Source organism: Bombina bombina, chromosome 3 (genome assembly GCF_027579735.1).
Source record: "Bombina bombina isolate aBomBom1 chromosome 3, aBomBom1.pri, whole genome shotgun sequence".
NCBI lineage: Eukaryota > Metazoa > Chordata > Amphibia > Anura > Bombinatoridae > Bombina > Bombina bombina.
The window spans coordinates 510995870-511067958 of record NC_069501.1 but is presented as its reverse complement, the minus strand read 5'-3'; the positions used below and the strand labels follow the sequence as shown (position 1 = coordinate 511067958).

At 40.9% G+C, this 72089-nt stretch overlaps 1 protein-coding gene, 1 non-coding gene and 8 pseudogenes across 2 annotated transcripts; 6 read left to right on the top strand and 4 right to left on the bottom strand.

Annotated features, from left to right (window-relative positions):
- The first annotated feature begins 20692 nt into the window (after positions 1 to 20692).
- On the top strand, positions 20693 to 20811 carry LOC128654868 (5S ribosomal RNA). The gene has a single exon (XR_008401534.1). It is a non-coding gene; the product is annotated as a 5S ribosomal RNA (ribosomal RNA).
- A 13295-nt stretch (positions 20812 to 34106) lies between these two features.
- On the top strand, positions 34107 to 34225 carry LOC128655049 (uncharacterized; annotated as a pseudogene).
- A 13925-nt stretch (positions 34226 to 48150) lies between these two features.
- Positions 48151 to 49133, bottom strand: LOC128652413 (ribosome production factor 2 homolog; annotated as a pseudogene).
- A 272-nt stretch (positions 49134 to 49405) lies between these two features.
- Positions 49406 to 49524, top strand: LOC128654831 (uncharacterized; annotated as a pseudogene).
- A 663-nt stretch (positions 49525 to 50187) lies between these two features.
- LOC128652411 (ribosome production factor 2 homolog) lies at positions 50188 to 51170 on the bottom strand (annotated as a pseudogene).
- Positions 51171 to 51442: 272 nt separating this feature from the next.
- LOC128654836 (uncharacterized) lies at positions 51443 to 51561 on the top strand (annotated as a pseudogene).
- Positions 51562 to 52556: 995 nt separating this feature from the next.
- On the bottom strand, positions 52557 to 53329 carry LOC128651754 (ribosome production factor 2 homolog). The gene has a single exon (XM_053704738.1). It carries the CDS (start codon positions 53303 to 53305, stop codon positions 52583 to 52585), a length of 723 nt encoding a protein of 240 aa, XP_053560713.1. The 5' UTR covers positions 53306 to 53329; the 3' UTR covers positions 52557 to 52582.
- Positions 53330 to 53773: 444 nt separating this feature from the next.
- On the top strand, positions 53774 to 53892 carry LOC128654853 (uncharacterized; annotated as a pseudogene).
- A 948-nt stretch (positions 53893 to 54840) lies between these two features.
- On the bottom strand, positions 54841 to 58579 carry LOC128651753 (ribosome production factor 2 homolog; annotated as a pseudogene).
- A 272-nt stretch (positions 58580 to 58851) lies between these two features.
- LOC128654844 (uncharacterized) lies at positions 58852 to 58970 on the top strand (annotated as a pseudogene).
- The last annotated feature ends 13119 nt before the right edge of the window (positions 58971 to 72089 follow it).

Sequence of the window (72089 nt, the reverse complement as noted above, 5' to 3'; positions counted from 1 at the left end):
CAACCTGCGAATTGTTGGATTACCAGAAACAGTTCTAAACACGGACTTGGTCGAATTTGCTGAACGCACTTTGCCAGCTCTGCTCCATTTGAAGCCGGACGATATACCGTGTATTGTTGAGAGAGCCCACAGGGTTGGCAACATGAACCAAGATCAGAAAAATACAAGAGGGCCCCGCCAAGTAATGATCCGATACCTAAACTTCAAAGATAAGATCCTGATACTAAGAGCATATCGCCAGAACTCCCCCTTGATCTTTGAGGGGACGAAAATTTTAATCTTCCAGGATTACTCTGCAGAAATTTCCAGGAGAAGAAGAGAGTTCTCACCCTACTGCAAGTCTTTTGCAGAATCAGGGCGCCCATTCTCATTGTTGTTTCCAGCGAGACTCAGACTTCAGACCCAACAGGGGGTCAAGTTTTTTGAGGACCCCAGACATCTGCAGAAATTTCTTAGACAAGAGCAAGATTTGATAGTCAAAGATACTTGAATGGCGATGATTTAAACTCTGCAATTGTACAGGACTAGAGACACTTTATATCATGCAGAGGAGAATTGAAAGACACTGGACCCACAAGGGGTTAACTACTAAATTCCAACTCTCATCATACTAGGGTTTTTTGCCTCAAAAGCTAATAGATGTTGTTGAAGTATAGGTGGGGAGCAGATATTGAACAATGTCTCAGCTTAGTTGATATACTACCCCGTTGAATATAGATTAGGGAAGAAAGAATCCCCCCCTCCCCCCTTTTATTCCCTTTTTGTTCCTCCTTTTATATGTAACCCTACTCTGCAGTAATCAACAGTTGGCCCCATTTTTAGCCTAGGGACCTTGTGTGTCTCATACTTGTTTGATATCTAATTGTTACTGCTTAGCTGATCTAATTCTAGGATTTAAGAACTTCAGGGGGGGAAAGGGACTTAGACTGTAGTCGTTTAGTTAATTAAGTTAATTACTTTTTCTTAATAAGAAACCAAACTAAGGGTGAGGTGTACTGTTTATAAAAGGTTATCAGACCAAGACAACTGGTTGAGTGTTGTTGAGGAACAGAGTTTTTTTTTTTTTTTTTCTTTTGTTGACAATTGCAATGCATGTTTTATATTGTTTGCCATGTTTTTCACTGAAATTCTTTTTGTTGTCTTGCCAGCGGGATGCTCACCTCTCTCTCCAGGGGCCAAGGAGGGGACAGATTAGTCTTAATCGACAGTACATGACCATGCAACTGATGGAGTGTTCAAGGTATTTCAATGACACTGCTACACAAAATCCTATGACACCATACACACCAGCACACCAAGCACACCTGAAAGTACATCAAGCTGAGTAGTCCACTTACCATTATGAGCTGGAATGTAGGAGGCATCACCTCCCCACAAAAGCGTAGATCTATATTACGCTACTTACACACTAGACGAGCTGACATTGCCATCTTAGAGGAGACACACTTATCACAGCTAGAACATCAGAAACTGAAACAAAATTGGGTAGGAGAAGTAATCTTTACTCCATATGAACAGCGAAGAGCTAGAGGGGTGGCGATCCTGTTTAGAAAAAACTTACAATACACTATCGTCAAAACACAAACTGATCAGGAAGGGAGATTTGTCATGGTCCAATTGGAAACTGGAGGGCTATCCTTCACGCTAGTGGGTGTATATGGGCCACAAACCCGAAAACAAACGTTCTGGAAGGCACTACACTCAGAGATAATACAATTCACTAACTCACCCCTCCTTATTGGAGGGGACTTTAACATTGCCCCACAAGTCCCTGCAGATAGATTTTCCAACCCTGACAAAAACACACCAAAGCCCCAGAGAGTTTATAATTCTAAAAAAGAAACAATGATAATAAAAACGCTAGCAAAGTCCTTAAGCCTGCAGGATGTGTGGAGGGCTAAGTACCCAGAAAGTAGAGAATACACATGTATGTCTTTAGCAAAGGACACCCTGTCGAGACTGGACTATTTTCTGGTCTCTTCATCGTTGTGCCCTAGAGTAGAAGAAGCTGTAATAGATCCCATAACGATTTCAGATCATGCACCCATAGAGGTAAAAATTCATACAGGAGCTTCTAATCACAAATCTAACAAATGGGTCTTTCCAACATACCTGTACAGAGACCCAAATTTCTATAGACATATTTTGGGTGAATGGCACACATACTCAGACCTCAATAAAGAACACACAGACGATCCCCTTTTATTCTGGGAAACGGCCAAGGCGGTCCTGAGAGGGGCCATATCTGCCTATGCCACATCTCTTAAAAAACAGCATAAATTAAAAACAGACCATCTCTTATCACGCCTTTTAAACGCAAGAAACAAATACCTTAGGAATCCTAACAACACCAATAGGCAGAAATATAAGGAAGCCAAAACACTTAGGGACAACTATATAGTCCAACAAACTAATAAAGCCCATGCTAGAGTTCAAGCCAAATACTACAGGTTTGGGAATAGAACTGGAAAGCTGCTAGCTAGAGTGACCAAATTGACTAGGACAAGGACCTCTATTTTAGCGATAAAGCAGGGTGAAACCCTATTAAACAAAGAAACTGATATTCAAGACGCCTTCACTAGCTTCTATAAAAACCTTTACTCAGCACACCATGTACTTGATGCAGATAGGGAGAGATTTTGGACTCCGATCCAGCTACCACAAATAGAACAGACCAAACTTAAGGAGCTTAACTCCCCCATTTCTAAGGAGGAAATAACAGCCACAATTCAGCACCTAAAACTAGAGAAATCCCCGGGCCCTGATGGACTACCGGCGGAGTTCTACAAAATAATGGGACCAGACATAGTTGAGGCTTTGGAGAAACTATTTAATGGCTTATTAGATGATTCGGTGGTACCCTCGGTTAGATTTGCAGAAGCTAACATTAGCATAATACCAAAGGAGGGAAGGGACCCACTCCTGACACAGTCTTACCGTCCTATATCCTTACTTAACCAAGACTATAAAATCTTAACAAAAATTTTGGCGAATAGACTGGCAGTGATCCTGCCGTCGCTTATTCATACCGACCAGACTGGTTTTGTCAAGGGAAGATCCTCTGTCCTTAACATCAGAAAGGTTCAGACAGTTATTCAATATTACTGGCAGTTGTCCCAAGATAGTAAGAAGAGAGATAGTCATAGGGAGGCAGCCTTATTGCTAATTGACGCTGAAAAAGCCTTTGATAAGGTCCTCTGGGAACACCTCTTCCATACTTTGGAGAGGATGGGAATAGAGGGCTCATTTGTTACCGCATTGTCCAATTTATATAGGTCCCCACAGGCCTCTATCCTTGTGAATGGGACAGCCACGTCGCCTTTCTTACTACATAGAGGCACGAGACAGGGTTGCCCCCTGTCTCCGCTTCTCTTTGACATTGCCATCGAGCCCTTAGCGTGGAAAATCAGACAAAAACTAGAGGGAATGCAGATAGGCGACACGGTCTCACATGTCTCGCTCTTTGCGGATGACATGGTCCTATTTGTCCAAGATCCCAGCAAGAATATACCCAAACTTATGGAGGTAATAGAGGAGTTTAGTAAGATCTCTGGGTACGCGATTAATACTGACAAAACGGAGTTAATTTGGCTTCTATCAAAGAGCGACAGACAAATCCCTAATTTTGACTTTAAGGTAGTGGAAGGGAATTTTAGATACCTGGGAGTTACTCTCAATGTTGACCCGCGGAAGTGGTACTCGATAAACTATGGTCCCCTGCTGAGACAGCTGAAGGACTTGCTCAGGACATGGTCCCTGCTTCCCCTATCCCTGTCAGGCAGAGTGAGTCTTATAAAAATGGTCTACTTCCCAAAATTACTTTATTTCTTCCAGACACTCCCATTCATACTTAAAAAAATTGACATGCAGAATGTAGTGAAGACGGTCCTTCAATTTATATGGTCTAACAAGAAACATAGGATTAGTTACTCTAAACTTACAGCACCACGTGAGATGGGTGGCCTGGCGTTGCCTAACTTTGAACTTTATAATTTGGCTGCTCAGTGCAAATTTACTATAGACTGGATGACGGGGCAAGAAAAATTCACAAACACTAAATTGGAAAACACACTGATAAAACCGTGGACACTAGAAATGATACCCCATATGACCCACTCACAGGCGACTAAATATCTAAATGACATTGACCTACTGAACGAACCGGCGAGAGCTTGGAAACTAGCCTGTAAACATCTAGGGGGGGACCACAGGATAATAGCTTATTTACCATGGGGGGGAAATCCCGAATTCCCTGCGGGAATCACATCTGAAGCCTTTCTTCACTGGAAAGAGCTAGGATTACGAACAGTGGGCCAGACGTTGATGCCAGGGGGAACCCACATGCAAACTTTTGATGAGCTGAGACAGATGTTTGGACTACCTAGGACACACCACTATGCTTACTTACAGGCTAGGCATTACTTTTCCACACTGTTGAGAGGGAGCAGAGGTGGTGAACAGTCACAGATAGTGCAAAGTGTAAGGCTAGTGGAACTGGGCATCACATCAATATCGCCATTATATAAGAAGCTGAATAGAAGCGCAAGCACCTCATGCCTAAGTAGACTTACTGAGCTCTGGAGTTCCCTGTTAGGGGAGGAGGTAACTAGCAAGGACATCGAGGAAAGTATACATAAAGTTAAGCGAGCCACTCTCTCGTCAGAAGTTCGAGAGTCACATTTCAAACTCATACACGACAGCTATATCACACCCAAGAAATTCCAGAAATGGAAAACAGAAAGAGATAATAAGTGCCCAAAGTGTGGGAGGGAAGACGCAGACATCAGACACATGCTATGGAACTGTCCCAAGCTTGTTAGATTTTGGAGGATGACATCTTATTGGGCAAACCTTAGAATGCATACCCACACTAATGAACTGACATTTAGAAACATTACATTGTTAGACTTCGAGGGAATCCCGAGAAACTCTAAACTATTCATGTGTAACATAGTCTTGATAGCCAGGCGACTAATATTTCAGAACTGGCTCAAACATAACCCACCTACTGTGACACAGTTGAAGCAGACACTGTTGAGTCAAATGCTCGTTGAGCAATCAGACGGATTGGGAGACGTCACTAAGAGAGTGAGGTCTTTTGTTACAAAATGGGAACCATTTATTCTTTCGCTCCCAATACCTCTACGTAAAATCGTTATGACGCCCTTTCGAAACACAGAGTACATATTAGAGGCTAACCTGAGAGGCGAGTGGCAGTTTGACTGACTAGGAAATTGAGGACTGGGGGAGTTGAGGTGAAGCAGCCCGAACTGGCAAAAGTTAGTTTAAGTTAATTAAAATTATTTTGTTTATTTGATTATAAGTATAATGTGCCTTATAGGAGAAATGACCGACTGTTCATAGGTCATGAACAGACCATCAACAAGATTGTATTTTTCATGTTAACCACTGACCTATTCAATATTGAAGGTAAGAATCAGAACAGACAAACTTTATAATGTTCCGGTCAGGTTGCTTTCTGTAACATTTTATTTATGTTAAATTATTATTGTCTTGGTCTTTCTGTATTTGGTACACAAAAATAAAGATATTTAAAAAAAAAAAAAAAATGCACATCCTGTTTTGAGGAGCACCCTTACACGAGGTTTTCTTAGGACCAGCTCTGAGCTCTCTCTATAGCAACAGGGAGCTGCTGCTGAGAAAAGCCAAGAGCCTGTGGCAAGACTCGTGAAGTTAACTTAAGTAGATCCCCAAATTCAGAGGTCTCGGGCAAGCCAATAATTCTAATATTATTGCGTCTGGATCGATCCTCCAGATTGTCCAGACGCAATTGCAGGTTAGTAATTGTAGAGTCCTGTTTGGTTATAATATCACCCTGAACATTAACTTGGTCTTCTAATTCAGAAACTCTATTTTCAACCTCTAACATTCTATTTGAAAATTGTTTGACTTCTGCAGAGAGACTAGAACTTTCTGCAGAGATTGAACCTAGTTCTGTCTTAATAATCTCAAATTGGGGCGTAAATAAATCTGTTAAACTTGAAATCAACATCTGGGTATCACATATATTGGGCAATACATCACTAGATGCATTTAAACTAGACTCGCACAGCCTAGCTTTTTTCTCTTTACCTTTTAGAGGCATTCTGGGTAAGGAGTAAAATAAAAAAAAATAAAAAAATTAAAGTGCCAAAGCTGTAGACTTTCTTTTTCTTCAAGAGAATGTTTTTTAAACAATAATACATGTTCGATACATGTTATATATATTTGACATACCATCAGACTCCACGGGAGCCACTTCCTCCTCCATCTCACATGTTACATCAATCTCTGTAAAACATAATATGTACACGTTAAAATCCTATATTCTAACATATGTTACTGTTGCTCAAGGAGAGATACTGAACCAAAGTTAGGAATTACATCATTTTGATGGAGCATACAAATGAAATAAGCTTAGTAATTATCAATGAGTAATAATTACATTTTAGTGTCTGTATTTTTTAAATATTCTTAAAAACTGAGTACATGGAACATTTAAGAGTTCTCATGTGTATCACTTAATGATTGTTGTCTAAATTTATACTTAAAAGAAACATATGCTAGCCATGTTTTGAAGCACAAAGGTGTAGACTAAGAAGCTTTAATCTTAAAAAAAAATAAAAATGTATATATAATCAGAGGAGTAAATTATATGTTTTATTCAAATGGAATGCTTCATCAGAATCATGATCATAATATTTATTAAAAATACACATTCAATGACATATGAATGAGTCAATGGACTTACCAGAATCCTGCAAAGGCAGGTCACCATTTCTGCTGGATCCCTCTTTGTTCGCCACAACAACTACGTCTATTAATGATATTAAAATATATTAGTGAACACAGTTTGGACATCACTAAATCACATTAGTATAGAATATTCCAAATAATATACTTAGAAATATGAAGAATAGAGCACTAATATAAACAATACATTTATGAGTTAATCAATGTGATTGTAAAGAAAATTATGTCTTTCACATATGTTTGATTTCTTACTATAGTAGACAGCCAATTCTTCTCATATGATTCTATGGCATATTTAAATATAACTATTGATCCATGTTTTGAAAATAATACACACACACAACACTTTGAATAACAACTGGTGACAAATCGAACCTAAGCCATGTGGCACATAGATCCATTTGTGCAATGTACAGTAATCTGTTTTAGGACACAACACATATTTATCACAATGCAAAACAGAAGATATTTGTAAAAATATGTCATCATGGTGCTGTTAGAGTATGCTTATATATATAAATGAAGTCCAAGAGTGAATATGTGATTTAGATATCAATATTGTTTCATCAAAACAGTGTAAGGATTAATGAAGATATTTTTTATTAAAGGGATACTGAACCCAAAACTTTAATTTTGTGAATCATATAGAGCATGCAATTTTAAGCATATTTCTGATGTACTCCTATTATCAATTTGTCCTCGTTCTCTTGCTTTCTTTCTTTGAAAAATAAGGCAGCTAAGCAATATTTGGTTTCAGAACCATGAAAAACACTTGCTTATTGGTCGATGAATGTATCCACCAATCATCAAGAACAACCCAGGAACCCAGGTTGTTCCCCAAAAATTGACCGGCATCTAAACTTACTTTCTTTCATTTCAAATAAAGATACAAAGAGAATGAAGAAAATTTGTGTAGGGTTACTTCTTTTGTTTCTTAGCTCTGCTCTGGCTGATAAGGGTGCAGCACACGTTTTCTTCAGGGCCCTGGGGTGACCACTGAAATCACACACACATGCAACTGAGTGTTTTCACAAGATTCCCATTTATTGAAAAACACACAAAGCCTTTATAGGGAATTATACGTCATACATGAGGTCACAGGAAATATATAAAAAACGTAGTTAACTTCACATCTGCATAAGGGGCCCACAGGAAATAAGAATGTTGTTATAGCACATAACAGAATATGCCCATATAACCATTTGTAGAGAGGATCTTATATTAGAACCATATGTTACAACTTATACAAAAAAAACTTGTGGAATGTTGCTATGGGATACTGTGTGCTACATTATAAACATTTGATACAAGATTTAAGGTAACCCTCAATATGCTTAATATGTGAGATTCAAATTACCCATATAACATAATATATATTAAATTAAATTTTGCAGTTGAACTTTTTCTGCATCTTGTATCATACCTGATATTTTCTTTCGTAAAGTACAAGATATGTAACAGTTAAACAATGTTAATAATAGTAAACAAATAGGTGTAAAGTGTCCAGCATCTTCAGGTGAGTAATAACATGCCGTTATTAATACTATTGGGATATACACAAAGATCAATATCCCCATTAGGAAAAGGAAGATCTTGCAGGAATGTCTTGGATCCATGATTGAGATCGTCATCCTGGTCTTTGTGAGGAGTGATCGATACCTTATCACCCACTTCTACTTTGTGAGGGGTGACCGATAGCTTGTCACCCGCTTCTTTTCTCTTTGGACAGAGTTTCACTCATGAAGCGTGTATCCAGATGTCCTTGTCGTCAGTCAGTACGGCAGTCCTGGTTACAGCGATCACAGTGACTGGCTTGCTGAATGGGAAACCTCCTTTCTTTGCTTTATTCAGCTGGCGAATGCAGACCAGATCTCCAGGCTTGAAAGGATGGGTTGGTTCCTGTGAGGGAAGAGGTAAACGGGAAGACACATCACCATAGATGCCATTCAATTTATCAATCAATTGTTTTACATATTGTTCCTTAATACAATCTAAATCACCATTTTTAATGATAAGTGGGCCTTTTACCCATGGAGTCGGGAATGGTCTACCCATTAGGACCTCAAATGGAGACAACCTGGTTGTTCTATTTGGGGTCATTCTGATTTCTGCTAAAATCACAGGTAAATAGTTTTGCCATTTAACCCATGTACCTGCTGTTGCCTTTAAAAGTTTTTCCTTGATATTGCGATTCATTCTTTCTAAAATCCCTGAGCTTTGAGGATGTTAGGGAATGTGAAAGTTCCAATTAATCTGTAACCATTCTATTAACTCATGTGTGATTTTACTAATGAATGCTGGACCGTTATCAGAATTAATCTGAAGCGGACAACCAAATCTGGGAATTATTTCAGTGGCTAAAATTTTAGCGACTGTTTTTGCATCTTCCCTCTGGGTAACAAAAGCTTCTGGCCACTTAGAAAATTGGTCAACTATTACAAGCAGATATAATTGTTTAGTGCCAGTTTTTGGAATATGTGTAAAATCAATTTGTAGATGTGTGAATGGGGCTGTAGGTGGGGGTAAGTGGTCATGCTGGGCTTTATTGGGGATGGTTGCATTGGTCTGTAAGCAATATACACATCTATTAATATATGCCTTGCAATGATCACCTATACCTCTAATGTAGAAAGATTGCTTCAACAAGTTAGTTGCTGGTTTTATACCTAGGTGTCCAACACCATGGGCTTGTGCTATAAAGAGTGGTGCACTGCTTTCCGGTATGCCCACCTTCCCCTCTTTAGAAAACAAACCATTCTCATCTAAAGTTAACCCATTAGTAATCCAGAAAGATATGTCACTAGGAGTGGCATGTCCCTGGAGTTCAAGAAGCATATGGTCTGTAGGACATGAAGGTGGGGCTAAAACAGCATACATACGGATGGTGGATCCGGGTGTATGAGAAACATAAGCAGCCTCTTTAGCAATTTTATCTCCAAGCGCATTACCCAAGGAAATAGGGTCAGACTTGTATGTATGTGCACGGCAATGTATGATCGCTATGTCCTTTGTATGGCCTCTAAAAGGTCATTAATCAGGTCTGTATGAGAGATGGTCTTGCCATCTGCTGAAACAAAACCACGTTGTTTCCATATCATACCAAAATCGTGCACAACCCCAAAAGCATAGCGAGAGATAACAGATTTATTTTCAAACAATTTACATGCTTTTGTGAGTGCTATTAATTCTGCAGCTTGTGCAGAAGGATAAGGAATGGGGCCTGCATCTAGAACAATGTCTGGTAGTTGCACAACGGCATAGCCTGTCTTATAAATACCGTCACTAGGTCGGGAACAAGAACCATCAACAAACACATTATCAGCATGGTCAAAAGGTTTATCCATCAAGTCAGGTCTTGGTGTGGCAATGTGGTGTATTACCTCTATACAATCATGGTCTGTTGAAAAGTCTGGTGATCCTGTAAGTAAGACCGCATTGTACGTTGGAACACCAGCGAGTAGACCGGAGGTGAGGCCACATAGCCTTGAGGGAGGCGTGTCCTGGTAAGCTGACGCCCATCATAATAAAATGCCATAAGTAGCTGTGTCTCAGGGTCCAATCGGACTGAAAAAAATGCATTAGCTAAATCAATGACTGTAAATATACAGGCATCATGTGGAATGGCTGTGAGTAAGGTTGTAAGATCTGGGACTATTGGGGCAATTGGGATTACTATTTCATTAATTGCCCTTAGGTCTTGTATTAACCTATATTCATTGTCTTTCTTTGGGATCGGATTTATGGGGGTATTATAGGGAGAAACTACTGGACGGAGGATTCCTTGTTTAAGGAATTCCTCTATCATGGGTCTTAACCCTTCTTTCTTCTCTCTAGACAATGGATATTGTTTAATAAACACTGGAGTAGTATTAGGTTTTAATCTGGCTTTATATGGGGTACACTGAACTAAACCAACATCAAGTTTTGAAGATGCCCATACAGAGGATGGGACATCTGTCAATATGTCATTATAAAAAAAAACACAGTTTAGTGGACCCTAGACTCACGTCGAACCCACCCTGTCTAGTGACAGCTACTTTCACTCCAAGGGGACCCATAAGATCACGACCCAAAAGGTTAAGGGGACACCCAGTTATAATACAAAATGGGTGCAAAAGTTGTTGGCCAGTACAGGGTACCCTAACTTCAAGTGGCGTTGTGATGCGAGTCTGAGTCAGCAATCCATTAATCCCTAGAGAAGGTTCAGATTTTCCAGTAATGCCATCATACATATCTGAGCATAAGGCGGAGCATGTAGCTCCTGTGTCTACTAGAAATGGTAGGGGTTCTCCCTCCACTTCTAGGACCAAGTATGGTTGCTCATGATAACTTGTTGACACCACTGGAAAAATTGGAGTGCTACCTTCTAGGCACCCCTATGGCCATTGTATGTTGTGTTTGGGAGCCTCCATGGGTGCAGGGGCTATGTAAGGCTGTCTGTTATACTGTCGGGGATTGTAAGGGGGGGCCAGAATTATTAGGGGGTTTTGGGCATTCATTTTTCCAATGTCCCTGCTCCCCACAGTTAAAAGAATGTGTTCTGTTTGCAGTATAATTCCCTCTAGCTCTTCCTCTAGCTCTCCCTCTACCTCTCACATACATTCTATTACTCCCTGTATTATCCCTTTCCCTGGCCTGGAATGGATCACAATGTTGTAAACTCTGCTTTTGATAAAAAGCAGCGTTTTTTTACCTCTAATTTCCTGATGTCAAAACAACCTGTGTCTTCTTTTTTTTTGAGGATGGTAGGGAATTTGAAAGTTACAATTAATCTGTAACCATTCTACTAACTCATGTGTGATTTTACTAATGAACGCTGGACCGTTATCAGAATTAATCTGAAGCGGACAACCAAATCTGGGAATTATTTCAGTGGCTAAAATTTTAGCGACTGTTTTTGCATCTTCCCTCTGGGTAACAAAAGCTTCTGGCCACTTAGAAAATTGGTCAACTATTACAAGCAGATATAATTGTTTAGTGCCAGTTTTTGGAATATGTGTAAAATCAATTTGTAGATGTGTGAATGGGGCTGTAGGTAAGTGGTAAGTGGTCATGCTGGGCTTTATTGGGGATGGTTGCATTGGTCTGTAAGCAATATACACATCTATTAATATATGCCTTGCATTGATCACCTATACCTCTAATGTAGAAAGATTGCTTCAACAAGTTAGTTGTTGGTTTTATACCTAGGTGTCCAACACCATGGGCTTGTGCTATAAAGAGTGGTGCACTGCTTTCCGGTATGCCCACCTTCCCCTCTTTAGAAAACAAACCATTCTCATCTAAAGTTAACCCATTAGTAGTCCAGAAAGATATGTCACTAGGAGTGGCATGTCCCTGGAGTTCAAGAAGCATATGGTCTGTAGGACATGAAGGTGGGGCTAATACAGCATACATACGGATGGTGGATCCGGGTGTATGAGAAACATAAGCAGCCTCTTTAGCAATTTTATCTGCAAGCGCATTACCCAAGGAAATAGGGTCAGACTTGTATGTATGTGCATGACAATGTATAATCGCTATGTCCTTTGGGAGTTGTATGGCCTCTAAAAGGTCATTAATCAGGTCTGTATGAGAGATGGTCTTGCCATCTGCTGAAACAAAACCACGTTGTTTCCATATCATACCAAAATCGTGCACAACCCCAAAAGCATAGCGAGAGTCAGTGTAAATGTTAACAGATTTATTTTCAAACAATTTACATGCTTTTGTGGGTGCTATTAATTCTGCTGCTTGTGCAGAAGGATAAGGAATGGGGCCTGCATCTAGAAAAATGTCTGGTAGTTGCACAACGGCATAGCCTGTCTTATAAATACTGTCACTAGGTCGGGAACAAGAACCCTCTACAAACACATTATCAGCATGGTCAAAAGGTTTATCCATCAAGTCAGGTCTTGGTGTGGTAATGTGGTGTATTACCTCTGTACAATCATGGTCTGTTGGAAAGTCTGGTGATCCTGTAAGTAAGGCACTTAGTATTTGAGTTGGCCCTGAGGATACACTACTATATTTAATAGTCAGATTAGTATTATTCAGTAATATACATTCATAACCAGAAAGTCTTTGAGAAGTCATGTATTGGGTAGTGACATTTTTTACAAGATGTAAAACTTGGTGACTAGTGTGTAGTACTATTGGATGGCCTAATGTGATTGTTTCAACCATCTCTACAGCCATGGCACAAGCCGCCAATGCTCGGGGACATGCCGGCATCCCTTGTACCGGTATTGGAACTACTTTGGAAAAGAAAGCTACGGGACGCATATTGACTCCACAATGCTCTTGGGCACAGACAGCAGCCATGGTTTTACAATTGTCCCTCGCATACAAGTGAAATGGTTTACAATAATCAGGTAGTCCTAAAGCAGGGACACTAATAATGCTAGTCTTCAGAGCTATGTAGGATTTATTCATGTCTGTGGTCCATTGTATATGTTCAGGGCTTATCCCTTTTTTGGCTTGCCTTAGAATGGAATCATGATGGGAGCATGATGGGAATCCATTGTCTGCAATAATTAATCATACCTAGAGAGGTGAGCATGTCCTTTCTAGTAACTGGCTTTGGGATCTGTTGAATCGCTTGGATTGGTTTGGGACTAATGGACCGGTGGCCTTGGGAAAGCACAAAACCAAGGTAATCCACTTTTGTCACTCCTACTTGTAGCTTATGTTTTGCTATTTTATGACCTTCAGCAGCAAGGTGTTTTAACAGACTTATTGTATCTACTGTATTTGCCTCCTGGTTAGGACTACACAACAGTAGGTCATCGACGTACTGAAGGAGGACGGAACCTTGGCTGGGTGTCCATGACTGCAAGATACGTTGGAGCACCAGCGAGTAGACCGCAGGTGAGGCCACATAGCCTTGAGGGAGGCGTGTCCAGGTAAGCTGACGCCCATCATAATAAAAAAACATAAGTAGCTGTGTCTCAGGGTCCAATCGGACTGAAAAGAATGCGTTAGCTAAATCAATTACTGTAAATATACAGGCATCATGTGGAATGGCTGTGAGTAAGGTTGTAACATCTGGCACTATTGGGGCAATTGGGATTACTATTTCATTAATTGCCCTTAGGTCTTGTACTAACCTATATTCATTGTCTTTCTTTGGGATCGGATTTATGGGGGTATTATAGGGAGAAACTACTGGACGGAGGATTCCTTGTTTAAGGAATTCCTCTATCATGGGTCTTATCCCTTCTTTCTTCTCTCTAGACAATGGATATTGTTTAATAAACACTGGAGTAGTATTAGGTTTTAATCTGGCTTTATATTGGGTACACTGAACTAAACCAACGTCAAGTTTTGAAGATGCCCATACAGAGGATGGGACATCTGTCAATATGTCATTATAAAAACACAGGTTAGTGGACCCTAGACTCACGTCTAACCCACCCTGTCTAGTGACAGCTACTTTCACTCCAAGGGGACCCATAAGATCCCGACCCAAAAGGTTAAGGGGACACCCAGTTATAATACGAAATGGGTGCAAAAGTTATTGGCCAGTACAGGGTACCCTAACTTCAAGTGGCGGTGTGATGCGAGTCTGAGTCAGCACTCCATTAATCCCTAAAGAAGGTTCAGATTTTCCAGTAAGGCCATCATACATATCTGAGCATAAGGCAGAGCATGTAGCTCCTGTGTCTACTAGAAATGGTAGGGGTTCTCCCTCCACTTCTAGGACTAAGTATGGTTGCTCATGATAACTTGTTGACACCACTGGGAAAATTGGAGTGTTACCTTCTAGGCACCCCTATGGCCATTGTATTTTGTGTTTGGGTGCCTCCATGGGTGCAGGGGCTATGTAAGGATGTCTGTTATACTGTCAGGGATTGTAAGGGGGGGGCAGAATTATTAGGGGGTTTTGGGCATTCATTTTTCCAATGTCCCTGTTCCCCACAGTTAAAACAATGTGTTTTGTTTGAAGTATAATTCCCTCTAGCTCTTCCTCTAGCTCTTCCTCTACCTCTCACATACATTCTATTACTCCCTGTATTATCCCTTTCCCTGGCCTGGAATGGATCACAATGTTGTAAACTCTGCTTTTGATAAAAAGCAGCGTTTTTTCCCTCTAATTTCCTGATGTCATAACAACCTGCCCCTTCTTTTTCATGAATTCTTTTCAAGAATTCTGCTGGAGTCAACTCCTGCTAATCAGAGACAGGTTGTTTCACCAACAAAGAAAGCTGAGGTTGCATATTACTAATGCAAGTCTGGACCTTCAGAGAGCCCATTGCATCTACTGATTCCATTCCAGCCTCTTCCTTCCAGCATTTATAAAAACGCTTAACAAATTCTACTACTATTTCCTTTGTATTCTGTTTGCACGCTAGTGCAATTGACATACTTTGTTTATCCTTCCATATTCTATGCATTTCTATACTTAATTCTGTCAACATTTCATCAAGTCCCTCACGTGTGTTTAGGGCATAGTTAATTGTTGGATCTCGACTCAATTTACTAATACTCTTTACATTACCCCACTCCCAACCTGATTCAGGGTCATAGTCTAGAAGTGCATCAATGATAATTCTTATGTCTGTCTGTGTCATGTTTTGTCCTTGTAACATTCTTTTTAAATACATAATACAAGCTGATGGATGTTGACGGGGGTTTGGGGCTCCCTTGGTAATTTCCCTTAATTCACCCGGGGACAAAGGTTTAATAATTAATTGGTCTCCCACAGTAAGAAATGGCATACTAGCTTCTGGTACAGCTGCCTCCTCCTCCTCTACTTCTTCATTCCCTCTTTTATATTGTGGGGTTATTGTAGGGGGGTAGGAAGGTGTTACTGGTTCAACCTTAATCGGGGGTTTGGGCATAATTGGGGGTTTAGTGACCTGGTATCGGGGAGTTACAGAAGGTCCTGGCAAGGTCCATTCCTGGGGTACCTGAGCAGAGGCAAAAGCAATAGTCTCTAGATCTATGTCACTAGGGGATGGGAGGCTAGGATATAGTCTGTTATATGATGGCAAAGGTAGGTGAGGGGCATTATATGGGGCAGGGGGGGTGAATATGCTCTCTGTCTTTGCTTCTCACTTTTACCCTTCTTTTTATTCCCATCTATATCAATATAATGCCAGTATGGAGCAACAGTCAGCCAATTTTCCCCACCCTTTTTCATATAATTCATATAACCACCCTGGGTCACCTTTATACCATGGAAATGCCTCTTCATCACCTAGACACAACCCTTTTACCATATTCATATGAAATTTATCATTATCCCCCTCTCTGGGGAATGGATCAGAGCTTCTCATAGCTTCTGTCCATTCTGCCATATTCTGAACCCAAGGAATAATATACATAAATCCATTGGGCAACACCCTTCCCACATAATCTTTACATGTTTCTCTTGGCCTAGGTGATGGAAATTGTTTAGACTGGGATTTGCCCATTCTCAACTCCTAACTTATCCTTTAAAACTTTTACAACAAAATATAATACAATACAAAATAAATAAATAAATAATAAAAAATAATAAAATTAAAAAAATAAATACCTTTACCTTTAAGAGCAATTAATTATTGAATCTTTTTGCAAAAACCACATTAACTAGAATGGTTGGACTCCGTTACCAGTTATTGTGCCTAAATGCTTAAGTTTACAACAAGAGAAAGAAAAAAAAATATCACTATGCTGATTCTTTCAGTAGTTTCTGGCATTAATTATCTCTAGGTCAAAGGTCACCCTTCACCAGAAAAAATGTAGTTTTACTAACATTCAGAAACAGCAATACATATTAGCAACAGTTTACTTTCTTAATACTTTATACAATAAGCAGTATTTTACTTCCTTAACACTTTATACAATAAACAGTATTTTGCCATACAGCATATTTAAAAAGCAAGCAGCATAAGAATTCAAATAAACAATGCAGTATTTATCTTATAACTTTAAAGCAATGTTAGCCATACAGCATATTTCAAAAGCAAGCAGCAAGAAAATGTGTGGTTTAACCCTTCAACCAGACTTTATATAATCTGATTTCTACCAAAGAAATCTATTATTCCCCTTTTTATTTAGTCTACCAAAGACTTAATTATTATTTATTAAAATCTACCAAAGATTTAATTAGAATCTACCAAAGATTCATATATATATTTAACCTGATTTCCACCAAAGAAATCTACTATTCCTCTTTTTAGTTTACCAAAGACAATAGTTAGAATCTACCAAAGATTCACATATATATTTCCTAACTATTCCTATGTAAAATGAAACTTAAGGGTTCTCGTGGTAAGAGAAAAAAAGGTCAGAATAAAAAGGACTCTTTGTTCAACTCACCTTCCGAGATTTCCCTGTTTCATCCCACTTGTCTGACACCAGCTTGTAGGGTTACTTCTTTTGTTTCTTAGCTCTGCTCTGGCTGATAAGGGTGCAGCACACATTTTCTTCAGGGCCCTGGGGTGACCACTTCCCATTTATTGAAAAACACACAAAAACTTTATAGTGATGTATACGTCATACATGAGGTCACAGGAAATATATAAAAAACGTAGTTAACTTCACATCTGCATAAGGGGCCCACAGTAAATAAGAAGGTTGTTATAGCACATAACAGAATATGCCCATATAACTATTTGTAGAGAGGATCTTATATTAGAACCATATGTCACAACTTATACAAAAGAAACTTGTGGAATGTTGCTATGGGATACTGTGTGCTACATTATAAACATTTGATACAAGATTTAAGGTTACCCTCAATATGCTTAATATGTGAGATTCAAATTACCCATATAACATAATATATATTATATATTATATATATATATATATATATATATATATATATATATATATATATATATATATATATATATATACCCATCATTCCCCTCTTTGATCACATCGTGATCACATAACCTGTAATGTTCCTACAATATAAACTATCTGGGTCTACCTCTAATTAAATTTTGCAGTTGAACTTTTTCTGTATCTTGTATCATACCTGATATTTTCTTTCGTAAAGTACAAGACATGTAACAGTTAAACAATGTTAATAATAGTAAACAAATAGGTGTAAAGTGTCAAGCATCTTCAGGTGAGTAATAACATGCTGTTATTAATACTATTGGGATATACACAAAGATCAATATCCCCTTTAGGAAAAGGAAGATCTTGCAGGAATGTCTTGGATCCATGATTGAGATCGTCATCCTGGTCTTTGTGAGGAGTGATCGATACCTTATCACCCACTTCTCCTTTGTGAGGGGTGACCGATAGCTTGTCACCTGCTTCTCCTCTCTTTGGACAGAGTTTCACTCGTGAAGCGTGTATCCAGATGTCCTTGTCGTCAGTCAGTACGGCAGTCCTGGTTACAGCGATCACAGTGACTGGCTTGCTGAACGGGAAACCTCCTTTCTTTGCTTTATTCAGCTGACGAATGCAGACCAGATCTCCAGGCTTGAAAGGATGGGTTGGTTCCTGTGAGGGAAGAGGTAAACGGGAAGACACATCACTATAGATGCCATTCAATTTATCAATCAATTGTTTTACATATTGTTCCTTAATACAATCTAAATCACCATTTTTAATGATAAGTGGGCCTTTTACCCATGGAGTCGGGAATGGTCTACCCATTAGGACCTCAAATGGAGACAACCTGGTTGTCCTATTTGGGGTTATTCTGATTTCTGCTAAAATCGCAGGTAAATAGTTTTGCCATTTAACCCATGTACCTGCTGTTGCCTTTAAAAGTTTTTCCTTGATATTGCGATTCATTCTTTCTACAATCCCTGAGCTTTGAGGATGGTAGGGAATGTGAAAGTTCCAATTAATCTGTAACCATTCTACTAACTCATGTGTGATTTTACTAATGAACGCTGGACCGTTATCAGAATTAATCTGAAGCGGACAACCAAATCTGGGAATTATTTCAGTGGCTAAAATTATATATACAGGGAGTGCAGAATTATTAGGCAAGTTGTATTTTTGAGGATTAATTTTATTATTGAACAACAACCATGTTCTCAATGAACCCAAAAAAACTCATTAATATCAAAGCTGAATAGTTTTGGAAGTAGTTTTTAGTTTGTTTTTAGTTATAGCTATTTTAGGGGGATATCTGTGTGTGCAGGTGACTATTACTGTGCATAATTATTAGGCAACTTAACAAAAAACAAATATATACCCATTTCAATTATTTATTTTTACCAGTGAAACCAATATAACATCTCAACATTCACAAATATAAATTTCTGACATTCAAAAACAAAATAAAAACAAATCAGTGACCAATATAGCCACCTTTCTTTGCAAGGACACTCAAAAGCCTGCCATCCATGGATTCTGTCAGTGTTTTGATCTGTTCACCATCAACATTGCGTGCAGCAGCAACCACAGCCTCCCAGACACTGTTCAGAGAGGTGTACTGTTTTCCCTCCTTGTAAATCTCACATTTGATGATGGACCACAGGTTCTCAATGGGGTTCAGATCAGGTGAACAAGGAGGCCATGTCATTAGATTTTCTTCTTTTATACCCTTTCTTGCCAGCCACGCTGTGGAGTACTTGGACGCGTGTGATGGAGCATTGTCCTGCATGAAAATCATGTTTTTCTTGAAGGATGCAGACTTCTTCCTGTACCACTGCTTGAAGAAGGTGTCTTCCAGAAACTGGCAGTAGGACTGGGAGTTGAGCTTGACTCCATCCTCAACCCGAAAAGGCCCCACAAGCTCATCTTTGATGATACCAGCCAAAACCAGTACTCCACCTCCACCTTGCTGGCGTCTGAGTCGGACTGGAGCTCTCTGCCCTTTACCAATCCAGCCACGGGCCCATCCATCTGGCCCATCAAGACTCACTCTCATTTCATCAGTCCATGAAACCTTAGAAAAATCAGTCTTGAGATATTTCTTGGCACAGTCTTGACATTTCAGATTGTGTGTCTTGTTCAGTGGTGGTCGTCTTTCAGCCTTTCTTACCTTGGCCATGTCTCTGAGTATTGCACACCTTGTGCTTTTGGGCACTCCAGTGATGTTGCAGCTCTGAAATATGGCCAAACTGGTGGCAAGTGGCATCTTGGCAGCTGCACGCTTGACTTTTCTCAGTTCATGGGCAGTTATTTTGCCCCTTGGTTTTTCCACACGCTTCTTGCGACCCTGTTGACTATTTTGAATGAAACGCTTGATATTTCGATGATCACGCTTCAGAAGCTTTGCAATTTTAAGAGTGCTGCATCCCTCTGCAAGATATCGCACTATTTTTGACTTTTCTGAGCCTGTCAAGTCCTTCTTTTGACCCATTTTGCCAAAGGAAAGGAAGTTGCCTAATAATTATGCACACCTGATATAGGGTGTTGATGTCATTAGACCACACCCCTTCTCATTACAGAGATGCACATCACCTAATATGCTTAATTGGTAGTAGGCTTTCGAGCCTATACAGCTTGGAGTAAGACAACATGCATAAAGAGGATGATGTGGTCAAAATACTCATTTGCCTAATAATTCTGCACTCCCTGTATTAACATTAACCCCACACAATGATATACAACAATGTATACCCATCAGTTATTTTCCAAATGAATTATTATCTTCTCAATCTAGGATTGCTTATATTTCGTAAAGTAATGCATTATTATCTCTTGCATTTACAGGGAAATAAAGCTTATTCCTTGAAAAACAGCTCTCCCTAATTTTTAAAGGACTAACCAGTTTGTATGATCTTTTGCAAAGGCAGGCGGGCGGGCGGGCAACTAACTAACTAACTAACTAACTAACTCACTCACTCACTCACTAACTCACTCACCCTTTATTGATGTATACTTTTTGTCATGGGTCAGTAAGTGATTCTGGGCCTGTACTGGCACTATTTATTAATTTATTTATGAATTTGCCATCTAAATTTTAACCCCATTTTAACTCTTCAATTTTTTACAGACTGTGAATGACAGCAAGAGCAAGAACAAAAAGCGTTGGGAAGAAGCGCTAAGTGTCTACCGCCACACTGCCTTGTATTCACTCGATCCCGTCTGATCTCGGAAGTTAAGCAGGGCCAGGCCTGGTCAGTACCTGGATGGGAGACCGCCTGGGAATACCAGGTGCGGTAGGCTTTTTATTTTTTTCATTTTTAAAGCAGTGAAGCATGCGTCATATTTACTGATAGTAGCAATATTCATTGAAACAACTGTAGCTTGCAATTACTAAAAATTAGATGTCCATTGTATTAAAGATAATTGTCTTTTGTAAAGACAGGCAGGCAGGCAGAAAGAGGGGCAGGAAACTCTTTATCTATGTATACTTTTTGTCATGGGTCAGCAAGTGATTCTGGGCCTGTACTGGCACTATTTATTAATTTATTTATATATTTGCCATATAAATTTTAACCCCGTTTTAACTCCTCAATTTTTTACAGACTGTGAATGACAGCATGAGCAAGAACAAAAAGCGTTGGGAAGAAGCACTAAGTGTCTAGTGCCACACTGCCTTGAATGCACCCGATCCCATCTAATATTTCATATTAAAAGAGAAAATGTATGTGGGACGGGTTAAATATAAATGTCAGATATATTCTCAAATTTTGTTTCATGAAACATGGGAGTGCTGTGTGGAATGGGCAAATGTTAACAGCACAATAAGAGGTCCAAACACTTTAAAAAAATAAATAAAAAATACATATTTAACTTATGGAAAACTTCTGGCTGGTAGGAAGTGAATGAGTGAGAACAAGACACTGACCTCCTGCTCCCTCATCACTTCCTCCCAGCTTCCCTATGTATCTGCATGCGCGGGAAAAGGGCTAGCAGCAGAGACCAGAGAGGCAGCAGCAGGCACACAGCGAGGCTGGTAAGAAAAACATGTTTTTTTTAAATAATATGTCAGCAGGACAATTCTAAGTAAACAGCCGTTCTGAGGCTCTGTCTCTGCAAATTGTCTTATTCTGCTCTCAGCCTTCCCCAGGTAATAAATCAAATCTTTATCTCGGGAGTCTGCTCCTACACTTGTACTGTCTGTGACTGATTTGTAGTCTGCACAGATTATGATAATAAAAAGTGGACACATAGTCCTAGATACAACCGGCCCTTTGAGGCCCTTTGAGGGTGACCAAACTGCTGATGCGGCCCCTGATGAATTTGAGTTTGACACCCCTGCTCTAAGCTATGGTTGGGCACTATTATATAAAGTTCTAAATATATGTATTCAAACATTTATTTGCCTTGACTCAGGATGTTCAACGTTCCTTATTTCAGACAGTCAGTTTCATATTTGGGATAATGCATATGAATCAATCAATTTTTTTCTTACCTTAAAATTTGACTTTTTTCCTGTGGGCTGTTAGGCTCGCGGGGGCTGAAAATGTTTCATTTTATTGCGTCATTCTTGGCGCGGACTTTTTTGGCGCAAATTTTTTTTTTTTTTTCTGTTTCCGGCGTCATACGTGTCGCCGGAAGTTGCGTCATTTTTTTACGTTTTTTTGCGCCAAAAGTGTCGGCGTTCTGGATGTGGCGTCATTTTTGGCGCCAAAAGCATTTAGGCGCCAAATAATGTGGGCGTCTTTTTTTGGCGCTAAAAAATATGGGCGTCACTATTGTCTCCACATTATTTAAGTCTAATTATTTTTTGCTTCTGGTTGCTAGAAGCTTGTTCACTGGCATTTTTTCCCATTCCTGAAACTGTCATTTAAGGAATTTGATCAATTTTGCTTTATATGTTGTTTTTTCTATTACATATTGCAAGATGTCCCAGATTGACACTGAGTCAGAAGATACTTCTGGAAAAATGCTGCCTGGTGCTGGATCTACCAAAGTTAAGTGTATCTGTTGTAAACTTGTGGTATCTGTTCCTCCAGCTGTTGTTTGTAATGAAAGTCATGACAAACTTGTTAATGCAGATAATATTTCCTTTAGTAATGTTACATTACCTGTTGCGGTTCCGTCAACATCTAATACTCAGAGTGTTCCTGTTAACATAAGAGATTGTAATTCTAAATCCATTAAGAAGGCTATGTCTATTATTCCCCCTTCTAGTAAACGTAAAAGGTCCTTTAAAACTTCTCATTTTTCAGATGAATTTTTAAATGAACATCATCATTCTGATTCTGATAGTGGTTCCTCTGGTTCAGAGGATTCTGTCTCAGAGGTTGATGCTGATAAATCTTCATATTTATTCAAAATGGAATTTATTCGTTCTTTACTTAAAGAGGTCTTAATTGCATTAGAAATAGAGGATTCTGATCCTCTTGATACTAAATCTAAACGTTTAAATAAGGTTTTTAAATCTCCTGTAGTTATTCCAGAAGTTTTTCCTGTCCCTGATGCTATTTCTGAAGTAATCTCCAGGGAATGGAATAATTTGGGTAATTCATTTACTCCTTCTAAACGTTTTAAGCAATTATATCCTGTGCCATCTGACAGATTAGAATTTTGGGACAAAATCCCTAAGGTTGATGGGGCTGTCTCTACTCTTGCTAAACGTACTACTATTCCTACGGCAGATAGTACTTCCTTTAAGGATCCTTTAGATAGGAAGATTGAATCCTTTCTAAGAAAAGCTTACTTATGTTAAGGTAATCTTCTTAGACCTGCTATATCTTTAGCGAATGTTGCTGCAGCTTCAACTTTTTGGTTAGAAGCTTCAGTGCAACAAGTAACAGATCATAATTCTCATAGCATTGTTAATCTTCTTCAACATGCTAATAACTTTATTTGTGATGCCATCTTTGATATCATTAGAGTTGATATCAGGTATATGTCTCTAGCTATTTTAGCTAGAAGAGCTTTATGGCTTAAAACTTGGAATGCTGATATGTCTTCTAAGTCAACTTTGCTTTCCCTTTCTTTCCAGGGTAATAAATTATTTGGTACTCAGTTGGATTCTATTATCTCAACTGTTACTGGAGGGAAAGGAACTTTTTTACCACAGGATAAAAAATCTAAAGGTAAATTTAGGTCTAATAATCGTTTTCGTTCCTTTCATCACAATAAGGAACAAAAACCTGATCCTTCACCCACAGGAGCGGTATCAGTTTGGAAACCATCTCCAGTCTGGAATAAATCCAAGCCTTTTAGAAAACCAAAGCCAGCTCCCAAGTCCACATGAAGGTGCAGCCCTCATTCCAGCCCAGCTGGTAGGGGGCAGATTACGATTTTTCAAAGAAATTTGGATCAATTCAATTCACAATCTTTGGATTCAAAACATTGTTTCAGAAGGGTACAGAATTGGCTTCAAAATAAGTCCTCCTGCAAAGAGATTTTTTCTTTCCCGTGTCCCAGTAAATCCAGCGAAGGCTCAAGCATTTCTGAAATGTGTTTCAGATCTAGAGTTGGCTGGAGTAATTATGCCAGTTCCAGTTCTGGAACAGGGGCTGGGGTTTTATTCAAATCTCTTCATTGTACCAAAGAAGGAGAATTCCTTCAGACCAGTTCTGGATCTAAAAATATTGAATCGTTATGTAAGGATACCAACATTCAAAATGGTAACTATAAGGACTATCCTGCCTTTTGTTCAGCAAGGGCATTATATGTCCACAATAGATTTACAGGATGCATATCTGCATATTCCGATTCATCCAGATCATTATCAGTTTCTGAGATTCTCTTTCCTAGACAAGCATTACCAGTTTGTGGCTCTGCCGTTTGGCCTAGCAACAGCTCCAAGAATTTTTACAAAGGTTCTCGGTGCCCTTCTGTCTGTAATCAGAGAGCAGGGTATTGTGGTATTTCCTTATTTGGACGATATCTTGGTACTTGCTCAGTCTTCACATTTAGCAGAATCTCATACGAATCGACTTGTGTTGTTTCTTCAAGATCATGGTTGGAGGATCAATTTACCGAAAAGTTCATTGATTCCTCAAACAAGGGTAACCTTTTTAGATTTCCAGATAGATTCAGTGTCCATGACTCTGTCTCTGACAGACAAGAGACGTCTAAAATTGATCTCAGCTTGTCGAAATCTTCAATCACAATCATTCCCTTCGGTAGCCTTATGCATGGAAATTCTAGGTCTTATGACTGCTGCATCGGACGCGATCCCCTTTGCTCATTTTTACATGCGACCTCTTCAGCTCTGTATGCTGAACCAGTGGTGCAGGGATTACACAAAGATATCTCAATTAATATCTTTAAAACCGATTGTACGACACTCTCTGACGTGGTGGACAGATCACCATCATTTAGTTCAGGGGGCTTCTTTTGTTCTTCCGACCTGGACTGTAATTTCAACAGATTCAAGTCTGACAGGTTGGGGAGCTGTTTGGGGGTCTCTGACAGCACAAGGGGTTTGGGAATCTCAGGAGGTGAGATTACCAATCAATATTTTGGAACTCCGTGCAATTTTCAGAGCTCTTCAGTCATGGCCTCTTCTAAAGAGAGAATCGTTCATTTGTTTTCAGACAGACAATGTCACAACTGTGGCATACATCAATCATCAAGGAGGGACTCACAGTCCTCTGGCTATGAAAGAAGTATCTCGAATACTGGTATGGGCGGAATCCAGCTCCTGTCTAGTTTCTGCGGTTCATATCCCAGGTATAGACAATTGGGAAGCGGATTATCTCAGTCGCCAAACGTTACATCCGGGCGAATGGTCTCTTCACCCAGAGGTATTTCTTCAGATTGTTCAAATGTGGGGACTTCCAGAAATAGATCTGATGGCTTCTCATCTAAACAAGAAACTTCCGAGGTATCTGTCCAGATCCAGGGATCCTCAAGCGGAAGCAGTGGATGCATTGTCACTTCCTTGGAAGTATCATCCTGCCTATATCTTTCCGCCTCTAGTTCTTCTTCCAAGACTAATCTCCAAGATTCTGAAGGAATGCTCGTTTGTTCTGCTGGTGGCTCCAGCATGGCCTCACAGGTTTTGGTATGCGGATCTTGTCTGGATGGCCTCTTGCCAACCGTGGACTCTTCCGTTAAGACCAGACCTTCTGTCGCAAGGTCCTTTTTTCCATCAGGATCTCAAATCCTTAAATTTAAAGGTATGGAGATTGAACGCTTGATTCTTAGTCAAAGAGGTTTCTCTGACTCTGTGATTAATACTATGTTACAGGCTCGTAAATCTGTATCTAGGAAGATATATTATAGAGTCTGGAAGACTTACATTTCTTGGTGTCTTTCTCATCACTTTTCCTGGCATTCTTTTAGAATTCCGAGAATTTTACAGTTTCTTCAGGATGGTTTGGATAAAGGTTTGTCTGCAAGTTCCTTGAAAGGACAAATCTCTGCTCTTTCTGTTCTTTTTCATAGAAAGATTGCTAATCTTCCTGATATTCATTGTTTTGTACAAGCTTTGGTTCGTATAAAACCTGTCATTAAATCAATTTCTCCTCCTTGGAGTTTGAATTTGGTTCTGGGGGCTCTTCAAGCTCCTCCGTTTGAACCTATGCATTCATTAGACATTAAATTACTTTCTTGGAAAGTTTTGTTTCTTTTGGCCATCTCTTCTGCTAGAAGAGTTTCTGAATTATCTGCTCTTTCTTGTGAGTCTCCTTTTCTGATTTTTCATCAGGATAAGGCGGTGTTGCGAACTTCTTTTAAATTTTTACCTAAGGTTGTGAATTCTAACAACATTAGTAGAGAAATTGTGGTTCCTTCATTATGTCCTAATCCTAAGAATTCTAAGGAGATTCTTTGGATGTAGTTAGAGCTTTGAAATATTATGTTGAAGCTACTAAGAATTTCCGAAAGACTTCTAGTCTATTTGTTATCTTTTCCGGTTCTAGGAAAGGTCAGAAGGCCTCTGCCATTTCTTTGGCATCTTGGTTGAAATCTTTAATTCATCATGCTTATGTCGAGTCGGGTAAAACTCCGCCTCAGAGGATTACAGCTCATTCTACTAGGTCAGTTTCTACTTCCTGGGCGTTTAGGAATGAAGCTTCGGTTGATCAGATTTGCAAAGCAGCAACTTGGTCTTTTTTGCATACTTTTACTAAATTCTACCATTTTGATGTGTTTTCTTCTTCTGAAGCAGTTTTTGGTTGAAAAGTACTTCAGGCAGCTGTTTCAGTTTGATTCTTCTGCTTATAATTTCAGTTTTTTTCATTATAAGATTTAAACTTTATTTTGGGTGTGGATTATTTTCAGCGGAATTGGCTGTCTTTATTTTATCCCTCCCTCTCTAGTGACTCTTGCGTGGAAGATCCACATCTTGGGTAGTCATTATCCCATACGTCACTAGCTCATGGACTCTTGCTAATTACATGAAAGAAAACATAATTTATGTAAGAACTTACCTGATAAATTCATTTCTTTCATATTAGCAAGAGTCCATGAGGCCCACCCTTTTTTTGTGGTGGTTTTGATTTTTTTGTATAAAGCACAATTATTCCAATTCCTTATTTTTTTTTTTTTTTAAATATCTTTATTTTTGCGTGCAACAAACAGATGAAATTAGGTACATTCAACAGTTTACAGGTAAAATATGGTTACAAATCAGATGGTGCCTTCCGTCATACATCAGAAAGTTTCCCTGAACATAGTCATGGTAGACAATAACATCCATTTTGCACTATTTCCATTAAATCAAAAAAGAGAGAAAAAAAATAATAATAATAAAAAAAACCTCAATAAAACTCTGAACATAAACACTACTAAACTCTTTACTCTCAACTGGTATGGTTGACTCTCGATCCTCCTCTTCCTCCCCTCTCCCCCTAGAGCACCTCGGTTTCCCAGTCTACCATTCTCCCCGTAGAGCTGCTTCTAACATGTATTCTGTGTTCTTGAATGGTGTTATGATTATGTTACGTGAGCTGTCTGGTAGTGTGCGGATAAAGGGTCCCCACTTGTGAAAGAAGGACCGGACTCTAGTGGTCATGTCACCCAGTCCGTCAGCTTGTTCAATAAATAGTTGCTGCAACATTGTCTGTTTTAATTGTGTTACAGTAGGTGGGTTTCTTTTGAGCCAATTTTGAAATATCAGATGTCTCGACATCAGAACTATAATATGTATGAGAGATTTAATGTGTTTTGGTATGCCCAAAAAATCAAGGAACACCACATTCTGAAATGTCCAATCACTACAGGGCACTCTTATTTTTGTCTTTACCCAGTGTGCTGTCATCTTCCAAAATCTAACTAGTCTGGGGCAGCTCCACATCATATGTTCAGTGTCTGCGTCTATCAAATCACATCTAGGGCACTTACTATTCCTGTCTGTTTTCCATTTCTGGAACTTTTGAGGGGTGACGTAGCTATCATGCAGCAGCTTGAAGTGTGATTCTCTCACCCCTGATGAGAGAGTTGCCGATTTGACTTTATGTATGCTTTTCCCAACTTCCTCCGTCGTTACTGCCACCCCCAATTTTTCGCTCCAAATGGCTGCTATGTTATTTGTGCAAGTAATCCCTGCCGGTCTGTTCATTTTTGTGTATAGTGGTGATATGGATGTGTTGCCATGTTTTGCTAATTCTATACTCTGCCGTATAGCTGCCTGATCTTTATCGCTTCCTTCCCTACATAGTGCATCAAAATAGTGTCTTGCTTGTAAATAGGCATAATGGTGAGTCCTGGGCAAGTCAAATGTTCCCCTTAGTGTCTCAAATGTCTGCATGTGTCCCCTTTCTCCCGACTCTGTCTGACCCACTGTACGTAGTCCCCGACTCCTCCACTGAAAAAAGGCTTTGGTCGATATACCCGCAGGGAATTCAGGGTTACCACACCAAGGTAAATATGAGATCAGTCTATGATCACCTCCCAACTTCTTGCAAAACTGTCTCCAAGCTCTCGCAGGTTGAGCCAGAAGTTCCATATCTTTCAAGTATCTATTCGCTTGTGTCTGTGTCATGTGAGGGATCATCTCCAAAGCCCATGGCTTTGTCAATTCACCCTCTAGTTTGAGATCAGTAAACTTTCCCTGTCCCGTCATCCAGTCAATGACAAATTTACACTGGGCCGCCCAATTATATAACTCAAAGTTAGGCAATGCTAATCCTCCCATCTCCCTCGGGGCGGTGAGTTTGAGGTAACTAATCCTATGCTTCTTGTCATTCCAGATAAATTTGAGCACCCTCCCTTTGATGTGATTCAGATCTGATTTCCCCAGTATTGCTGGTAGTGTTTGGAAAAAGTAAAGCAACTTGGGGAAATATATCATTTTTATAAGTCCCACCCTCCCCAATAAAGATAGCGGAAGCAGGGTCCACCCTTTGATTAAGTTATCCAATTTTTTAAGTAAGGGTCCATAGTTAATGGAGTACCATCTGCGTGGGTCTGCATGTAACGTTACACCTAAGTATTTAAAGTTTCCATCTACTATTTTAAAGTCATAACCTGGAATTTGCTTTTCCCCCCTGGACAATAGCCAGAGTAGTTCAGTTTTATCAGTATTAATTTTGTATCCGGAGACCAGACTAAACTCTCCAATCGTCTCCATTAGTTTTGGGATATTCTTGTGAGGGTCTTGTACGTACAATACCATGTCATCAGCAAACAACGAGACATGCAACGTCGACTCTCCTATGCGCATTCCCTGTAGTGTCTGCCTAATCTTTATTGCCAGTGGCTCTATGGCCATGTCAAAGAGGAGCGGGGAGAGGGGACAGCCCTGCCTAGTGCCTCTGTGGAGCGTAAAGGGCCGGGTAGGCGTGCCGTTAACTAAGATAGAAGCCTGTGGTCTACTGTAAAGATTCTCAACAGCCTTAACAAATGCGCCCTCTATACCCATTTTGCTCATGGTGGTGTAGAGGTGTTCCCACAGGACCTTGTCAAAGGCTTTTTCCGCATCTAAAAATAGCAGGGCTGCCTCTGTGTTTTTTGTCATGTTTGGGTTGTGTTGTGTTATGTTCCAATAATACTGAATAATCGTTTGAACTCTTCTAACATTAAGCACCGAAGATCTCCCTTTAACGAAGCCCGTCTGGTCCCCGTGTATCAGTGAGGGGAGAATGCTAGCTAGTCTGTTTGCAAGGATTTTTGTCAGGATCTTATAGTCTTGGTTAAGTAGGGAAATGGGGCGGTATGACTGCGCCAGGAGGGGGTCTCTACCTTCCTTCGGAATAATGCTAATGTTAGCTTCCGCAAATCTGGGGGAGGGCTGAACTTCGTCTCCAAGCAAACCATTAAACAATCGCATTAGAGTTCGGCTTATATCAGTCCCCATTATCTTATAAAATTCCGCCGGCAAGCCATCTGGCCCTGGAGTTTTTTCTAGTGCTAAGTCTTTAATTGTGGCCAGAATCTCGTTAGAGGTAATGGGACAGTTAAGTTTGTCAAGTTGGGTACGGTCTATCATCGGCAGTTGTAATTGGTCCCAGAATCTGTCCGTGTCGCTAGTCTGTACCTTCTGCGTGGAGTATAGGTCTTTGTAAAAGTCAGTAAATGCTTTTTGTATATCTTCTTCCTTATTCAAAACTATATTATCTTGCTTAATGGCTAAAATAGGATGTCTGTTGTTCGACAATTTCGTCATTCTAGCCAGCAATTTCCCGGTTTTGTTCCCAAACCTATAGTATCTAGCCTGTGTTTTTGCGTGGGCCTTATTAGTTTGTTGAAGTATGTAGTCATCTCTTGTTCGTTTAATTTCCTTATATTTGAGTCTATTAACGGGAGTGGGGTTTCTGAGATATTTATTTCTAGCATTTAAAATCTGCGCTAACAGGAGCTCTGATTGGGCTTTACTCTTTTTTTTTATGTTTGCGGCATAAGCCGAGATGACCCCTCTCAAGACAGCTTTAGCTGTCTCCCAGAACAGTAGAGGATTATCAACATGCGCTTCATTAGTTTCTACGTATGCTAGCCACTCTCCCAGGATGTGCCTATAAAAGTTGGGGTCTTTACATAAATATGTTGGAAATACCCATCTGTTAGTCTTCCTCTGGGTGGGGCCAACATGGATCTTAACCCCTATCGGAGCATGATCTGAAATTGTTATTGGGTCTATCTCAACGTTTTCCACTCTGGGGCAAAGCTCTGTAGATACTAAAAAGTAGTCAAGTCTGGCCATAGTGTCTTTTCCTAGTGACATGCAGGTGAAGTCTCTTTGCTCTGGGTGTCTGGCTCTCCAGACATCCTGTAGATCCAGAGCCTTTCTGAAAGTGTGAATCACTAAGGATTCTTTTTTGGAGTTTCTAAAGCTTTGGGGGGTGTGTGCCTTCCTATTTGGGTTGTGGAATCTGTCTGCTGGGAATTAACTTAGCCTGTAACTCTCTCCAAAAGCATTGCTTCTGTCGTTGTGGCCCATATACCCCTACCAAAGTAAATGACAGTCCCTGAATCTCTAATTGGAGCATTATAAATCTCCCCTCTTGGTCTAATAGTGTCTTAGTGATATTGTAAGTCAGATTTTTCCTAAATAACACAGCTACGCCCCTGGCTCGTTTGGATTCATATGGGGTGTACACAACCTCCCCCACCCAACCTTGCTTCAATTTTTCATGTTCTAATTTCGATAAGTGTGTCTCCTCCAGTATTGCTATATCAACTTTTCTTGAGTGTAGGTAGCGCAAGATCGATCTACGCTTTTGCGGGGATGTTACGCCACCCACATTCCAGCTCATAATGTTTAGGTTATGCATTCCCAGATTAGAAACATTTTCCAAAATCAGAGAGTCCCGGGGAGGGAGGGGGGCACTACACCAGCTAATTAGAGAGAAAAACAACACAGTTAAGCATATTACAAATGAAAAAATTAACAAATAGGGAAACAAACAAGTCCCCACTAACTTACGCATCTTCATAACTTCTCAGCTTCGAAATCAGTAACCTAATGAGAATTAACTCACTACTGCACTACACTTTACCTCCTACGTGTGATTAAGTCTGGTATGATGATAATAGCTCTCTCCCTACCATCCTGATCCATCCCACCATCTGTGATTAAACAATTAGGGTTAATTCTGTGGGTCCGTCAACCCTCGCTATATAAGGTCAGAAATGTTCTCTCAATCCCAGGTCAACTTTTTGTTTGGGGTGTATGACCCTCTCAGCACACCTTCCGGGTAGGACTAGTATTATGGGCAGTTATACTACAGAAAGTAATTGAACTATCCCTGGACCAGGGCAGGCCTTTACATCTAACAAACCTGACTCTCACAGTAAGGGGGGATAGGCATTCAAACTAACTGGTTAACTATATCTCCTAAGATTTATTCTTACCCCTTCGGTGAAAACTCTGCAAAGGCAAGTCTTGAGGGATATGTTTGCAGTGTAGGTCAGAACAATAATTCAAAATAACCACATTAAAAGAAAAACATCATTGCTATAATTTTAACAACCCAAAGATAACCTTTAACTGGAACAAGATGGGCGTGAAGTAAGTCCACCCTCACACCACCTCTTAGTTGTTGTGGCTCAGGATAGATGGGAGCCTCCACCAGCCAATTATTCTGAACCTCCCCCCCTCCCAGTTCACCTCAATGATCAGAATACTTTTCCAGTCCCTTGAACTATAGTCACCATTTCCTCAGGTTTCCTTGTCTGTCAATTCCTGTTCAAGCCTCAGGAATTTCTGTAGATGTCTAGGGTCATCGAAAAACTTAACACCCTGCTGGGTCTGGAGCTTGAGTTTAGCTGGAAACAGTAAAGACACAGAGCGCCCTTCTTCTATCAGCGTTTTACAGTAAGGAGAGAACTCCCTCCTTCTCCTAGAAATCTCTGCGGAGTAGTCCTGGAAGATGAGGATCTTCTTCCCCTCAAACGTCAGAGGAGAACATTGACGGTAGGCTCTTAAGATTTGGATTTTATCTTGAAAGTTAAGGTAACATATCATCACCTGCCGGGGTCCTCTGGCTGTCTTTGGGTCTTGATGGTACCTATCCTGTGGGCTCTTTCCGCCACAAATGGTATGTCCTCAGGTCGTAATTTTAGGAGGGTAGGCAAGAGTTTTTCTGCAAATTCTAGCAAGCCGGTGTTCAGAACAGATTCTGGCAGACCCACAATACGCAGATTGTTCCGCCATGAGCGGTTTTCAAGATCATCAAGTTTTTCAGTTAGCATCTTATTCTGGGCCTCCAGTGCTGCTACTTTATTAGAGTTTTCGCGTTGTCTTATTTCTCCTTCACCTACTCTCTGTTCGATGTGCTGGAGCCTTGAGGAAAATGACTTGAATTCAGACGACAAAAAGTCCATTCCTGTCTGCAATTGCTCTATCTTGGGCAAGAAAAGGGCTGATATTTGGGATACTATAGGGTGGGTTTCTGATGTCTCCTCATCTGCAGTTTCTGCCGCCCCAACTTCAGCGGCATGGACTTCCACCACAGCTTTGGCTCTTTTGTCTTGATTATTCTGTCTGCCAGACATCGTGCCAGTGGTCTTTACAAAGCTTGAGTAGTACCTCTGCATGCACTATATGTCTGCTCAACTTAAATGTTCTAATCACCAAAAAGGTAGGTGGTGAGGTAATAGGTAGTCCGCACCAGGGAGGGAGAGATGGCCCACACAACTATCGTTGCTAGTATCTTTTAATGATAAGTACTGGGGAGGCTTGAATGGCGGAGGGTGCAGTGCAGCATGAGGAGTTTATCTCAGTTCTGTAACCTTTCCATCTCCTTCAGTGGTATTTAGAGCTATAGCATAGATTGTCATCTCTAGGCACTTTCTCCCTCAATTAGACCTGCTATGCGTATTATGGGCCTCTGTGTGTAAATTCGGTGCACTCTGAGGTATATGACTCCCACTCTGTTATTGCGCTTTAGTGACAGGCCTACAAGATTGTCATATACTGCTCCGTTTTCAATGCGGGCCTACCTGCCACGTGGCCAACAACTCATCCCCGAAACTGCCCGATTAAAGTTGATTTGTCTTGTAGTCTTGTAGTCAGATGGTAAGTGGTATCAAGATATATAGTTTAGCTTATATGTGTGATATTGATCAGTTCATCACCGGAAGTGAGACCAATTCCTTATTTTTTTATGCTTTCGCACTTTTTTCTTATCACCCCACTTCTTGGCTATACGTTAAACTGATTTGTGGGTGTGGTGAGGGGTGTATTTATAGGCATTTTGAGGTTTGGGAAACTTTGCCCCTCCTGGTAGGAATGTATATCCCATACGTCACTAGCTCATGGACTCTTGCTAATATGAAAGAAATGAATTTATCAGGTAAGTTCTTACATAAATTATGTTTTTTTTTCATTTTTAAAGCAGTGAAGCATGCGTCATATTTACTGATAGTAGCAATATTCATTGAAACAACTGTAGCTTGCAATTACTAAAAATTAGATGTCCATTGTATTAAAGATAATTGTCTTTTGTAAAGACAGGCAGGCAGGCAGAAAGGGGGGCAGGAAACTCTTTATCTATGAATACTTTTTGTCATGGGTCCGCAAGTGATTCTGGGCATGTACTGGCACTATTTATTAATTTATTTATATATTTGCCATCTAAATTTTAACCCTATTTTAACTCTTCAATTTTTTACAGACTGTGAATGACAGCATGAGCAAGAACAAAAAGCGTTGGGAAGAAGCGCTAAGTGTCTATCGGCACACTGCCTTGAATGTACCCGATCCCGTCTGATTTTGGAAGTTAAGCAGGGCAAGGCCTGGTAAGTACCTGGATGGGAGACCGCCTGGGAACACCAGGTGCGGTAGCCTTTTTTTTTTCATTTTTAAAGCAGTGAAGCATGCGTCATATTTACTGATAGTAGCAATATTCATTGAAACAACTGTATCTTGCAATTACTAAAAATTAGATGTCCATTGTATTAAAGATAATTATCTTTTTATTTTGGATAGTGAACAAATTTAATGTTTTCAAAACTGTTCAACCCAATAGGATAGGGGTAAAAGAAAAAAGAAAACACATTACTGGAATAAAGACCCCATCTTTAAGACTCTTTTTCTTCTTGAACACACTGTTTAGGATTAATGTTTATAAAGATTGAGCAATGTGATTTGTCTCAAATGGTTTATGTAAAATAAAGTTCAGGAGAAAATTCATATTGAAACATTACAATGATATAGCGTCAGCAAAAGTTAGATTACACCTTTATTTTTCTATCAGTCGATCAACATGAGGTTCTTTTCAGAAGGCTGCAAAACATATCTAAATGTTAATTTACACACTAAAGATTTACTATATAACCAGTGGAGGCTCCTCTATAGGAGCACTTGAGCATGTGAACCCCAGGCCCCTGATGAACACCCTGACCCCTGATAAAAATTAAAAAAAAGATTAAGAAATAAAAAAAATATTACATTTTTAAAGCTTTTTTGCTGATTTAAATTAAAAAATCCTCCAGCCTCCAGCCTCCACTGCAGTTTTGAATAAAAACATTTAAAATTGCAGTTTGTAATTATTTAGGCTGAAAGTGGAATGGTCTTTTGCCTAATACTTCTATCTATCGCATATGCTGTGCAGTGCGATAGATAGAAGTATAGGCAAAAGCACTTTCCACTTTAAAACTGCATTGACTGCAGCACCCCCTACAGGCCAGCCCATAGCCTTCTTAAGAGCACAGCTCTTAGTGTGCGGGAGCCAGCTGTCACGTGACACTTGCACACTAAGAGCTGTGTGTGTGGGAGGAGGCAGTGGCGTCACTAGGGGGGTGCGGATCGCACCGGAGTACAACTATGAAGACTAACATTGTGGCATGGAACACTTTACTTCACTTGACTTATTCCATGACAGAATATTGTCTATGCAATTTTTCCATAGTGGGTTTATTTAGCACTTTTTATTTTACCTGGCAAATGTCACTGTGGCATTTATCAGGTCTTTGTGACACAATTTACTTAATTCACCATATGTGGTATACTATTTTTACCATAGCTGTATATACAGCACAGCAGGACAAAATTGATTCATAAAAGAAGAGGGTAAGTGCTGGTTTGCCCTTTAAACCTGAAGAAATCCCCAGGAGCACATTCAGATAAATAGTTCTTATACATCCATTTCCTTTCTAAATGTAGCCCAAACCCGCTTGCAATACTCCACTGTTCATTTTGAGATGCTCTGCTCAACTATATTTCCCATATTTAAGAAAGGTGCGATCTTATTAATTTAACTTGGTCTAAAAATATCTGATTAACCCCTTAATGACAGAGGACGTACCAGGTACGTCATGGAAAAAACTCCCCTTAATGACAATTGACGTCCTCTGTTGTTAGAAGTGCGCACGCAAAATATGCCCGCAAGTGAAAAAATAAAGACAGAGGCAGATGCAGGGGGATCTATGTTGCTTAGTAAGGGATCTGGGAGGGGGAGGGAAGTAGATTATTTAGGGGGGGCAGCTACACTACAGAAAACAAATGTTTTAAATAGCAAAGTAAAAAAAAACTATTTTGTGGGGCAAATTGGGTACTGGTAAACAGCTGCCAGTACCCAAGATGGCGGCAAATAGGTAGAGGGGGAGGGTTAGAGAGATGTATGGGGGGGGGGATCAGGGAGGTTGTAGGGTAAGGGGGGATCCATCACTGCAGACTGTATGAAAAAAAATAAAAAAATAAAAAAATATATTTTTATTTCAGTACTGGCAGACTTTCTGTCAGTACTTAAGATGGCGGTGACAATTGTGAGGTGGGGGAGGGACCTGAGCTGTTTGAGGGGGGTTAGGGGGGGATCAGGGGGTGGGATATGTCAGGTGGGAAGCTGATCTCTTCACTAAAGCTAAAAATTAACCCTACAAGCTACCTAATTAACCCCTTAACTGCTGGGCATATTATAAGTGTGGTGCGCAGCAGCAATTAACGGCCTTATTATTACCAAAAAGCAACGCCAAAGCCATATATATCTGCTATTTCTGAGCAAAGGGGATCCCATAGAAGCATTTACAACCATGTGTGCCATAATTGCACAAGCTGTTTGTAAATAATTTCAGTGAGAAACCTAAAATTGTGAAAAATGTAACAGTTTTTTTTTTATTTGATCGTATTTGGCGGTGAAATGGTGGCATGAAATATACCAAAATGGGCCTAGATCAATAATTTGGGTTGTCTACTACACTACACTAAAACTAAAATTAAACCTAAAAGCTCCCTACAAGCTCCCTAATTAACCCCTTCACTGCTGGGCATAATACACATGTGGTGTGCAGCAGCATATAGCGGCCTTCTAATTACCAAAAAGCAACGCCAAAGCCATATATGTCTGCTATTTCTGAACAAAGGGGATCCCAGAGAAGTATTTACAACCATTTATGCCATAATTGCACAAGTTGTTTGTAAATAAATTCAGCGAGAAATCTAAAGTTTGTGAAAAAAATTGGGAAAAAGCCAACAATTTTTTTTTATTTGATCGCATTTGGCGGTGAAATGGGGGCATGAAATATACCAAAATGGGCCTAGATCAATACTTTGGGATGTCTTCTAAATAAAAATATATACATGTCAAGGGATATTCTGGGATTCCTGAAAGATATCAGTGTTCCAATGTAACTAGCGCTAATTTTAAAAAAAAGTGGTTTGGAAATAGCAAAGTGCTACTTGTATTTTTTGCCCTATAACTTGCAAAAAAAGCAAAGAACATGTAAACATTGGGTATTTCTAAACTCGGGACAAAATTTAGAAACTATTTAGAATGGGTGTTATTTAGTGGTTGTAGATGTGTAACAGATTTTGGGGGTCAAAGTTAGAAAAAGTGGGTTTTTTTAATTTTTTCCTCATATTTTATATATTTTTTTATAGTAAATTATAAGATATGATGAAAATAATGGTATATTTAGAAAGTCCATTTAATGGCGAGAAAAACGGTATATAATATGTGTGGGTACAGTAAATGAGTAAGAGGAAAATTACAGCTAAACACAAACACAGCAGAAATGTAAAAATAGCCATTGTCATTAAGGGTAAGAAAATTGAAAAATGGTCCGGTCATTAAGGGGTTAACAGAAGCTCCGCTGATGCTCCACCCAAAACTGTAAAAACATTTTTTTATTGGTTCTCAACCTCTTCAATCAAGTAAGGGCACAACTGAGTGGAGGTGTTGTATTAGCACAGGGCAGAGCCAAACACTGACTGTAGGAATTTAAGGCAACTCGGTGCAGGATCTGTAGAGGGGGGCAGGGTTTTCTACATTGAATTCAGGAGTTCAGCATGTGAGATGTTTGCTTTGGGCTGATGATCTTAAGCCCCTCCCCCTTTTGCAGTGTGTTTTTATCTTCTGACTTCTTTCTCCTCACAAATCCTGACAGGCAGTGTGTTTCAGGCGGTCTGCTTGAGAATAGTACAGTATATTGGGATGGCTGCTCTAGTGTTTATCAACATCAGCTTCAGATGCATCTCAAACTCAAACGCCTCACCAAATGGAAGTTCAAAAGTCTGTGCAGTATGTATAAATTCAGTGGCTGTTGCTGTGTTTTATTTTTATTTTCAGAGCATTCTTTAGTTGTTTTAGCTGCCTTTACACTAGTTTGAAATGCAGGTCATAACATTAAAAATAAAAAATATTACACCCTGGTCCAAAAATAATATAGCTAAAAAGTTTTAGAATTTTAAATAATAAATACACCACTGGGAACTGCCCCTATATATCATTCATGCCAGCCTTGGTTACCCTTTAACAAAGCACAACAATCATAGCTTTAGATCATGCATCAGAGAGCCATAAGAAACATGTTTAAAGTGAGTGCCTACATGACTGATTAGGTAATCCTTTTTTCATGCCAGCTCAGAGCCCTGCATTCCCTACAAACCTCTCCATTACACAGAATACTAGTCTTATATGAGCTTAGGGAGCAAACTTACAGCCTCATCTAAAGGGAATATATGACAGGGTATATATTTGTGCTTTATATGTATGCGTGTGTGTGTATATATATATATATATATATATATATATATATATATATATGTATATATATATATATATATATATATATATATATATATGTATGTATGTGTTACGGTACCAACAGGATACCAAGGGTGAATTGCTGATCCCATATTCAGGACATCGTTCATCTGGTATTAACCAGATGAACGATGTCCTGAATATGGGATCAGCAATTCACAACCCAACCAGTTCCCCCCTCAAACATGAGACCAGGCTCCACATTGAAGGTAAAAACAGAATGTGTTTTATTGAAGGCTATATGCCCAGTATTTATGCAGGTCTGAAAGTGTATTGTACATTAGATAGAGGGAAAACGCCCTTTGACAGGCCCCAATAGAATTACATTACTTAAGCAGATAAACAAGTTAAACACAAGACACACTTGAGCCTTTCTTATCACTTGGGCGTCTGCTCTCTGGATGTGATTAAACAATGTGAATGTTTATCACTAAACTTAATTACAGCACACAATAGCTGATGCCAGCAACCCTGTCTTTAGAAAATAGCTTCTTAAAGCTGAACAAAGTTAACTCTTTCAGTACTGACAGAAGGGTCTGTCACATGGCTCCCCCTGGTGGAACACTCCGGCAGACCCGGCTTGACCCTTTGGCGGGTCAACTTGGGGATGACCGGACTAGGAGGTGGTAGGCATGTCAGTTTGCCGGGACAATCCATCTGCATTCCCGTTTAGCTTACCGGGCCGGTAGCTGATGGGGAAGTTATAGGGTTGGAGGGCTAAACTCCACCGCAGCAATCTACCATTGTCTCCTGAGACCCGGTTAAGCCAGACTATGGGATTGTGGTCCATTATGAGAGAGAATTCCTGTCCGTATAGATAAGGGTTCAACTTCTTCATTGCCCAGACCAGGGCTAAACATTCCTTCTCTACTGCCGCATAACTTACTTCCCGAGGTAACAACTTTCTGCTTAGGTATGCAACAGGGTGCTCTCCTCCATCCTCCCCGACTTGGCTCAGAACAGCCCCCAGTCCATACATGGAAGCATCTGTATGAATGAGAAAACGTTTGTTAGGGACTGGGGCAGCCAAGACAGGGGCATTCACAAGAGCCTGCTTCAGTGCCTGAAACGTGGCTTCACAAGCTGGAGACCACAGGACCTGTTTGGGGAGGTTCTTTTTAGTCAGGTCAGTCAGGGGCTTGGCGATAGTACTGTAGTCCGGGACAAAACGTCGGTAATACCCGGCCGTCCCCAGGAAGGCTAGCACTTGGGTCTTAGTGATAGGTGTGGGCCAGTTAGCCACAGCCTCTACCTTGGCTGGCTCCGGTCTCTGGCTCCCACACCCCACTCAGTGACCCAAATACTGTACTTCAGCCATACCTAGATGGCACTTGTCTGGTTTCAAGGTCAGGCCAGCGGCCCGAATCTTGTCCAGAACCACCCCTACATGGATAAGGTGTTCTTCCCAGGACTCACTGTAAACCGCAATGTCGTCCAGGTATGCACAAGCAAATTCCTGGAAGCCATCGAGGAGTCTATCCAGCATACGCTGGAAGGTAGCCGGAGCATTCTTCATCCCAAAGGGCATGACCTTAAACTGGTACAGGCCGAATGGGGTGACGAATGCCAACTTGGGGATAGAATCCTCGGCCAGGGGAATCTGTCAATAGCCTTTACACAGGTCTATGGTGGTCAGATAGTGTCCCCTAGCAATACGGTCTAGTAATTTGTCTACCCGGGGCATCGTGTAAGCGTCAGTGGTGGTCCTTTCATTGAGCCACCTGTAGCCCACACAGAACCGGGTGGTCCCATCTTTCTTAGGTACCAGGACTACAGGTGAAGCCCAAGGACTATCGGAGTGCTCAATGACTCCCATCCGAGCCATCTCCTGTATCTCCTTCCGCATTCCTTCTCGGACTGTTTCGGGGATATGGTAGGGAGGCTATCGCAGGGGATTCTGTCCAGGGGTCTCTACCTTATGTACAGCTAGAGTAGTGTAGCCAGGCTCTTGGGAGAACTTCGCCTGCTTCTCCCACAGAAGCTGTCTTGCCTGTACCTTCTCTGTAGGGCTTAACCGGTCCCCTAGCTGCACAAGACTAGTGAGGTCAGTCTGGGGGTCCTTCTCTAATAAGTCAGGCAGCAGTAAATTCTCTGGGTCGTCTGCAGCAGGGGCACACACTGCAGCGACATCCTCTAGCCTCTCCTGATACTCCTTCAGCATGTTCACATGAAAGGATTGCTGGATTCTTTCATCTGCACAGCTGGCTATAATATAGGTAGTATCACACACCTGAGATAACACCTTATAGGGGGCCCTCCCAAGATGCTTGCACCTTGTTGGTCTTCACAGGCTTGAGCACCAAAACTTTCTGTCCAACCTGGAAGACCCGCTGCCGGGCACCCTGATCGTACCACCCCTTCTGTCTCCCCTGGGCCACCTGGAGATTCTCTCTTACCATCAGGGACAGTTTCTCCATGCGGTCCCGGAGTTCCAGAACATATGGTACTATGGGGATCCCCTCCTGCTCTGTCTCTCCCTCCCAGTGTCCTCTAATGAGATCCAGGGGTCCGCGGACCCTTCTCCCATAGAGTAACTCAAAGGGAGAGAACCCAGTAGATTCCTGGGGCACCTCTCTGTACGCAAATAACAGATGAGGCAGGAATCTTTCCCAGTCTCTGCAAGTGTCAGTAAAGGTCCTCAGCATCTGCTTGAGGGTGCCATTAAAGCGCTCGCAGAGACCGTTCGTCTGTGGGTGATAAGGCGAACTGAGCAATGGTTTAATGCCGCACACCTTCCACAGCTGCTGGGTGAGCACAGCGGTAAACTGGAACCCGACCCTAGTAAAAATCTTAACCAGGGCGTCAGCTACTGTCTCTGCCTCTATATTCGACAGTGCTACTGCCTCTGGGTAACGGGTGGCATAGTCCACCACAGTGAGAATATACTTCTTACCTGATGGACTAGCCCTGGCCAGTGCACCCACAATGTCAACGGCTATTCGGGAAAAGGGTTCCCCAATGACAGGCATAGTCATAAGCCTAGCTTTTGGGTGATCCCCCCGCTTACCCACCCGTTGACAGGTGTCACAAGTGCTACAATATACCCGCACATCTCGGTTAAAATTGGGCCAGAAGAAATTTTGGGTGATCCTATGAGCTGTGCGGCGGGACCCTAGATGTCCAGCTAATGGTACATCATGCCCAATCCGCAGAATCTCTTGCCGGTATTTCGCAGGCACCACCAGCTGCTGATTCTGTGGAGGGGCAGTACTTTTCTGGGCAGGTTTGGGGATTCTATATAGCCTATCCCCCACCCACTCATAACGTTCCCCATCTACCCCCTCTTCTCCAGCATCTGCCCTAGCCCTGTACTTCTGAAGGGTGGGATCTTCCCGGGTTTCCCTCCCGTACGTCTCTGGGGTATCCCAGCCTAAGGGGGCCTGATCTAGGGTACAAGTCTCAGCAGCAGTTGGGTCAGTCTCAGCGGCACGGGCCTGAGCATGGGTAGTCACAGGGTTAACATCAGCGGGACCCATTGGAGCGTAGGCAGAAACAAGGGGGGCCAAGTCATTTCCAAGGAGAACATCAGCTGGTAAATCCTTCATGACCCCCACATTCACATGTCTAGTGCCCACTCCTCAATCCAAATGTACCCGGGCAACAGGTAGGCGGAACACAGTTCCCCCTGCCACCCTCACAGCCACAGTGTCTCCGGTGTGCTGGTTCTCGGACACCAAGTTCTTTTGGAGCAAGGTCATGGTAGCACCAGTATCCCGTAGGCCACTGACCTCCTTCCCATTCACTTTAACCAGTTGCCGGTGCTGTTGTCGGTTATCCCGGTGGACAGCTTGCACGGGGTCCGCTTCATGTAGGATGCCCCAGCATTCTTCCACCTCTACGCAGTGGGCAGTAGGCTGAGGGTTACGTGGGATTCCGCTGGCGGGTCTCCTCCAGGATTGTGCTTGGTTTGCGGTGTTTAGGGGACACTCCGATCTTTTGTGCCCTAGTTGCTTACATCCAAAGCACTGAATAGGCTGTGAGTAGTCCCATGAGTTTAACCGGGCAGTCTGGGGGTAGTTCGTGGCTGAAGGCGGTGTGGTATAGCGGTGCACCGGGGGTTGGTAACTGGCAGCTGCTGGGGTGACTGGGGGTCTGTACTCCACTCTAGCAGGGGGCTTAGTGGTAGCAGTATCCAGTTTGCAGGCATCCGTATACTCATCTGCCAGGCGAGCAGCTTCATGCAGGGTGGAGGGTTTACGGTCCCGAACCCACTCTCTAACTCCTGCTGATAACTTGTCAAAGCAATTTTCCAACAGGAATAGCTGCAGCACCTCTTCCCCAGATACGGCTTGGCACCACACCATCCAGTAAGATGCTGTGCGGTGTACCTTACATGCCCACTCAACGTAGGAATCACCAGCTAATTTAACAGTGTCTCTGAACCGCCTCCAGTATGCCTCCGGTGTAACCGCATACCTGGAGAGCAGAGCCTCTTTTACAGTATTATAATCCCCGACTTCCTCATCTGGAATGGCCCGAAGAGCCTCACTGGCCCGGCCGGATAATTTTCCGGATAATATCGTGACCCAGTCCTCTGCGGGTACCTGGTGTAGTGCACATTGCCTCTCAAAATCCGCAAGGTACCCATCAATCTCTCCTTCTGTTTCCAGGAAGCTTTTAAAAGCTGCAAAATGCACTTTTCTCTTTTCCACTGGGGTTGCTGTGACTTGGGCTACTGCAGCGCCGCTTTGGCGAAGTAGGTTGGCCTCCACAGCTGCTATGACCCGGTCAATAATTTCCGCGGACGGGTTGGGACCATAATGTGCCAGTCTTATTTTGACCGCCCGGTTAAAGCTTACTTCTTCGGGGGTTCTGTCTGATATGCTGGACTCATTGGTTCCTTCGGGCCCTGGTACTCCGTCCATCTCGGTCAGTCTTGTAATAATCTCCCTCTTCCTGAGGTTACTGGTTTGTTGGCCCCGTTGTTCTAGCAGGTCTTTAAGGGTAGCTCTTTTTAGCCTTTCATACGGTATTCCCATTAAGTCTGGATGTGTAGTTGCTCTTCTGGGCGATAAGGCTCATCCCGTCGCTTGCCACCAATTGTTACGGTACCAACAGGATACCAAGGGTTAATACCAGATGAACGATGTCCTGAATATGGGATCAGTAATTCACAACCCAACCAGTTCCCCCCTCAAACATGAGACCAGGCTCCACATTGAAGGTAAAAACAGAATGTGTTTTATTGAAGGCTATATGCCCAGTATTTATGCAGGTCTGACCCCAGATGGGGGGTTGAAAGTGTATTGTACATTAGATAGAGGGAAAATGCCCTTTGACAGGCCACAATAGAATTACATTACTTAAGCAGATAAACAAGTTAACCCCTTAATGACCACAGCACTTTTCCATTTTCTGTCCGTTTGGGACCAAGGCTATTTTTACATTTCTGCGGTGTTTGTGTTTAGCTGTAATTTTCCTCTTACTCATTTACTGTACCCACACATATTATATACCGTTTTTCTCGCCATTAAATGGACTTTCTAAAGATACCATTATTTTCATCATATCTTATCATTTACTATAAAAACAAATATAAAATATGAGGAAAAAATCGAAAAAAACACATTTTTTCTAACTTTGACCCCCAAAATCTGTTACATATCTACAACCACCAAAAAACACCCATGCTAAATAGTTTCAAAATTTTATCCTGAGTTTAGAAATACCAAATGTTTACATGTTCTTTGCTTTTTTTGTAACTTATAGGGCCATAAATACAAGTAGCACTTTGCTATTTCCAAACCATTTTTTTTCAAAATTAGTGCTAGTTACATTAGAACACTAATATCTTTCAGGAATCTCTGAATATCCATTGATATGTATATATTTTTTTTTAGTAGACAACCCAAAGTATTGATCTAGGCCCATTTTGGTATATTTCATGCCACCATTTTACCGCCAAATGCGATCAAATACAAAAAATCGTTCACTTTTTTACAAATTTTTTACAAACTTTTGGTTTCTCACTGAAATTATTTGCAAACCGCTTGTGCAATTATGGCATAAATGGTTGTAAATTCTTCTCTGGGATCCCCTTTGTTCAGAAATAGCAGACATATATGGCTTTAGCATTGCTTTTTGGTAATTAGAAGGCCGCTAAATGCCACTGCGCACCACACGTGTATTATGCCCAGCAATGAAGGGGTTAATTAGGGAGCATGTAGGGAGCATTTTGGGGTAATTTTAGCTTTAGTGTAGTGTAGTAGACAACCCCAACTATTGATCTAGGCCCATTTTGGTATATTTCATGCCACCATTTCACCGCCAAATGCAATCAAATAAAAAAATAACGTTAACTTTTTCACAATTTTAGGTTTCTCACTGAAATCATTTACAAACAGCTTATGCAATTATGGCACAAATGGTTGTAAATGTTTCTCTGGGATCCCCTTTGTTCAGAAATAGCAGACATATATGGCTTTGGCGATGCTTTTTGGTAATTAGAAGGCCGCTAAATGCTGCTGTGCATCACGCGTGTATTATGTCTAGCAGTGAAGGGGTTAATTATGTAGCTTGTAGGGAACTTGCAGGGTTAATTTTAGCTTTAGTGTAGAGCTCAGCCTCCCACCTGAAACATCAGACCCCCTGATGCCTCCCAAATAGCTCTCTTCCCTCCCCCACCCCACAATTGTCCCCGCCATCTTAAGTACTGGCAGAAACTCTGCCAGTACTAAAATAAAAGGTATATTTGGGCTTTTTTGAGGTTTTTTTTTTAGCATATTTACATATGCTGCTGTGTAGGATCCCCCCTTAGCCCCCAACCTCACAGATCCCCCACCAAACAGCTCTCTAACCCTCCCCCTCTGCCTTAATGGGCGCCATCTTGGGTACTGGCAGCTGTCTGCCAGTACCCAGTTTAGAACAAAAATGTGCTTTTTTTTAAGAAAAATCCCTTTTTCTGTAGTGTAGCTCCCCCCACACCCAAGAACAAACCCCACCCCTCCAAGATCCCTTTTACTGAAGTTTATTTTTTTTAAAAATTTTCCCTTTTCCCCCACAGTTACAATCAAATTTTCTGTAGTATAGCGGTTCCCACCCGCTCCCGCCCCGTGCACGCGCCCGCCCGCCACCCTCTGTGCACGCGTGCGCCCGTGCGCGCCCCCGTCAGCTCCGGCCCCGATCCCGCCCCCCTCCACCTTATACGGCCCAGCGATGGCCGCCCACCCGCCTCCCAAGTCAGCTCCCACCCACCAACGTTACCGGCCACCGATGTCCGGTGCAGAGAGGGCCACAGAGTGGCTCTCTCTGCATCGGATGGCCATGCAGGGTTATTGCAGGATGCCTCCATATCGAGGCATCACTGCAATAACCGGAAAGCAGCTGGAAGCGAGCAGGATCGCTTCCAGCTGCTTTCCACACCGAGGACGTGCAGGGTACGTTCTCAGGCATTAACTGCCTTTTTTTTTGAGGACGTACCCTGCACGTCCTTGGTCGTTAAGGGGTTAAACACAGGACACACTTGAGCCTTTCTTATCACTTGGGCGTCTGCTCTCTGGATGTGATTAAACAATGTGAATGTTTATCACTAAACTTAATTACAGCACACAATAGCTGATGCCAGCAACCCTGTCTTTAGAAAATAGCTTCTTAAAGCTGAACAAAGTTAACTCTTTCAGTACTGACAGAAGGGTCTGTCACAGTATGTATATATATATATATATATATATATATATATATATGTTACAGATAAACCTGTATCCTGTTAACAGCAGATCTATTACCCTAAATCTGAATCCATTATTTTTATTTAAAATAAAGAAAAACTATAAAACCCTTATGCAATATGCACAAATAGGCCCTGTTCTATTACAAAAGCACATCTGGATCAGACCTGATCAGTCTTACTAAATAAAATCTGTATGTAATTTACTGGCTGAGTTTGCCTTAAAATGCCTATAGCATTGACTGTCACATAAATGCTTGTTAAGAATGGTGCTCACTATCCTACAAAAAAACACATTTTGTTTATATGCACCAAGCAGCTACATTTCATTGCAGGTGTTTGTAGATGGCAGCTGAAGGGAAATGTTAATTTCCATCTTTGCTGATATTTCAGATAATGTTAACTGAACAGTATTACTTCTTCAACCTTCCCCCCAAACCATTTCTCTTACTTTTGCGTGTAAGGGGGTCTAAAAAATGCTTGTACTGAGCCCTAGGAGGCAGCTTTTAAAAGAGCTCCTTCTCCTTGTGTGTTTATATGGTATTTGCCAAATGTATTAAAAATTTGGGGTTACACTGTATTGTGGGTTTTGTTAGTGGCTTCCCTTAAACATCTGCAAACTAGTCATATTGGTTAAATGCATGCAATGCTGGCCTGGTTCTGTCTGCTATCTTACGGCATACTCTTTTTGTAGTGATTTAAATATTTGCAGTGCAGCAGAACTTTTTTTCCGTTAGATTGTGTGTGTGCGTATGCCTTTGTGTTAGTGTGTGTCTGTATGTTTATGTGTGTCTCTAGGTGTGTGTATGCCTGTGTGTCTCTGTGTGTGTAAGTGTCTTTGTGTGTGTTAGTGTTTGTCTGTGTGTGTATGCCTGTGTATGTTAGCGTCTGTCTGTGTGTTAGTGTCTGTCTGTGTGTTAGCGTATGTCTGTATGTCTGTATGTATGTGTGTATGCCTGTGTGTGTCTCTGTGTTTTAGTGTCTTTGTATGTGTTAGTGTCTCTCTGTGTGTGTATGCCTGTGTGTGTTAAGTGTCTGTCTGTCTGTGCCTGTGTGTTAGTGTGTGTAAATGACTGTATGCCTGTATGTGTCTTTGTGTGTGTTAGTTTCTTTGTGTGTGTTAGTGAGTCTCTGTGTGTGTATGCCTGTGTGTGTTAGTCTGTCTGTCTATGTATGCCTGTATGTGACTGTGTGCAAGTGTCTCTTTGTGTGTGTCTGTATGTATGTGTATACCAGTGTGTGTCTGTATGTGTGTATACCAGTGTGTGTCTGTATGTGTGTCTGCCTGTGTGGTTCTGTGTGTGTGTGTATGCCAGTGTGGGTCTGTGTGTGTGTGTATGCCAGTGTGTGTCTGTATGTGTGTGTATGCCATTGTGTGTCTTTGTGTTAGTGTCTGTCTGTATCTGTCTGTGTGTTAGTGTTCTGCACATGGATCTCCACACGTCTTAGATATGAACTCACAGAATAAGCCTAACACTGCACTATCACTAGGAACTTCATGGCTACTGCATTGCTGGCACAGCTTTCACACTCTCAGGCTGGTTATCCCTGCAGGTCCATTATATGATAATGTAAGGTGACTGTGCTGTAGGTACTGCATTTAGCACCCAGGATGGTCAATGACTCTTCTGGGGTTAATATGATTAGGACACTGGACAGTAGGTGACACTGCAATATTTTATTACTGCATGGTAAGTGGCAGCGCTGCATATTATTACATTTTACTTTCTTATTTTATCCCTGACTCCTATATTTAACTGCTGCAGATAGGCAGGAAACCTGCATAATATTACACTTTACTTTTTAGTCGTAAATGTAAATTTAATTTCCCAAAATGTATGCATTGTGAACCCCCATTTAAATAACCCATGAGCCGCCACTGCATATAACCATATGTACAGCTGTCAATATCCAGTGGAACAAATGCTAACAGAGTACATTATTATACTATACAATAATAGGCACCCCCCCTTAATTGAAAATTAAGTGGGCCAGTAGCGTTTTCCTATGACTTGTAAACTATAGTAATATATAAAACCTAGCGTGCCTGTGCATCATTTACCTTTATGTGATTTTCAAGACAAAATGACACATTCCTTTAATAATTATGTACATGTATACAGGTGTTTGAAATGTGTATAATAAATTGTTTGCATATATTCCTTTAACATCTGGAGTTATTAGAATGTTCTCAAAATCCAGTAAGCAATTCCATAACAAACCAGAATAAGTCCTCAATTTACTTAGGTCCTGCTTTTGCATATGGATACGGCCATATTTTGTGCCAAAAATATTGTGAGAGATATTCTTCTTTTTCTTTGCCTTAAGAGCTTTAGGACGTTTCATGGCCACTTTATAAAGGTCATCTGAAGCCAGGTGAGTTCTTCTTACAACAAAATCAAAGTTAGGACCCATGTCTTCAAGCTCAATTCTTGGTGTCCTACATCCAGATTTCTTCATCAATACCTTGTAGTTACGCAATAAGACATTTCCCTCCACTGGAAGACGTGCTCCAAACCAGCAAGGCGAATACCAGAGACAGTTGGTCAACTAAAGAAATCAATCAAGAGGCTTTTTAAGCGTTTATAATATTCATTCAATACAAACATGTCTCCAGCAAATATCAGCATAGGTTTTGTTCCTTCAGGGCACTTGCAGTTCTTAATATCCTTCAAAGAGACATGCTTTTCCACACCCAGCTCAATCATATCAAGAACATGAAAATCATACATGCTGCCAAAAATCAGGTTGTTAGGACGCTTCTTGTTATGGGAACCAAACAAAAACAAGGAACAGTCTGACTTCTTAGAGACGAACTCCAAAGATGTCTGATCTTCAAATGGTCTTGTCATATTTTTCTTTTTGTATAGGACGGCATACAGCTTTTTTAGGGCATAAATATCTTTAAGTGCTTGTGATACAGTGCTGTTAGCATTCCCTCCCTTAACAAGGATGGCATTCTTGGTATTTTCATTGAGCTTCGAATCCCTTTTTTCCAGGAATCTCTTTGATGTTTTTGGTTTCAAAACACGATCCAGCCCAGACATTTTTCACATCTAATGAAACCACGTGTAAAAGATAATTATCTTTTGTAAAGATAGACAGGCAGGCAGGCAGAAAGAGGGGCAGGAGACTCTGTATCTATGTATACTTTTTGTCATGGGTCAGCAAGTGATTCTGGGCCTGTACTGGCACTATTTATTAATTTATTTATATATTTGCCATCTAAATTTTAACCCCATTTTAACTCTTCAATTTTTTACAGACTGTGAATGACAGCATGAGCAAGAACAAAAAGCGTTGGGAAGAAGCACTAAGTGTCTACCGCCACACTGCCTTGAATGCACCCGATCCCGTCTGATCTTGGAAGTTAAGCAGGGCCAGGCCTGGTCAGTACCTAGATGGGAGAGCGTCTGGGAACACATGCTGTGGTAGGCTTTTTTTTCATTTTTAAAGCAGTGAAGCATGCGTCATATCTACTGATAGTAGCAATATTCATTGAAACAATTGTATCTTTCAATTACCAAAAATTAGATGTCCATTGTATTAAAGATAATTATTTTTTTTTTTTTTTGGATAGTGAACAAATTTAATGTTTTCAAAACTGTTCAACCCAATAGGATAGGGGTAAAAGAAAAAAGAAAACACATTACTGGAATAAAGACCTCATCTTTAAGACCATTTTTCTTCTTGAACACACTGTTTAGGCTTAATGTTTATAAAGATTGAGCAAAGTGTTTTGTCTCAAATGGTTTATGTACAGTAAAGTTCAGGAGAAAATTAATATTGAAACATGACAATGATATAGCGTCAGTAAAAGTTAGATTACACCTTTATTTTTATATCAGTCGATCAACATGAGGTTCTTTTCAGAAGGCTGCAAAACATATCTAAATGTTAATTTACACACTAAAGATTTACCATATAACCATATGTACAGCTGTAAATATCCAGTGGAACACATGCTAACAGAGTACATTATTATACCATACAATAATAGGCACCCCCTTAATTGAACATTAAGTGGGCCAGTAAAGTTTTCCTATGACTTGTAAACTATAGTAATATATAAAACATAGCGTGCCTGTGCATCATTTACCTTTATGTGATTTTCAAGACAAAATGACACATTTCTTTAATAATTATGTACATGTATACAGGTGTTTGAAATGTGTATAATAAATTGTTTGCATATATTCCTTTAACATCTGGAGTTATTAGAATGTTCTCAAAATCCAGTAAGCAATTCCATAACAAACCAGAATAAGTCCTCAATTTACTTAGGTCCTGCTTTTGCATATGGATACGGCCATATTTTGTGCCAAAAATATTGTGCGAGATATTCTTCTTTTTCTTTGCCTTAAGAGCTTTAGGACGTTTCATGGCCACTTTATAAAGGTCATCTGAAGCCAGGTGAGTTCTTCTTACAACAAAATCAAAGTTAGGACCCATGTCTTCAAGCTCAATTCTTGGTGTCCTACATCCAGATTTCTTCATCAATACCTTGTAGTTACGCAATAAGACATTTCCCTCCACTGGAAGACGTGCTCCAAACCAGCAAGGCGAATACCAGAGACAGTTGGTCCTCTAAAGAAATCAATCAAGAGGCTTTTTAAGCGTTTATAATATTCATTCAATACAAACATGTCTCCAGCAAATATCAGCATAGGTTTTGTTCCTTCAGGGCACTTGCAGTTCTTAATATCCTTCAAAGAGACATGCTTTTCCAAACCCAGCTCAATCATATCAAGAACATGAAAATCATACATGCTGCCAAAAATCAGGTTGTTAGGACGCTTCTTGTTATGGGAACCAAACAAAAACAAGGAACAGTCTGACTTCTTAGAGAAGAACTCCAAAGATGTCTGATCTTCAAATGGCCTTGTCATATTTTTCTTTTTGTATAGGATGGCATACGGCTTTTTTAGGGCATAAATTTCTTTAAGTGCTTGTGATACAGTGCTGTTAGCATTCCCTCCCTTAACAAGGATGGCATTCTTGATATTTTCATTGAGCTTCGGATCCCTTTTTTCCAGGAATCTCTTTGATGTTTTTGGTTTCCCAGCACGATCCCGCCCAGACATTTTTCACATCTAATGAAACCACATGTAAAAGATAATTATCTTTTGTAAAGATAGACAGGCAGGCAGGCAGAAAGAGGGGCAGGAAACTCTGTATCTATGTATACTTTTTGTCATGGGTCAGCAAGTGATTCTGGGCCTGTACTGGCACTATTTATTAATTTATTTATATATTTGCCATCTAAATTTTAACCCCGTTTTAACTCTTCAATTTTTTACAGACTGTGAATGACAGCATGAGCAAGAACAAAAAGCGTTGGGAAGAAGCACTAAGTGTCTACCGCCACACTGCCTTGAATGCACCCGATCCCATCTGATCTTGGAAGTTAAGCAGGGCCAGGCCTGGTCAGTACCTAGATGGGAGAGCGTCTGGGAACACATGCTGCAGTAGGCTTTTTTTTTCATTTTTAAAGCAGTGAAGCATGCGTCATATTTACTGATAGTAGCAATATTCATTGAAACAACTGTATCTTTCAATTACCAAAAATTAGATGTCCATTGTATTAAAGATAATTATCTCTTTTTTTTTTTGGATAGTGAACAAATTTAATGTTTTCAAAACTGTTCAACCCAATAGGATAGGGGTAAAAGAAAAAAGAAAACACATTACTGGAATAAAGACCCCATCTTTAAGACTCTTTTTCTTCTTGAACACACTGTTTAGGCTTAATGTTTATAAAGATTGAGCAAAGTGTTTTGTCTCAAATGGTTTATGTACAGTAAAGTTCAGGAGAAAATTAATATTGAAATATGACAATGATATAGCGTCAGTAAAAGTTAGATTACACCTTTATTTTTCTATCAGTCGATCAACATGAGGTTCTTTTCAGAAGGCTGCAAAACATATCTAGATGTTAATTTACACACTAAAGATTTACCATATAACCATATGTACAGCTGTAAATATCCAGTGGAACACATGCTAACAGAGTACATTATTATGCTATACAATAATAGGCACCCCCTTAATTGAACATTAAGTGGGCCAGTAAAGTTTTCCTATGACTTGTAAACTATAGTAATATATAAAACATAGCGTACCTGTGCATCATTTACCTTTATGTGATTTTCAAGACAAAATTACAAATTCCTTTAATAATCATGTACATGTATACAGGTGTTTGAAATGTGTATAATAAATTGTTTGCATATATTCCTTTAACATCTGGAGTTATTAGAATGTTCTCAAAATCCAGTAAGCAATTCCATAACAAACCAGAAATAAGTTTTAAATGGATCTGAGAATCACATAAAATCATTTTTTCTCAGAATTGTGCCGCATGTTTTTTGTTTATGGTTGACCCAGATGTCACCTGGGAACAGTCATTCAACAAGAGTCCAGTAACAGAGCATATATATAAATGCTTTGCAAAAGCATCTGGTATTAATAATGACAAGTGCCAACACTCATCTGCCTAATTCTGCTTTATCTTCTTTGCATTTATGTCTTCAGCCTCTGTTGCCATCTTTTCTGCACATCTCTTCTTTAGCCCTTTAACCTTGCGAGTCCTCAATTTACTTAGGTCCTGCTTTTGCATATGGATACGGCCATATTTTGTGCCAAAAGTATTGTGAGAGATATTCTTCTTTTTCTTTGCCTTAAGAGCTTTAGGATGTTTCATGGCCACTTTATAAAGGTCATCTGAAGTCAGGTGAGTTCTTCTTACAACAAAATTAAAGTTAGGACCCATGTCTTCAAGCTCAATTCTTGGTGTCCTACATCCAGATTTCTTCATCAATACCTTGTAGCTACGCAATAAGACCTTTCCCTCCACTGCTGTAAAATGTAAGACGTGCTCCAAACCAGCAGAGCGAATACCAGAGACAGTCGTTCCTCTGAAGAAATCAATCAAGAGGCTTTTTAAGTGTTTATAATCTTCATTCAATACAAACATGTCTCCAGCAAATATCAGCATAGGTTTTGTTCCTTCAGGGCACTTGCAGTTCTTAATATCCTTCAAAGAGACATGCTTTTCCACACCCAGCTCAATCATATCAAGAACATGAAAATCATACATGCTGCCAAAAATCAGGTTGTTAGGACGCTTCTTGTTATGGGAACCAAACAAAAACAAGGAACAGTCTGACTTCTTAGAGAAGAACTCCAAAGATGTCTGATCTTCAAATGGTCTTGTCATATTTATCTTTTTTGTATAGGACGGCATACGGCTATTTTAGGGCATAAAGATCGTTAAGTGCTTGTGATACACTGCTGTTAGCATTCCCTCCCTTAAAAAGGATGGCATTCTTGGTATTTTCATTGAGCTTCGGTTCCCTTTTTTCCAGGAATCTCTTTGATGTTTTTGGTTTCACAACACGATCCAGCTCAGACAATTTTCACATCTAACGAAACCACGTGTAAAAGATTATTATCTTTTTTAAAGATAGACAGACAGGCAGGCAGAAAGAGGGGCAGGAAACTCTTTATCTATGTATACTTTTTGTCATGGGTCAGCAAGTGATTCTGGGCCTGTACTGGCACTATTTATTAATTTATTTATATATTTGCCATCTAAATTTTAACCCCGTTTTAACCCTTCAATTTTTTACAGACTGTGAATGACAGCATGAGCAAGAACAAAAAGCGCTGGGAAGAAGCACTAAGTGTCTACCTCCACACTGCCTTGAAGGCACTCGATCCCGTCTGATCTTGGAAGTTAAGCAGAGCCAGGCCTGGTCAGTACCTAGATGGGAGAGCGTCTGGGAACACCTGCTGCGGTAGGCTTTTTTTTTTTTCATTTTTAAAGCAGTGAAGCATGCGTCATATTTACTGATAGTAGCAATATTCATTGAAACAACTGTATCTTTCAATTACCAAAAATTAGATGTCCATTGTATTAAAGAAAATTATCTTTTTCTTTTTTTTGGATAGTGAACAAATTTAATGTTTTCAAAACTGTTCAACCCAATAGGATAGGGGTAAAAGAAAAAAGAAAACACATTACTGGAATAAAGACCTCATCTTTAAGACCCTTTTTCTTCTTGAACACACTGTTTAGGCTTAATGTTTATAAAGATTGAGCAAAGTGTTTTGTCTCAAATGGTTTATGTACAGTAAAGTTCAGGAGAAAATTAATATTGAAACATGACAATGATATAGCGTCAGTAAAAGTTAGATTACACCTTTATTTTTCTATCAGTCGATCAACATGAGGTTCTTTTCAGAAGGCTGCAAAACATATCTAAATGTTAATTTACACACTAAAGATTTACCATATAACCATATGTACAGCTGTAAATATCCAGTGGAACACATGCTAACAGAGTACATTATTATACTATACTATACTATACTGCCTGTGCATCATTTACCTTTATGTGATTTTCAAGACAAAATTACAAATTCCTTTAATAATCATGTACATGTATACAGGTGTTTGAAATGTGTATAATAAATTGTTTGCATATATTCCTTTAACATCTGGAGTTATTAGAATGTTCTCAAAATCCAGTAAGCAATTCCATAACAAACCAGAAATAAGTTTTAAATGGATCCGAGAATCACATAAAATCATTTTTTCTCAGAATTGTGCTGCATATTTTTTGTTTATGGTTGACCCAGATGTCACCTGGGAACAGTCATTCAACAAGAGTCCATTAACAGAGCATATATATATAAATGCTTTGCAAAAGCATCTGGTATTAATAATGACAAGTGCCAAAACTCATCTGCCTAATTCTGCTTTATCTTCTTTGCATTTATGTCTTCAGCCTCTGTTGCCATCTTTTCTGCACATCTCTTCTTTAGCCATTTAACCTTGCGAGTCTTCAATTTACTTAGGTCCTGCTTTTGCATATGGATACGGCCATATTTTGTGCCAAAAGTATTGTGAGAGGTATTCTTCTTTTTCTTTGCCTTAAGAGCTTTAGGATATTTCATGGCCACTATAAAGGTCATTTGAAGCCAGGTGAGTTCTTACAACAAAATCAAAGTTAGGACCCATGTCTTCAAGCTCAATTCTTGGTGTCCTACATCCAGATTTATTCATCAATACCTTGTAGCTATGCAATAAGACCTTTCCCTCCACTGCTGTAAAATGTAAGACGTGCTCCAAACCAGCAAGGTGAATACCAGAGACAGTCGGTCCTCTGAAGAAATCAATCAAGAGGCTTTTTAAGCGTTTATAATCTTCATTCAATACAAACATGTCTACAGCAAATATCAGCATAGGTTTTGTTCCTTCAGGGCACTTGCAGTTCTTAATATCCTTCAAAGAGACATGCTTTTCCAAACCCAGCTCAATCATATCAAGAACATGAAAATCATACATTCAGCCAAAAATCAGGTTGTTAGGATGCTTCTTGTTATGGGAACCAAACAAAAACAAGGAACAGTCTGACTTCTTAGAGAAGAACTCCAAAGATGTCTGATCTTCAAATGGTCTTAATTATAAAAAGAGAGAGAGATGCGCTCAGCTGAGACAGAACAAAAGCTGGAAAAACTTCCTTGCCATGTTCATTTTAGGGTGCCACTCAGGGTGCATACTCTTTTAGCACACTATGCCCCTTCACAGAGAAAAAATATCCTGTAGCATATCAGTCTGACCCTGCCCAATGACAGTCCAGCACCGAAATACCAGGCAATTATTCTCTGAACAAGAGAAACAACAACCCCAGATGATCGTTTCAGCTTTTGTGGGCCTCGTCAGTGAGGTGCAGTCGCATCTCTCTAAGGGCATGTGTGCAAGGAGTCCATGTCTGGTTTCCCCTTTTACTCTTAGGGAGACCCAAGAGCAATTTACATAAATATAAAAAGAGAGAGAGATGCACTCAGCTGAGACAGAACAAAAGCTGGAAAAACTTCCGTGCCATGTTAATTTTAGGGTGCCACTCAGGATGCATACTCTTTTAGTACACTATGCCCCTTCACAGAGAAAAAATATCCTGTAGCATATCAGTCTGACCCTGCCCAATGACAGTCCAGCACCGAAATACCAGGCAATTCTTCTCTGAACAAGAGAAACAACAACCCCAGACGATCGTTTCAGCCTTTTGTGGGCCTCGTCAGTGAGGTGCAGTCACATCTCTCTAAGGGCATGTGTGCAAGGAGTCCACATCTGGTTTCCCCTTTTACTCATAGGGAGACCCAAGAGCAATTTGCATAAATATAAAAAGAGAGAGAGATGCACTCAGCTGAGACAGAACAAAAGCTGGAAAAACGTCCGTGCCATGTTCATTTTAGGGTGCCACTCAGGGTGCATACTCTTTTAGCACACTATGCCCCTTCACAGAGAAAAAATATCCTGTAGCATATCAGTCTGACCCTGCCCAATGACAGTCCAGCACCGAAATACCAGGCAATTCTTCTCTGAACAAGAGAAACAACAACCCCAGACAATCGTTTCGGCCTTTTGTGGGCCTCGTCAGTGAGGTGCAGTCGCATCTCTCTAAGGGCATGTGTGCAAGGAGTCCACATCTGGTTTCCCCTTTTATTCTTGCTCTTCGGTCTCCCTAAGAGTAAAAGGGGAAACCAGACGTGGACTCCTTGCACACATGCCCTTAGAGAGATGCGACTGCACCTCACTGACGAGGCCCACAAAAGGCCGAAACGATCGTCTGGGGTTGTTGTTTCTCTTGTTCAGAGAAGAATTGCCTGGTATTTCGGTGCTGGACTGTCATTGGGCAGGGTCAGACTGATATGCTACAGGATATTTTTTCTCTGTGAAGGGGTATAGTGTGCTAAAAGAGTATGCACCCTGAGTGGCACCCTAAAATGAACATGGCACTGAAGTTTTTCCAGCTTTTGTTCTGTCTCAGCTGAGTGCATCTCTCTCTCTTTATATATTTATGCAATTTGCTCTTGGGTCTCCCTAAGAGTAAAAGGGGAAACCAGATGTGGACTCCTTGCACACATGCCCTTAGAGAGATGCGACTGCACCTCACTGACGAGGCCCACAAAAGGCCGAAACGATCGTCTGGGGTTGTTGTTTCTCTTGTTCAGAGAAGAATTGCCTGGTATTTCGGTGCTGGACTGTCATTGGGCAGGGTCAGACTGATATGCCACAGGATATTTTTTCTCTGTGAAGGGGCATAGTGTGCTAAAAGAGTATGCACCCTGAGTGGCACCCTAAAATGAACTTGGCATGGAAGTTTTTCCAGCTTTTGTTCTGTCTCAGCTGAGTGCATCTCTCTCTCTTTTTATATTTATGCAAATTGCTCTTGGGTCTCCCTATGAGTAAAAGGGGAAACCAGACGTGGACTCCTTGCACACATGCCCTTAGAGAGATGCGACTGCACCTCACTGACAAGGCCCACAAAAGGCCGAAACGATCGTCTGGTGTTGTTGTTTCTCTTGTTCAGAGCAGAATTGCCTGGTATTTCGGTGCTGGACTGTCATTGGGCAGGGTCAGACTGACATGCTACAGGATATTTTTTCTCTGTGAAGGGGCATAGTGTGCTAAAAGAGTATGCACCCTGAGTGGCACCCTAAAATGAACATGGCATGGAAGTTTTTCCAGCTTTTGTTCTGTCTCAGCTGAGTGCATCTCTCTCTCTTTTTATATTTATGCAAATTGCTCTTGGGTCTCCCTAAGAGTAAAAGTGGAAACCAGACGTGGACTCCTTGCACACATGCCCTTAGAGAGATGCGACTGCACCTCACTGACGAGGCCCACAAAAGGCCGAAACGATCGTCTGGGGTTGTTGTTTCTCTTGTTCAGAGAATAATTGCCTGGTATTTCGGTGCTGGACTGTCATTGGGCAGGGTCAGACTGATATGCTACAGGATATTTTTTCTCTGTGAAGGGGCATAGTGTGCTAAAAGAGTATGCACCTTGAGTGGCACCCTAAAATGAACAAGGCACGGAAGTTTTTCCAGCTTTTGTTCTGTCTCAGCTGAGTGCATCTCTCTCTCTTTTTCTATTTATGCAAATTGCTCTTGGGTCTCCCTAAGAGTAAAAGGGGAAACCAGACGTGGACTCCTTGCACACATGCCCTTAGATAGATGCGACTGCACCTCACTGAGAAGGCCCACAAAAGGCCGAAACGATCGTCTGGGGTTGTTGTTTCTCTTGTTCAGAGAAGAATTGCCTGGTATTTCAGTGCTGGACTGTCATTGGGCAGGGTCAGACTGATATGCTACAGGATATTTTTTCTCTGTGAAGGAGCATAGTGTGCTAAAAGAGTATGCACCCTGAGTGGCACCCTAAAATGAACATGGCACAGAAGTTTTTCCAGCTTTTGTTCTGTCTCAGCTGAGTGCATCTGTCTCTCTTTTTATATTCTTCAAATGGTCTTGTCATATTTATCTTTTTGTATAGGCTGGCATATGACTTTTTTAGGGCATAAATATCTTTAAGTGCTTGTGATACAGTGCTGTTAGCATTCTTGATATTTTCATTGAGCTTCGGTTCCCTTTTTTCCAGGAATCTCTTTGATGTTTTTGGTTTCACAACACGATCCAGCCCAGACATTTTTCACATCTAACGAAACCACGTGTAAAAGATTATTATCTTTTTTAAAGATAGACAGACAGGCAGGCAGAAAGAGGGGCAGGAAACTCTTTATCTATGTATACTTTTTGTCATGGGTCAGCAAGTGATTCTGGGCCTGTACTGGCACTATTTATTAATTTATTTATATATTTGCCGTCTAAATTTTAACCCCGTTTTAACTCTTCAATTTTTTACACACTGTGAATGACAGCATGAGCAAGAACAAAAAGCGTTGGGAAGAAGCACTAAGTGTCTACCGTCACACTGTCTTGAATGCACCCGATCCTGTCTGATCTTGGAAGTTAAGCAGGGCCAGGCCTGGTCAGTCCCTGGATGGGAGACCGCCTGGGAACACCACGTGCAGAAGGCTTTTTTTTTCATTTTTAAAGCAGTGAAGCATGCGTCATATTTACTGATAGTATCAATATTTATTGAAAATACTGTAACTTGCAATTACTAAAAATTAGATGTCCATTGTATTAAAGATATTATCTTTTTTTTTTCTTTTTTCTTTTTTTTTTTGGATAGTGAACAAATTTAATCGTTTCAAAACTGTTCAACCCAATAGGATAGGGGGAAAAGAAAAAAGAAAACACATAACTGGAATAAAGACCTCATCTTTAAGACCCTTTTTCTTCTTGAACACGCTGTTTAGGCTTAATGTTTATAAAGATTGAGCAAAGTGATTTGTCTCAAATGGTTTATGTACAGTAAAGTTCAGGAGAAAATTCATATTGAAACATGACAATGATATAGCGTCAGTAAAAGTTAGATTACACCTTTATTTTGCTATCAGTCGATCAACATGAGGTTCTTTTCAGAAGGCTGCAAAACATATCTAAATGTTAATTTACACACTAAAGATTTACCATATAACCATATGTACAGCTGTCAATATCCAGTGGAACACATGCTAACAGAGTACATTATTATACTATACAATAATAGGCACCCCCCTTAATTGAACATTAAGTGGGCCAGTAAAGTTTTCCTATGACTTGTAAACTTTAGTAATATATAAAACATAGAGTGCCTGTGCATCATTTACCTTTATGTAATTTTCAAGACAAAATGACACATTCCTTTAATAATCATGTACATGTATACAGGTGTTTGAAATTTGTATAATAAATTGTTTGCATATATTCCTTTACCATCTGGAGTTATTAGAATGTTCTCAAAATCCAGTAAGGAATAGTGATGTCGCGAACCTTAAAATTTCGGTTCGCGAACGGCGGACTCGAACTTCCGCTACTGTTCGCGAACCGGCAAGCCGGGTGAACCACCATTGACTTCAATAGGCAGGCGAACTTTAAAACCCACAAGGACTCTTTCTGGCCACAATAGTGATGGAAAAGTTGTTTCAAGGGGACTAACACCTGGACTGTGGCATGCCGGATGGGGATCCATGGCAAAACTCCCACGGAAAATTACATAGTTGATGCAGAGTCTGGTTTTAAGCCATAAAGTGCATTAATCACCTAACATTCCTAAATGTTTTTTGAATAACGTGCTTTAAAACATCAGGTATGATGTAGTATCAATCAAGTAGTGTAAGGGTTACGCCCGCTTCACAGTGACAGACCAAACTCCCCGTGTAACGCACCGCAAGCAACTGCAAACAGTCCATTTGCACAACCACGAGTTAGATAGATTTGATAGTTAGATACATACATTAAATAGATCAATAGATGCAATATACATATGATAGATACAAATTACATAGATCAATAGATGCAAAATACATTTGATGATAGATACGAATTACATAGATCAATCGATGCAATATACATTTGATAGATACGAATTACATAGATCAAAAGATGCAATATACATTTGATAGATACGAATTACATCGATCAATAGATGCAATTTATATTTGATAGATACGATTGATAGTTAGATAGATTTGATAGATAAATAGATAGATTTGATAGATATATGATTTCCCTGACAGAGTATAACAATAAGACATGCGGTCTGGGACTGGGACCCGTGGTGTGTTAAGTAGTATTATTCTTAGCAGTTTACTACCTGTTACTCCCCCTATCGGGGAGGTCTATATGGGCTGCATTTTTGGAACAGGGAGATGGAAGAAGATGATTGGTCTGTCCTCCTACTTCAAATTTGGCCTAAACACAAGTGGCTGTCTCAAATCAGTCTGGCCACGAGATAGATAGATTTGATAGATAGATATACATGATAGTTAGATAGAATCGATAGAAGATAAATAGATCAATTTGATAGATATATAATTACCCTTACAAAGTATAATAATAAAACATGTGGTCTGGGAGCCATGGTAACTAGGTTGTGTTAAGTAGTACTATTTTTAGCACTTTAATCCCTGTAACTCCCCCTATCGGGGGAGGTCTATATGGCCTGCATGATCACCCTGACAAATTATAACAACAAGACATGCGGTCTGGGACCCATGGTAACTAGGTTTTGTTTATATTAGTACTATTCTTAGCACTTTAATCCATGTTACTCCCCCTATCTGTGTAGGTCTATATGGTATGCATGATTACCCTGAGAAAGTATAACAACAAGACATGCGGTCTGGGACCCATGGTAATTAGGTTGTGTTTAGTAGCACTATTCTTAGCACTATAAACCCTTTTACTCCCCCTATCGGGGGAGGTCTATATGGCCTGCATGATTACCCTGACAAAGTATAACAACAAAACATGTGGTCTGGGACCCATGGTAACTAGGTTGTGTTAAGTAGTACTGTTCTTAGCACTTTAATACCTCTTAGTCCCGATATCGGGGGAGGTTTATATGGCCTGCATGATTACCCTGACAAAGTATAACAATAAGACATGCGGTCTGGGGCCATGGTAACTAGGTTGTGTTAAGTAGTAGTATTCTTAGTACTTTAATCCCTTTTACTCCCCCTATTGGGTGAGGTCTATATGGCCTGCCTGATTACCCTGACAAAGTATCACAACAAGACATGCGGTCTGTGACCCATGGTAACTAGGTTGTGTTAAGTAGTACTGTTCTTAGCAGTTTAATACCTGTTACTCCCCATATCGGGGGAGGTCTATATGGCCTGCCTGATTACCCTGACAAAGTATCACAACAAGACATGCGGTCTGGTACCCATGGTAACTAGGTTGTGTTAAGTAGTACTGTGCTTAGCAGTTTAATACCTGTTACTCCCCATATCGGGGGAGGTCTATATGGCCTGCCTGATTACCCTGACAAAGTATCACAACAAGACATGCGGTCTGGGACCCATGGTAACTAGGTTGTGTTAAGTAGTACTGTTCTTAGCAGTTTAATACCTGTTACTCCCCATATCAGGGGAGGTCTATATGGCCTGCCTGATTACCCTGACAAAGTATCACAACAAGACATGCGGTCTGTGACCCATGGTAACTAGGTTGTGTTAAGTAGTACTGTTCTTAGCAGTTTAATACCTGTTACTCCCCATATCGGGGGAGGTCTATATGGCCTGCCTGATTACCCTTACAAAGTATCACAACAAGACATGCGGTCTGGGACCCATGGTAACTAGGTTGTGTTAAGTAGTACTGTTCTTAGCAGTTTAATACCTGTTACTCCCCATATCGGGGGATGTCTATATGGCCTGCATGATTACCCCTGACAAAGTATAATAATAAAACATGGGGTCTGGGACCCATCATAATTAGGTTGTGTTTAGTAGTACTATTCTTAGCACTTTAATCTCTGTAACTCCCCCTATCGGGGGAGGTCTATATGGCCTGCATGATTACCCTGACAAAATATAACAACAAGACATGCGGTCTGGTACCCATGGTTACTAGGTTGTGTTAAGTAGTACTATTCTTAGCACTTTAATCCCTGTAACTCACCCTATCTGGGGAGGTCTATATGGCCTGCATGATTACCCTGACAAAATATAACAATAAGACATGCTGTCTGGGACCCATGGTAACTAGGTTGTGTTAAGTAGTACTATTCTTAGCACTTTAATCCCTGTAACTCCCCCTATCGGAGGAGGTCTATACGGCCTTCCTGATTACCCTGACCAAATATAACAACAAGACATGCGGTCTGGGACCCATGGTAACTAGGTTGTGTTTATATTAGTACTATTCTTAGCACTTTAATCCCTGTAACACGCCCTATCAGGGGAGGTCTATACGGCCTGCCTGATTACACTGACCAAATATAACAACAAGACATGCGGTCTGGGACCCATGGTAACTAGGTTGTGTTTATATTAGTACTATTCTTAGCACTTTAATCCCTGTAACTCCTCCTATCGGGGGAGGTCTATACAGCCTGCCTGATTACCCTGACCAAATATAACATCAAGACATGCGGGTTGGGACCCATGGTAACTAGGTTTTGTTAAGTAGTACTATTCTTAGCACTTTAATCCCTGTAACTCACCCTATCGGGGGAGGTCTATACGGCCTGCCTGATTACCCTGACCAAATATAACAACAAGACATGCGGTCTGGGACCCATGGTAACTAGGTTGTGTTAAGTAGTACTATTCTTAGCACTTTAATCCCTTTTACTCCCCCTATCGGGGGGAGGTCTATACGGCCTGCCTGATTACCCTGACCAAATATAACAACAAGACATGCAGTCTGGGACCCATGGTAACTAGGTTGTGTTTATATTAGTACTATTCTTAGCACTTTAATCCCTTTAACTCCCCCTATTGGGGGAGGTCTATACGGCCTGCCTGATTACCCTGACCAAATATAACAACAAGACATGCAGTCTGGGACCCATGGTAACTAGGTTGAGTTTATATTAGTACTATTCTTAGCACTTTAATCCCTGTAACTCCCCATATCGGGGGAGGTCTATACGGCCTGCCTGATTACCCTGACCAAATATAACAACAAGACATGCGGTCTGGGATCCATGGTAACTAGGTTGTGTTAAGTAGAACTATTCTTAGCACTTTAATCCCTGTTACTCCCCTATCGGGGGAGGTCTATACAGCCTGCCTGATTACCCTGACCAAATATAACAACAAGACATGTGGACTGGGACCCATGGTAACTAGGTTATTTTAAGTAGTACTATTCTTAGCACTTTAATCCCTTTTACTCCCCCTATCGGAGGAGGTCTATACGGCCTTCCTGATTACCCTGACCAAATATAACAACAAGACATGCGGTCTGGGACCCATGGTAACTAGGTTGTGTTTATATTAGTACTATTCTTAGCACTTTAATCCCTGTAACTCGCCCTATCAGGGGAGGTCTATACGGCCTGCCTGATTACACTGACCAAATATAACAACAAGACATGCGGTCTGGGACCCATGGTAACCAGGTTGTGTTTATATTAGTACTATTCTTAGCACTTTAATCCCTGTAACTCCTCCTATCGGGGGAGGTCTATACGGCCTGCCTGATTACCCTGACCAAATATAACAACAAGACATGCGGGTTGGGACCCATGGTAACTAGGTTTTGTTAAGTAGTACTATTCTTAGCACTTTAATCCCTGTAACTCCCCCTATCGGGGGAGGTCTATACGGCCTGCCTGATTACCCTGACCAAATATAACAACAAGACATGCGGTCTGGGACCCATGGTAACTAGGTTGTGTTTATATTAGTACTATTCTTAGCACTTTAATCCCTGTAACTCCCCCTATCGGGGGAGGTCTATACGGGCTGCCTGATTACCCTGACCAAATATAACAACAAGACATGCGGGTTGGGACCCATGGTAACTAGGTTTTGTTAAGTAGTAATATTTTAGCACTTTAATCCCTGTAACTCCATCTATCGGGGGAGGTCTATACGGCCTGCCTGATTACCCTGACCAAATATAACAACAAGACATGCGGTTTGGGACCCATGGTAACTAGGTTGTGTTAAGTAGTACTATTCTTAGCACTTTAATCCCTGTAACTCACCCTATCGGGGGAGGTCTATACGGCCTGCCTGATTACCCTGTCAAATATAACAACAAGACATGCGGGTCTGGGACCCATGGTAACTAGGTTGTGTTAAGTAGTACTATTCTTAGCACTTTAATCCCTTTTACTCCCCCTATCGGGGGGAGGTCTATACGGCCTGCCTGATTACCCTGACCAAATATAACAACAAGACATGCGGTCTGGGACCCATGGTAACTAGGTTGTGTTTATATTAGTACTATTCTTAGCACTTTAATCCCTTTAACTCCCCCTATCGGGGGAGGTCTATACGGCCTGCCTGATTACCCTGACCAAATATAACAACAAGACATGCGGTCTGGGACCCATGGTAACTAGGTTGAGTTTATATTAGTACTATTCTTAGCACTTTAATCCCTGTAACTCCCCATATCGGAGAGGTCTATACGGCCTGCCTGATTACCCTGACCAAATATAACAACAAGACATGTGTCATGATTTCGTCCGTTCATTGCCGTGTCGCCGCGGCTCCCGGATCTCCTCTGTGTGACTGACGTCACGTTGCTTAGCAACGTGACGCTTTCTCGACACACCCCTCTGATGACGTTGCCGCTCCTGCCTTTAAACCACGGCGGGAGATCTGAATCGGGGCCCGTTTGTTTGTTTCCCTTGGAGTTTGTGAGTACCTTGTCAAAATCTGTTTTCCTGATACCGACTTCTGCCTGCCTGACCAAGCCTTTTGCCTTAACCCTTTTGCTGATATTTGGATACCGACTTCTGCCTGTCTGACCAAGCCTTTTGCCTTAACCCTTTTGCTGATATTTGGATACCGACTTCTGCCTGTCTGACCAAGCCTATTGCCTTAACCCTTTTGCTGATATTTGGATACCGACTTCTGCCTGTCTGACCAAGCCTTTTGCCTTAACCCTTTTTGCTTATGTTTGGATGCCGACTTCTGCCTGCCTGACCTTGCTTTTGCCTTATTCCACAATCTTTTCTTTGATTAATAAAACCTGCTTAAAAGGACATTTTCTTTTACAAACTGCAAAGGAGAACTTTGACTTTCTGTTTTGTTATAAACCTGCTTAAAGGGACATTTTCTTTTACAAACTGCAAAGGAGAACTTTGACTTTCTGTTTTGTTATAAACCTGCTTAAAGGGACATTTACTTTTTCAAAGCTGCAAAAGGGAACTTTGTTACAAGCCTGCTAATGAGGACCTTTTTTCTAAGCTGCAAATAAGTGTATTTCCTTTATATTCTTTGACCTGCTTAAAGGGACGTTTTTTCCTTTGTGGTTTCCCTGCATTCTGGAGCAACTATTATTTTTTGTAATCTTTCTCATCTGTTTCCTGAGTGGGTCACGTCCTGGATATTTCTCAGTGTGCTAGCGTGTGCTTTCTATTCACGCTAGCAGTTGGGTTGCATCCCGGACTGATTCCAAAGCGGCTGACATTACAAACGGGCCATAAAAATGGACCCCACTGAATTATCCATGGCCGTGGCTCACCAGGGACAGCTTTTGGGATCTCATGCCACTCACTTGCAGTCTCTGGACACTAAACTTGATCAAATAACTGCTCTATTACAAAATTTGGTTGCTACCGCACCTCCCAATCCTAATCCCAATCCTAATCCTATTGAGGCATTACCTCCTTCAATTCCTAACAATCAGTCTCAGGTACAACTAAGTCCCAGGATACCTCTTCCGGATAAATATGATGGGAATCCTGAAGAATGTAGAGGCTTTCTGAATCAATGCCGTCTTCATTTCCGAAATAGCCCTACTCTTTTTGCTACTCCCTCTTCTAGAATCACATTTCTTATTTCCTTAATGAAAGGAAAAGCCTTGGCTTGGGTATCACCTTTGCTAGAAAAGAATGATCCTATACTTTTGGATGTTGATACATTTCTATCTATGTTCTCAAATGTATTCGATAAACCTGGAAGGTCATCCGCTGCTGAAGCCAATCTCCTGGATTTACGTCAAGGTAATCAACCAGTCTCTCAATACGCTATTGAGTTCCGCACCCTTGCCTCTGAAACCACTTGGAATCAGGGAGCACTCAGAGCCGCATTCCGTAAAGGACTTTCTGAGCGTCTCAAGGATGAATTGGTGTATCGTGAACTTCCAGAGTCCTTAGAAGCCTTGATAAATCTCTGTATCAGTCTCGACGCCAGGTTTCGTGAACGCCAACAAGAAAAGGATAGAACACAGAGGTCTTCAACTCGAACTCCTTTTCGTTTGGCTCCTCGTTTTTCTAATCCAGTCACTCCAGTCTCTCCTACTACTGATCAGGCTGAACCCATGGAGGTGGGAAGTATAAAATTAACTGAGACTGAACGCTTGAGAAGACGGACTCTTGGCTTATGTCTGTACTGTGGCCTTAAAGGGCATTTATTAAGGGATTGTCCTACTAGGCCAGTAAAAGCCAGGGCTTAACTCTAGTCCAGGGAACTGAGTTAAGCCAAAACAGTTGCCATTCCCTATACAAGAAACTCTTTGTTCCAGTAACCCTTCTAATTGGACATAAGAAGATTTATACCCAAGCTCTAATTGATTCTGGTGCTGGAGGAGTGTTCATTGACTCTACATTCGTCTCTACTCACTCTATACCCTTACTAAAGAAGGAGTATTCCATTTCAGTCTCTACGGTCAGTGGAGATCCTTTGGGTTCTGGATATATTCAGTTTTCTACTCAACCCTTACTCCTCACCGTAGGAATACTTCATTCCGAGACAATTTGTTTTGATGTCATCCCCACTCCACAATTTCCCATTATCTTGGGATTACCCTGGCTCCAAATTCACAATCCCATTTTTTCTTGGACTTTCGGTGAACTCACTTCCTGGGGATCTACATGCCAGACTAAATGTCTTCAAAAGATTACCAAGTTACCACTCACTATTGCTCTCACAGTTGAAACTCCGGACTCCTTACCTATGCCTTATCATGACTTTGTGGATGTTTTCTCCAAAAAAGAAGCTGAACGTCTTCCTCCTCACCGCCCTTTTGATTGTCCCATTGATCTCCTTCCCGGGGCTGCCTATCCTCGAGGCAAGACATATCCACTTTCTAAACCAGAAAACATGGCTTTGGAAGAATATATTAAAGACAATCTGGCTAGAGGATTTATTCGACCCTCCTCTTCCCCTGTAGGGGCTGGTTTCTTTTTTGTAGGAAAAAAGGATGGCGGATTAAGACCCTGTTTCGATTATCGAGGATTAAATCAGATTACCATCAAGAACAGTTATCCTCTACCCCTTATTCCTGAACTTTTTACTTATCTTCAGGGAGCCACCATATTCACCAAACTCGACCTACGTGGTGCATACAATCTGATCCGTATACGCAAAGGAGATGAGTGGAAGACTGCCTTTAACACTCGATTTGGGCATTATGAATATTTGGTCATGCCCTTCGGGCTATGCAATGCTCCGGCGGTTTTTCAACATTTTGTAAACGAGATCTTTCGTGATTTTTTGAATATCTTTGTCATCATATACCTTGACGACATCTTAATTTTTTCTCAGAATCACCAAGATCATGTGCACCACGTCAAGAAAGTACTTCAACGTTTAAGAGAATTCCATCTGTTTGCTAAATTGGAGAAATGTTCTTTCCATCAAAAATCCATACCCTTTCTGGGTTATGTAATATCGGCATCTGGATTTGAAATGGACCCTACTAAACTTTCTGCCATTTTGGATTGGCCTAGACCTGATTCTTTGAAGGCTTTACAACGTTTTCTAGGCTTCGCCAACTACTACAGGAAGTTCATCAAGAATTTTGCTACTATTACTTCTCCTCTTACTGCTCTCACTAGAAAAGGACAAAACTGTAAAAAATGGCCTCCTGAGGCTATAGAAGCTTTTGAGTCTCTCAAAGAAGCTTTTTCCTCTGCACCTATTCTCCGTCATCCAAATCCTGAGTTTCAATTTATCCTGGAAGTTGATGCTTCCTCTGTTGCTGCTGGAGCTGTTCTGTCTCAACGAATACCAGAGACTGGAAAGATTCATCCTGTTGCTTTCTTCTCTAAAAAATTCACTCCTTCGGAATTTAACTATGACGTAGGGAATAAAGAGTTGCTTGCCATCAAAATGGCATTGGATGAATGGAGACATTGGCTGGAAGGTACTTCTTTGCCATTTACTATACTCACTGATCATAAGAACCTTCTGTATCTCCAAACAGCCAAACGATTGAATTCCAGGCAAGCACGCTGGTCATTATTCTTCTCCCGGTTTCACTATAATTTGTCTTACATACCTGGTTCAAAAAATATTAAAGCAGACGCCCTTTCCAGACAATTTCAAGATTCCCCAGTTCCTGAGTCTGGTACCATTCTCCAACCTCATGAAGTCATAGCCCAGTTAACAACTTCCTGGTTACAAGAATTACAGTCTGCTCAAGGGAATCTTCCTTTGTCCTGTAAACCTCCCGATGGTTTACTCTTTGTTCCTGAACGCCTTTGTTCCAAGATTTTATTTTGGGCTCATGATAGTCCCCTTTCTGGACATCCTGGCATCAGTATTACCACTCGAAACCTCAAACAACATGTCTGGTGGCCTACTCTCTCTCAAGATGTGAAGGATTACGTCTCAGTATGCACACAATGTGCCATGAACAAAACTCCATGCCAACTTCCTTCAGGATTGCTCCAACCATTGCTTATACCTCACCAGCCTTGGACTCATGTATCCATGGACTTCATTACCGACCTTCCCTTGTCCGCTGGAAACAATACTATCTGGGTGGTGGTCGACAGGTTCACTAAGACTGCCCATTTTGTACCCTTACCAGGATTACCATCTGCCAAAAGACTCTCTGAACTTTTTATTTCACATATTGTAAGAATCCATGGATTTCCTCTAGATATTGTTTCAGATAGAGGGGTACAGTTTGTTTCTCGATTTTGGAGGTCACTTTGTAAACATTTTGGAACTACTATATCTCTCTCTACTTCTCACCACCCACAATCGAATGGCCAGACTGAAAGAGTAAACCAGTGTCTTGAAACATATCTTAGACATTATGTGGATCATTATCACTCTAACTGGACTTCTTACCTTCCTTTGGCTGAATTGGCTCATAATGCCCGGTACAATTCCTCCCTTCAGACTTCTCCTTTTCATGCAGCTTACGGATATCAGCCCAGAATATTCCCTTTGCATACTTCCTCCACAGTGAATCCTGCTTCTGATCTTACAGCCCGAAGATTAACTCGACATTGGCAGAAAATACATCGTATTCTTTCTGTAACTTCTAGACGTTACAAGTTCTTTTCAGACCTTCGACGGAAGAAAGCTCCCAAATATCGCCCTGGTGATAAAGTTTGGATTTCCTCTCGATTTCTTCGCCTGAAACAACCTTCTAACAAATTGGGACCACGATACGTGGGTCCTTTCCGAATACTGGGTCAGGTGTGTTCTACTGCTTATCGGGTGGCTTTACCCAAGACTCTCAAAGTCCATCCGGTATTCCATGTTTCTCTTTTAAAACCTGTGATGACTAACAGGTATTCTAAGCCTTTTTCTAAACCTCCACCGTTATTTGTGCATGGACACCCTGAGTTTGAGATCAGCCATATTCTAGATTCCAAGTTGCGTGGCAAGAAATTGTATTATCTCATTCATTGGAAAGGTTATCCAGTCACGGAACGTTCTTGGGAACCGGCTCATCAAGTAAATGCTCCTACTTTGATCAAGACCTTCCACAAGACTCATCCTGATAGGCCTGGTCCTGTCCCCCGGAGGGGTTCTTGAGGAGGGGGGTGCTGTCATGATTTCGTCCGTTCATTGCCGTGTCGCCGTGGCTCCCGGATCTCCTCTGTGTCACGTTGCTTAGCAACGTGACGCTTTCTCGACACACCCCTCTGATGACGTTGCCGCTCCTGCCTTTAAACCACGGCGGGAGATCTGAATCGGGGCCCATTTGTTTGTTTCCCTTGGAGTTTGTGAGTACCTTGTCAAAATCTGTTTTCCTGATACCGACTTCTGCCTGCCTGACCAAGCCTTTTGCCTTAACCCTTTTGCTGATATTTGGATACCGACTTCTGCCTGTCTGACCAAGCCTTTTGCCTTAACCCTTTTGCTGATATTTGGATACCGACTTCTGCCTGTCTGACCAAGCCTATTGCCTTAACCCTTTTGCTGATATTTGGATACCGACTTCTGCCTGTCTGACCAAGCCTTTTGCCTTAACCCTTTTTGCTTATGTTTGGATGCCGACTTCTGCCTGCCTGACCTTGCTTTTGCCTTATTCCACAATCTTTTCTTTGATTAATAAAACCTGCTTAAAAGGACATTTTCTTTTACAAACTGCAAAGGAGAACTTTGACTTTCTGTTTTGTTATAAACCTGCTTAAAGGGACATTTTCTTTTACAAACTGCAAAGGAGAACTTTGACTTTCTGTTTTGTTATAAACCTGCTTAAAGGGACATTTACTTTTTCAAAGCTGCAAAAGGGAACTTTGTTACAAGCCTGCTAATGAGGACCTTTTTTCTAAGCTGCAAATAAGTGTATTTCCTTTATATTCTTTGACCTGCTTAAAGGGACGTTTTTTCCTTTGTGGTTTCCCTGCATTCTGGAGCAACTATTATTTTTTGTAATCTTTCTCATCTGTTTCCTGAGTGGGTCACGTCCTGGATATTTCTCAGTGTGCTAGCGTGTGCTTTCTATTCACGCTAGCAGTTGGGTTGCATCCCGGACTGATTCCAAAGCGGCTGACAACATGCGGTCTGGGATCCATGGTAACTAGGTTGTGTTAAGTAGTACTATTCTTAGCACTTTAATCCCTGTTACTCCCCTATCGGGGGAGGTCTATACAGCCTGCCTGATTACCCTGACCAAATATAACAACAAGACATGTGGACTGGGACCCATGGTAACTAGGTTATTTTAAGTAGTACTATTCTTAGCACTTTAATCCCTTTTACTCCCCCTATCGGGGGAGGTCTGTACGGCCTGCCTGATTACCCTGACCAAATTTAACAACAAGACATGCTGTCTGGGACCCATGGTAACTAGGTTGTGTTAAGTATTCTTAGCACTTTAATCCCTGTAACTCCCCCTATCGGGGGAGGTCTATACGGCCTGCCTGATTACCCTGACCAAATATAACAACAAGACATGCGGTCTGGGACCCATGGTAACTAGGTTGTGTTTATATTAGTACTATTCTTAGCACTTTAATCCCTGTAACTCCCCCTATCGGGGGAGTTCTATACGGCCTGCCTGATTACCCTGACCAAATATAACAACAAGACATGCGGTCTGGGACTCATGGTAATTAGGTTGTGTTAAATAGTACTATTCTTAGCATTTTAATCCCTGTAACTCCCCCTATCGGGGGAGGTCTATACGGCCTGCCTGATTACCCTGACCAAATATAACAACAAGACATGCGGTCTGTGACCCATGGTAACTAGGTTGTGTTAAGTAGTACTATTCTTAGCACTTTAATCCCTTTTACTCCCCCTATCGGGGGAGGTCTATATGGTCTGCCCGATTACTCTGACAAAATATAACAACAAGACATGCGGGTTGGGACCCATGGTAACTAGGTTTTGTTAAGTAGTACTATTTTAGCACTTTAATCCCTGTAACTCCATCTATCGGGGGAG

Bases quoted from the DNA above. Each gene is read 5' to 3' on its own strand.
- LOC128651754 (XM_053704738.1), bottom strand. From the start codon at position 53,305: ATGACAAGACCATTTGAAGATCAGACATCTTTGGAGTTCTTCTCTAAG.